This window comes from Nicotiana sylvestris, chromosome 9 (assembly GCF_000393655.2).
Source record: "Nicotiana sylvestris chromosome 9, ASM39365v2, whole genome shotgun sequence".
In the NCBI taxonomy this organism is placed as follows: Eukaryota; Viridiplantae; Streptophyta; class Magnoliopsida; order Solanales; family Solanaceae; genus Nicotiana; species Nicotiana sylvestris.
Genome location: NC_091065.1, coordinates 73,723,344 through 73,795,432, shown reverse-complemented (window position 1 = coordinate 73,795,432; position 72,089 = coordinate 73,723,344). Strand labels below are relative to the sequence as shown.

The 72,089-nt window shown below is 39.5% G+C and overlaps 1 protein-coding gene and 1 long non-coding RNA gene across 2 annotated transcripts; one reads left to right on the top strand and one right to left on the bottom strand.

Annotated features, from left to right (window-relative positions):
• Window positions 1-33,010: 33,010 nt before the first annotated feature.
• LOC138877763 (uncharacterized) lies at window positions 33,011-33,817 on the bottom strand. The gene is made up of 2 exons (XM_070157399.1): window positions 33,781-33,817; window positions 33,011-33,489 (listed from the first exon to the last, which is right to left on the bottom strand). Exons 1-2 carry the CDS (start codon window positions 33,815-33,817, stop codon window positions 33,011-33,013), a joined length of 516 nt encoding a protein of 171 aa, XP_070013500.1.
• A 20,279-nt stretch (window positions 33,818-54,096) lies between these two features.
• On the top strand, window positions 54,097-55,373 carry LOC104220850 (uncharacterized). The gene is made up of 2 exons (XR_011402199.1): window positions 54,097-54,157; window positions 55,337-55,373. It is a non-coding gene; the product is annotated as an uncharacterized lncRNA (long non-coding RNA).
• The last annotated feature ends 16,716 nt before the right edge of the window (window positions 55,374-72,089 follow it).

Genomic DNA, 72,089 nt, shown 5'->3' with positions numbered 1-72,089 from the left:
TTTGACTACGGTCAAATTTCCAAAACTTAAGCTCTCATTTAGGGACTAGGTGTCCCAAAACTCTCCAAAACTTAAAACTGAACATCCCGGCAAATCAAAATAGCAGAAATAAACACGGGGAAAGTAGTTAATAGGGGATCGAGGTGTAAATTCTTAAAACGACCGACCGGGTCGTTACAGTCACGGGAAGAACAAACCCTTTCTAAAGAAAGAAAAGGGAAAAAGAGAAGAGAGAAAGTTTTAAAGTAAACTTACGTGCAAAATTCCACTTTTCCGGGAATAGTATATTTTCTTCACTACTAACCCTACAGTAGGAGCAACAACAAATGTGGCGTACCAGCCACGGTCCTTGTCATCCTCAAAACTGACTAAAACCCTCTTATTCCTTGCCACCAAAGTAAAGATCCCATATTGGAACAACTTAGGGGAGTAGAGGTGGATCAGATGAAAAAGAGTAAAAGGCAATTGAGCCAAGTTAGCCAAGTACCTTAGACAAGCAACAACCTTACATACAATGGGGCCAATTTGTCCTAAACAAACATTAAAAAAACGACAAAACTCGATGATAAAAGGATCAATGGGGGGTCTAAAATTCAGTGTAAAAGGATACTTATATAGGAAAGAAAAACCAGCCTTGAAGGACAACAGAGATCAAACCTTCAGTAATCTGAGAAGGGTAAACATCAGCACGATCAAGAGAGGACATAGAAGAAACTTGATTCCTAATTGACTCTCTATCAGTATAAAAAGAAAGTTCAGAGGGGATAATTTCGTCTTTTATGGGTTCACGAACTGGTTCATTAGAGTCCCTACTTCTGGTAGAAGATCTATGTGGAAGAGAACTCCTAGTTCTAGAAGAAGGAGGAGGAGTAGAACTAGGTAGAGGCAAAGAAGCACCTCGAGTAGATGTTGATCCTAAACTGCATAACCTTCCCCCTCTTCTGCTTCTAGTAGGAGCAAGAGGAAGTTCATCAACAATAAGAACTTTTTGAGGGTTAGGGTTCGAAGAAAACATAGCTGTACGAGGAAGAAAAGAAAAAATGAATATTCAAAGATGGAAAACCTTTATGAGAAAGAAAAGACAAAGGTTATATTTATACTCAGAAGCAACAGTCAAACAAAAAGGTAATGATGGGAACGTCATGATGAAAACTGTCACTTCGTGATTGATGTAAGCCGTAAAAAAGCCTTAAAAGGCGCTGAAGGGTTGCAGAACCAATCAAAAGTCACCACGTGTCACATGCATTAAATGGAAGTGACATGCGAATAATTAGTTCTGGGAAGGTATAATGATATGAAGAATGGAGGCAAAAATTCCCGCTTTAATGGGATCTACTTCCCAAATATTCAATTGATAAATAAATGGCAAGTGGAGGACTATCTGTATTGGAAAAAATCAAGTTAACATATGGAATTAATTATGTGTTGTCATGTCAAGACACGTGAATAAATAAAAGAGTGATAGTTGACAAAGAATAATCGAAGAGACACGAGCCTTAATAGGTACGAGCAAAGATTCAAGAAAACAGGAAGGAACGATTACTCGGACCTCTTGTAATTTGAAGAGACATCAGAGGAATGAACCTAGATAGCAAAAAGTACAGATGCGTATTATTTGTAATTAATGAGCATCAATGATGGAAAACGTTATAGAATCTTCACGAAACAGTTACGATTGTCAATTATAACGTTACATTAACTATTAATTGCTTATAATGGCTCTGTTGAGAGAGGAAAGAAATGTATTACTTAGAAATACCTATAAAAGGAGAGAAATAAACATTTTGTATGGACGCAGAATATTATTAGAATACACTGATTTACTTTGCTTTCTTTTACTTACTCAGCTACCGTTTAAGTCAATTCTTCTTATTTGTTCCTTACTTGATTATTAGTAACCCAAGTTCTTCTAAAATTAAGCTTTGACCGAAATTCTTATTTTTTGATTAAACAGTTTTCAAGTTACTAATTTCACTTATGACATATTACTTATAATGATTTGTGCATATTATTGTCATGATATAAAAGTTAAATACAGTGAAAAAATTATGTAAAATGATTGGCACTATATATTCATATATTGGCAGGGGCAGAGTAGAGTTTAAAGGTATGATATTTGCAAAACCAGTAACTTTTAATTAAGAAATTTATTTAATACGTATAAATTATTAATTTAAAATTTATAATTAACTTAAAAGAGCTAGTATTTCGAACCTTGTCTACTGATGGTCACTGATCCTTGCATTGCTTCAGTTAATGTCAAAGTGTATAACTTTAATTTGGAGTTAATTTTATCCATGGGCATTGAACTTTTGTGTTTGTTACCCAAAAGTCACTTTTTTTTGTTACATAAAAATTATTTAACTTTGTGTTCATTACACAAAAGTCACTTTTCTTTCTTTTGTTACACAAATCATTTTACTTTGCTCTAGTTATCACAAAAGTCACATTTTTACTTGAAAAGTTTATTATGTCCTTGATATTATATAAACCTTCATATTTATGTAATATCTTCTATATTATATAATATATTTTTACCTATGTATTTTATTTATAAATAAAATAACTTAATATTATTTTATTTATTATTTTTATAATATATTTGAATATTTAATTTTTCTTAACTTTAATTTTCAAGATATATTAGCAACGTTGTAAAACAACTTTTTTTTCAGCAATACTTTTTTTTTTTGAATTTAATTGACCGACCAAAATTGGTCGGTATGCCCTTCCGACCTTCAAAATACCTAGCACACGTTAATGGTCGCGTTTTGGATGGTTATTGGCCATTACCGATCAACTTTGGTCGGGTTTTTTCGATGGTTTTTCCTGAATTTCTAGTAGTGTAATTTCCCAAATAACCAATTGCCCAGGTAAATACCCAAGAAAATATTCCCGGCTAAATTCGCATGTAGAGTTACTTAGGGATTTTCCTTCAGATTAACATATGATTTTTTTCCTCATTTTCTTTGTTTGTTTACCTACGAATTTTCTCACATAAATGTACTTCTCGATTTATTTCTCTACTAATATATATTAAAGTTACTGACAAATTTAATAACGCTACTAATATATCTTAAAAATTAACGTTAAGAAAAAAATCAAATATACGAATATATTTTAAAAATAATAAATTACATAATATTAAGTTATTTTATTTATAAATAAAATACATAGGTAAAAATATACAGAAAAGATTCATATATGCTAGTGAACTATGCGAATTAGGACATATATGCCTGTCGTTAATAGTTTGGCACAGATATGTCGAATTCGTCTAATACTTGCTCATTCATGCCCTTAGTTTAACGGAACTTCTATTTTGTCTTTCTTAAATAATTAATAATCGGACCCAATCAAAATCTGCTAACTCGATCTGTTAGGTCCCGACCCACCCTTATTTCAAAGATATTTTTTGATATGTTATTTTTGTTTGATTAAGAAATTGTGTGATAATCATATTTATTTATTTGAGTAATTGATAATCGGTTTTTTTCATTTCGGTAAGTAATCCTACTAAAAGTAGTAATTGATATTTATTTATTATTTTAATAATATAATATTCGAATTAGTTTCTGCTTTCTTCAATCATCTTACCGTCAATTGATACCTTTTTTCCGAAAAATTACATTGTGTAGCTAGGTTAATTTTTTTTTATGGAGATACATTATATGTTAAATTCCCTTAGCTTCCTCTTTACTTCTTTATATTTTAATATCCTTAATGAAATTTTTAGCTCCGCTACTAATACTAGGTATAAACTAATACATGAAGTGAAGTATTAAATTATATTAGGATTAGCGATACAAGTTTCAAAAAATAGAAACCAAACACTGGAAAAAAGCAATCCCAAATTTTACACTCTATCCTCCACTATTACAACTACCATATGTCAGCTACCTTTATACACAACTAGAGACTGAAATAATCTGTGAATTCAAAAGTAAGCCATTTCTCAAAATACAAAATATTTTCTATGGAAAAGGTTCCAAATTTTCTTAAAAAAACAATAATGAATTAATTTTATCTAAAGTTCATCTAGTTATATGGAAAAAAGAAATTTCAGTGACAAAGACTAAAATATAGTAATAATAAAAAGGAGAAAGAAAAGTCCTTTGAAGATTATCAGAGGGCTTAAGGTTGAAACCAGCTAATTTGAAGATTATAGATGGTAAAATGATGCAAGAAATCACAAACTAATTTGAATATTGTATTATTAAAATAATAAATAAATGTCATTACTACTTTTAGTAGGATTACTTCCCGAAATAATGTATAACAAAAAAAATCAATTATCAAATTACTCAAATAAATAAATATGATTATCACACAATTTCTCTATCAAACAAAAATAATATCTTTGAAATAATGGTGGGTCGGATCCTAACGGATCGGGTCAGCAGATTTTGGTTGGGTCCAATTATTAATTATTTAAAAAAGATAAAATAAGGGTTCCGTTAAACTAAGGGCATGAATGAGCAAGTATTGGACGGATTGGACATATCTATGCCAAACTATTAACGACGGGCATATCTGTCCTAATTCGCATAGTTCACTGTCATATATGACCCTTTTTGAAAAAATATATTATATAGTATATAATATAGAAGGTATTATATAAATATGAAGGTTTATATAATATCAAGGGCATAATAGATGTTTTAAGTAAAAATGTGACTTTTGTGATAACTAGAGCAAAGTAAAATAATTTTTGTGTAACTGTCACGATCCTAAATCCGGACCCGGTCGTGATGGCGCCTATCGTAAAACAAGGCCAGCCGACACAAATCCCCAATCCATTTAAACAGTTATAATAATTCATTTTAAGTCATTAATAAGTAATAAATCCCAAAAATAGAGTGAAATAGAACAAGTGCGGAAATAAACATAGTCTGACATCAGGGTGTCACCAGTCATGAGCATCTAAATATCCGTCTAAGAGTAGGAAGAGTCTACATAGTCTACTATAAATCTAGTACAAAGGAAAATAAAGATAGAAAGGAGAAACACTAGGCTGCGAACGCCGAGCAGCTACCTAGTGGACTCCGAACAGGATGCCGGAAGCAATCAACCCTCACTAGCAGGACCCGAGGCTCCTGAATTTGCACACAAAGTGCAGGGAGTAATGCGAGTATGCCAACTCTGTGAGTAATAAAAGTAAAGGCAGCTGAGCGATAAGAAAATACGTAAAACACAACAAAAATGCTACAAAGAGGCAGTATAAAGCCAATACAATGCAATAAAATGGTGAAAACTTATAAAAAAGAAACGCCTTAGTTCAGCAAAAACCTCTTTAAAATACCTTTTAATAGTTCAAACGAGTAAATGAAAACATGGAGAAAAGATAGAAACATAAACCACCCCTCAGGAAAAATACCAACAGAACCAGCCCCTCGGGCAATAACATGGAATAACATCAGCCCCTCGGGCTATATGACATCACAAACTGGGTACCCGCGCTCACTAGGGGTGTACAGACTCCGGGAGGGGCCCCTTACGGCCCAAGCACAATATCAAGCCATCTCGTGGCATAATCAATAGGCTCCCGGCCTCATATCAAGCCACTTTGTGGCATACAACTCAGGCCCTCGGCCTCATAACCATGAATCAACACAATATCGCTATGGCGCGCAGCCTGATCCCATATTAACCTCACAACACAGGCCTCGACCCTACTCAGTCAGAAATCTCTAAAAGTCACTTAGGCACAATAAAATATGATGCTCAGCTCAAAATATCATTTATGATGTAAAAATAGAGTAAACATGGCTGAGTTATGAAAACAGTGGAATATAGCATGACTGAGTACAAGTATAAAGTCAAAACAATGAGAAAGAGTAATAAAAATCACCTAAGGGTCCAAAACAGTTGGAACGAGGTCCAAATATGGTATTCAGCCCAAAACATGAAGATAACAAACAGTTTTAAAACAAATACGCAGTTAAACAGTCATACGGGATGGACTAAGTCACAATCCCCAATGGTGCACGATCCCACGCTCGTCATCTAGCGTGCGTGTCACCTCAAAATAGCACAAAGATATAAAATCCGGGGTTTCATACCCTCGGGACAACATTTACAATCATTACTCACCTTTATCCGATCCAAACTCTAGCCCGTGATGCCTTAGCCTCTCGAATTGGCCTCCTGATGCTCCAAATCTAACCAAAATCAGTGCACAACCATCAAAATATGCTAAAGTAACAAAGCCCACTCAAAAGTAATCAAATTACAACACAAATTCCGAAATTGGCCAAACCCAACCCCCGGGCCCACGTCTCGAAATCCGATAAAAATTACATCAATAAACTTCTTATCACTCCCCGAGTTCATTCATATCAAAAGCACCAAAATCCAACCACAAATGAACCCTCAAATCCCTAATTTTAGGTCTCCGATTACAAGCCCTAATTTTTCAATATTTAGGCTTAAATCCTACAAATTCCATGATTAATTAGGTAGAAAACACATTAGGATTGAGTATTAAGTCCATAAATCTTACCTCCAAGTATTCTCCCTTGATTCCCTCTTCAATCGTCTTCAAAAAGCTCTAAAATCGCCCAATAATGGTAAGGGCTAAAAATCGTAGAATTGATCTTTTAAAATATTCTGCCCAGCACATAAAACCTCTTCTTCGCGAACGCGGTCAACGCCTCGCGTTCACGAAGCACAACCTGACGTTGACCACTTTTCCTTCATCGCGAGTGCGACACCCCGTACGCGAACACGAAGCCTCAACCTTCCCACTTATCGCGAACGCGACCCCACACCCGCGAACACGAAGCTCACTGACCCCAACCCTTCACGAATACGGGACCCCATCGCGAACGCGAAGGCGAAACTTCCTGCCTCTCATCCTAACCATTCGCGAACGCGAAGGCCAAAAGTCTGCAACATTCACAACAGATTTTCTACAATCCTTTTCAAATTGAAATGATCCGTTTAACCACCCGAAACTCACCCGAGGCCCTCGGGACCTCAACCAAATATGCCAACATATCCTATAACATCATTCAAACTTGTTCCAACCTTCGGAGCGCTCAAAACAACATCAAAACACCAAATTTTTATCGGATTCAAGCCTAAGAATTCCAAAAACTTCCAAGTTCCGCTTTCGATCAAAAAGTCTATCAAGCCACGTCCGAATGACCTAAAATTTTGCACACACATCCGAAATTATACAACAGACCTACTGCAACTCCCAGAATTCCATTCCAATCCCTATATCAAAATCTCACCTACCAACCGGAAAACACAAAAATTCCAATTTTGCCAATTCAAGCCTAACTCTACTCCGTACCTCCAAAACGCATTCTGATCATGCTCCTAAGTCCCAAATCACCTCCTGAAGCTATCTGAACCATCGTAACTCACATCCGATCCCTTTTTCACATAAGTCAACATCCAGTTGATTTTTCCAACTTAAGCTTACTCAAAAGAGACTAAGTGTCTCAAACCTTACCAAACCTCTCCGAACCCGAGCCAACCAACCCGATAACACATAATACAGCTGAACAAGACTATAAGAAGCAGAAATGGGGGAAACAAAGCGGTAACTCATGAAATGACCTGTCGGGTCGTTACATCCTCCCCCTCTTAGACAAACGTTCGTCCTCGAACGAGTCAAGAAACATACTCGAAGCCTCAAATAGGTGAGGATATCTGCTCCTCATCTCCCGCTCGGTCTCCCAGGTAGCCTCCTCCATGGGCCGACCTCTCCACTGCATTTTCACTGAAGCTATATCCTTTGACCTCAACTTTCGAACCTGACGCTCCAAAATAGCTACTGGCTAAGTCAAATCATCGTTTAACTGAACCGTGCTAAAGTCAAAACATGAGACAGATCTCCAATATACTTCCGGAGCGTAGAAACATGAAATACCAGGTGCACACTCGACAAGCTGGGTGGCAAAGCAAGCTCATAAGCCACCTCCCCAATCCTCAGAAGAACCTCAAAAGGCCCAATGAACCGATGACTCAATTTACCCTTCTTCCCAAACCTCATAACACCCTTCATGGGCAAAACCTTCAACAAGACCTTCTCACCAACCATGTAGGACACATCCCGAACCTTCCTGTCAGTCCTAAATTACCTTCACCTTGTTTAAAGCATCCTGCACCAAGTCTGTACCCAATAGCCTAGCCTCACCCGGCTCAAACCAACCAACTAGAGATCTACACCACCTCCCATACAAAGCCTCATATGGAGCTATCTGAATACTCGACTGGTAACTGTTGTTATAAGTAAACTCTGCGAGCGGCAGAAACTGATCCCATGACCCTCCAAAATCAATGACACAAGCGTGCAACATGTCCTCCAATATCTGAATAGTGAGCTCGGACTGCCCGTCCGTTTGAGGGTGAAAAGCTGTCCTCAACTCAACTTGAGTGCCCAACTCTCTCTACACAGACCTCCAAAACTGTGAACTAAACTGAATGCCCCTATCTGAAATGATGGAAACTGGGACACCATGAAAACGAACAATCTCCCGGATATAGATCTCTACCAACCACTCTGAAGAATATGTAGTACACACAGGAATGAAGTGTGCAGACTTGGTCAGCCAATCCGCAATCACCCAAATAACATCGAACTTCTTCAAAGTCCGTGGGAGCCCAACTACAAAGTCCATGGTGATCCGCTCCCAATTCCACTCTGGAATATCCATCCGCTGAAGCAAGCCACCCGGTCTCTGATGCTCATATTTCACTTGTTGACAATTGAGATACCGAGCCACAAATCCCACAATGTCCTTTTTCATTCTCCTCCACCAATAATGTTGTCTCAGATCTTGATACATCTTTGCGGCACCCGGATGAATAGAATACCGGGAGCTATGGGCCTCCTCCAGAATCAACTCTCAAAGCCCATCTACATTGGGCACACATATCCGGCCCTACATCCTCAACACCCCATCATCACTAATAGTCACATCTCTGGCATCATAGTGCTGAACTTTGTCCTTAAGGACAAGAAAATGAGGATCATCATACTGGCACTCTCTAATGCGATCAAATAAGGAAGACCGGGAAATCACACAAGCCAATACCCGACTGGGCTCCGAAATATCCAACCTCACAAACCGATTGTCCAAGGCCTGAACATCAACTACAAAAGGTCTCTTGTCATGCCCCGAACTTGGGGGGGCGAGACCGACACCCAGTGCCTCACCTATCCTTGCGTACCAACTTGCAACTAAGGGACTCTGAACATATGATGTCATACTTTGGCCATGGGCCACATTGTAAGACGACTGCGAATGCTGACTAAATTCAATATAAAGCTGGACCGACAAGGCCGCCATAATTATTACAGCTGACAAACCAACCAAATATACATACAAGGCCTGGAATCCCAGCATACTACAATAACTGACAAGATATGTCTACAAGCCTCTACTGATGGATATACTGTAATCGGAATAGCTCCCCTACCTACTCATAACATATATACATATATATACAATATGTACATAAGGCTCTAGACCCAGAAACTCCGAAAGGCATGGAGCTTAACGATCAAGCTGAACTTGGGCAACACTTATTGAGAAGGCCTACCCGTCTGTCAGTCAGAACCTGCACGCATGAAATACAGCGCCGCCATAAAAGGGAAGTCAGTACGAAATAATATACCGAGTATGTATGGTAGTATACTGGCTCCTTATTTATTAATAACAGCTCGAGAAGGAACCTTTACTTCCTCTCCTTGACGTCGTGCTTGCACAATATTCTTGAATCGTAGCGTATCTATAAGGTTTGGATAAGTGCCATCTCATTCCTCTTTAATATATTGCATTCTTCCTTTACCATTCCATGGTCACTAGAACCCCTTTATTTTGACTGAATGCCACATCACTCCATATTCCCCCCTTTAGGGGTGTACTAAGAGTTGAAGCCACGAGGATCTACCTATAGATAATTTACCTCTTCATCTTTGGCGTCATTTCTCAATATCAATGATCCTTACTTGCCTTGCGGCAATCCTTCTGCACTAAAGATGACAAATCCCCTTACTCGTGAGGGTGACGCTTAATGTAACTGGTACATACAGTCCGTTAAGCTTAACTTTGCTAACATTGCTTGCTTTAGGGAAACGTCTTCCTGAATGACCATTTTCTGAATTCATCATGAATCTCTTTCTGTGGTCCATTCTATTCCCGCTAGAATGAAATCTAAAATTACCATGATGCCGAGTACTTTTCAATCATTCAGTCCCTAATTCATATTTAGTTTATCTTATTTACCAGCCCATACTGATTTCTATTACTCTGGGGATTAACTCTCCCATCTGGAAGTTGCATTGGAGTCACGAACTTATTTCTCGAAATGAGGATATAACCTTATGGCCTATACTCTTTTGTTGTCTTAAGGCCCATAACCTTTCGTCTCTTCCTTCATTTGACTATAGGTTCTGTAACACTCCACCGTTTTCATCCACGTGTTACACCTTATTCATAATGCTTCCTTATCTCTCTTCTCATTACTCTGCTAATATTTCTGCATATCCTTTTTCTTGTGAAAACTTCAATACGATATTCTTTTGCTTTTAGCTTTCTTTTGCTCCATCTAGTGGCTCTTCAAGTTGCTTAACGTTCTCGCTTACTAGGGATGCGAGCCACACTAAGGTAATATTTATCCCTTCAAGGCTTATAGTGCGTGTTTTTGTAGTACTCATATCTGCCTGCACTATTTTAAAGTGCACCATCTAGGTGTCTCATAAAGAGATCTATTAGCACATTTGCAATATCCTTTGGAAATGTCAACTGACGCAATCAATTCATCCGTCATATCTTCTTATACTACTTTTGTTAACCCCCATAGGGCATATATGGAAGGGGTGCGACCAATTGTATATACCTCTATTACTATTGAATATAACTCAAAAAGCTTATGTTCTCTGCCTCAATTATAAACGTTGTTAACCTTCATTAACTAGGCACCTCGTACACTTCTTCATCTTGATTCTTTTGATTGTTGAAACTTGTATTTGTCCTTTTAATCTCTCATTGTATTTAACCATAAAGGTGGATAGACATTCTTGTCTTAAGGCTCCTTATCAAGAGGCTTACACCTTTCAATACGCACATGATCTGCTGAAGACCTCATATTTACTTATCATAAGCATGATACAAAGTCGAGTTCCTATATTTTAACAATTCCACATCTATATCTCTTATCGATCATCTTTCTGAACGTAGGCATCGTCTTATTACGAATAAAAATAGAAGCTCGGGACTTGGATTCTTATAAGTGAGCTCTACCACACAATCTAGAGTAAGAATAAAGAGTGACAGTCTTAAATGCCCTGTAGCCTCCTGCTTATAAGTGTGGTGCACGACACACCCATAAACAAGACTCTACTAGACACAACTTGTAGACTCCCTAGGACACAATTGCTCTGATACCACTTTTGTCACGCCCCGAACTTGGGGGGGGGGGAGACCGACACCCAGTGCCTCACCTATCCTTGCATACCAACTTGCAACTAATGGGCTCTGAACATATGATGTCATACTTTGGCCATGGGCCAAATTGTAAGATGACTGCGAATGCTGAGTAAATGTCAATATAAAGCTGGGCCGACAAGGCCGTCATAATTATTATAGCTGACAAACCAACCAAATATACATACAAGGCCTGGAAGCCCAGCATACTACACTAACTAACATGATATGTCTACAAGCCTCTACTGATGGATATACTGTGATCAGAATAGCTCCCCGACCTACTCATAACATATACACATATATATACAAGATGTACATAAGGCTCTAGACCCGGAAACTCCGAAAGTCATGGAGCTTAACGATCAAGCTGAGAAGGCCTACCTGTCTATCAGTCAGAACCTGCACGCATGAAATGCAGCGCCCCCAGAAAAGGGAAGTCAGTATGAAATAATGTATCGAGTATGTAAGGCAATATATTGAAAGCTGAAACTGAACTGATAATATAATAATTGCAAGTAGCTGGAAGTCAAAGATAATCTGAAGATATGCTTACCTGCTGATACTTACTCAACTCTCTCAATATAGTAAGTAAAATAGTTGTCCGGCCCTATAAGGCTCGGTATACATATATATATATCTGCTCTGCCGTAGTAGGCTCGCTCATAAGCGCTCAACTGAATATGAAATCCTGATAAGGAGAATATTATAACATACAACACTAGAAAAATATACGCAATTTGCGAGACTAGCAAAATATACGTAAATTCCGGGATATGAATGTAATAACGAGATCATGCCAAATGAAAGAAGAGCTTAGCCTTAACATACCTGTTCCTAAAATTATTTGAACGAATCTGCTTCTGCGAAATATGGACGAAATTTCTTCTTGAAATCTTGAAATGAAATTTGGACGAATTTTTTGATTCTGCTTTCTAACGTTTTTGGGTTTCAAGGTCAGAATGAGATGTAGTTGGATTGAAATCTCATTTTGGTTCCATTGTTCTTGGTTTCTTTATTTGATTTAAAGAAATGCCAAATCCATTTTGGACCCTCGAGATATCAAGGAATGCTATTGAAAATCTCACTTCAAATTGGATAACCATTAGAGAAATTGGCTTGACTAGAAAAAATAATAGCGGCACTCAAGTAAGTGCTACTCTTGGAAACCATACTTGGAATATATATTTTTAAAAGTAATAATGGGTAAGGTGTTTTGTAGGCATCTGATGTAGTATTTTGAGAATGAAAAATGTCGCGTTTTTTTTTTCAAAATCCAAGAATGAAATGTGTCTTGAACTCAATGTATTAAGTTGCCACCTAATCCCAAATGACCAAGAGTCATTGATTTGGTTAGAGTCTTGCTGCCACGTAGGGGTAGGGAAATTTTAATCTTTATCCACTTATTAGATAATTAGGTAATGTCCTGTTATCCGGTAATTAATCAATTACCCGCATAATTGAGAATTATTCCCAATTACTTGAAATATTACTCACTTTTCACATACCTTATACACCTTACTATCATGGCCATGTAGTACTTTGTATGGCACTAGTCCATAAATACCGGGTATTTTTAGCTCGGGCCGTATTTTATCCCAAAATGCCAAACTTTGACAAAATTCATTTTCTTAGACTTGCTCCTCCTTTCACCTTCATGAATTTACTAATCACTTGTGAAATAGCATAATCCTTATAATTCCCAAATAATCTTTTCCTTGGACTAATGTCAATTACCTTACGACAAATTCAACGTGAAATACTACAGGGTGCAACACCGTCGTAACTTATTACTGCAAAGCATAACATCACCGTAATGTTATACTATAGGGTGCAACACTGTCGTAACTTATTACTACGAAGCGTAACATCTCCGTAATATAATAATGCTGGGTAGAACACTTAATACTGTAGGACGTAACATCATCGTAATATATTACTGCAGAGGGTAGCACCATCGTAACATATTACTGCAGAGCATAACATTGTTGTAATATAATACTGCGAGACGTAATATTGACGTAATATTGTGGGGTGTAAAATCTCTCCCCAACCGGAATATAGTCCAAACTCCCCACACTCACTGCCTTCCTACTCAAGGCATCTGCCACCATATTGGCCTTTCACGGATGGTACAAAATGGTAATATCATAATTCTTTAGCAACTCCAACCATCTCTGCTGCCTCAAATTGAGATCCTTCTGCTTGAACAAGTTCTGGAGGATACGATGATCAGTAAACACCTCACAAGACACACCATACAAATAATGCCTCCAAATCTTCAACGCGTGAACAATGGCAGCCAACTCCAAATCATGAACAGGGTAGTTCTTCTCATGGGGCTTCAACTGACGAGAAGCATAATCAATAACTCTACCCTTCTGCATCAATACATACCCAATACCAACTCTCGAAGCATCATAATACATGGTATATGAACCTGAAGCTGATGGTAAAACTAACGCTGGAGCTGTGGTCAAGGCAGTCTTGAGCTTCTGAAAGCTCTCCTCACACTCATACGACCACCTGAATAGAGCACCCTTTTGAGTCAAATTGGTCAAGGGCGATGAGATAGATGAGAATCCATGAACAAGCCGGCGATAATAACCTGCCAAACCAAGGAAGCTGTGAATCTATGTGGCTGAGGATGGTCTAGGCCAACTCTGAACCGCCTCTATCTTCTTTGGATCAACCTGAATACCCTTACTGGACACCACGTGCCCCAAGAAAGCCACTGAACTGAGCCAAAACTCATACTTGGAGAACTTTTCATAAAGCTTCTCCTCCCTCAATCTCTACAACACAACTCTCAAATGCTCCGCGTGCTCCTCCTGACTACGCGGGTATACCAGAATATCATCAATTAAAACTATGACAAACGAGTCAAGATAAGGCCAAAACACGATGTTCATCAAATGCATGAACGCTGCTGGGGCATTGGTCAGCCCAAAAGACATCAACAAGAACTCATAATGAACATATCTGGTCCTGAAAGCCGTCTTAATAATATCCGAGTCCCTGATCTTCAACTGGTGATAACCTGAACGGAGATCAATCCTAGAGAACACCCTCGCTCCCTGAAGCTGGTCAAATAAATCATCGATACGAGGCAAAGGATACTTGTTCTTAATTGTAACATTGTTCAACTGCCTCTAATCAATGCACATCCTCATAGTGCCATCCTTCTTCTTCATAAATAGAACAGGCGTACCCCAAGGCGACACACTAGGCCGAATGAACCCCTTATCAAGGAGTTCCTGAAGCTGGTTCTTTAATTCTTTCAACTCCGCTGGTGCTATACGATATGGTAGAATAGAAATAGGCTTAATGCCTGGTACCAGATCAATACCAAAATAAATATTCCTTTCCGGTGGCATGCCCGGCAGGTCTGCAGGAAATACATCAGGAATATCTCTCACAATAGGAACAAAATCAATACTAGGAATGTCTCTACTGACATCCCTCACAAAGGCTAAGTAAGAAAGACAATCATTCCAAACCATACGTTGGGCCTTCAAGAATGAAATTACCCTACTGGGAAGATAATCAGTCAAACCTCGCCACTCAATCCATAGCACACCCAGCTTAGCCAATGTCACTGTCTTAGCATGACAGTCCAAAATAGCATGACACGGAGATAGCCAATCCATGCCCAATATAACATTGAAGTCTACCATACATAACAACAAAAGATCCACTCGGGTCTCCAGACCCCCATAGTCACCACACATGACCGATACATACGGTCTACAACACCAGTATCGCCCACTAGAGTAAATACATGAACAGGTGAAACAAAAGACTCACAGGGCGTATCCAAAGTCACTCAAAAGTATGATGACACATAAGAATAAGTGGAACCGGGATCAAATAATACAGAGGCATCTCTGTGGCAGACTGAGACAATACATGTGACACAGCATCTGAAGCAATAGCATCGGGTCTAGCTGGGAGAAAATAGAAACGGGCCTGATCGCCACCTGATCGACCTCCCCTCCAGGGCGACCCCTAGCTGACTGACCTCCACACCTAGCTGACTGGATGGGTGGTGGTAAAGTAACTAGTGCTGAAAGCGATGGCTGACTCCTCTACTGAGATGAACCCCCAAGACAATGACGACACTGCCTCTACATATGACCCAACTCTCCACACTCATAGCAACTCCCAGGCACTGGAGATAGGGACTAAAGGGAACCCCTAGCACCAGAATGACTAGCAGATGCACCTGGCATAGAAAAGCCCTGAACTGATGGAGCACGGGACGAACTCTAGGCTGGAAAGGCACTGAGTGATGATTGGCCCTAATGAGAACTATGACCCGATGACGCCCCACAATAACCTAGATGAGCTGACTGAGCATGCCTAAATAGACGACCTCTATCGTGCTGAAACTGACCCCTCGAAGGAGCACCACCATAACTACCAAATCCCCGAGGCCTCTTGGCCTCCCTCTTATCTCCCTCCTGGCGACGAACTGACTCAATCTTGCGAGCAATATCAACAACCTCCTCAAAGGTAGCACCAGACACCCTCTCCCTGGTCATGAGAATACAAAGCTAATACATGAGGCTATCAATGAACCTCCTAATACTCTCTCTCTCTCTGTAGGAACCAACCAAACTGCATGTCGAGCTAACTCCGAGAACCTCAACTCATATTGCATCACAGTCATCTCTCCCTAACGCAACCACTCGAACTGCCTGCACAGCTTTACTTTGCGAGATTGTGGCACATACTTCTCCAAAATGAGAATGGACAACTGCTGCCAGGTAAGGGGTGCTGCACCAACAAGCCTACGCCTCTCACAAGCCTCCCACCAAGTGAAGGCAGCTCCAAAAAACTGAAAAGTAGTGAAAGCGACCCCGCTGGTCTCCAGAATACCCATTGTACGAAGAATCCTCTAATACTTGTCCAAGAAACCCTGAGCATCCTCGCCCTCTGCACCATTGAAAGTTGGAGGCTGAAGTCTACCAAACCTCTCCAACCTGTGTTGCTCGTCCTCTAGCATAGCAGGAGTTATATAGTCCTGAACAGCTGCAACCGGCTGGGTTGGAGGTACCCCCGGTGTCTAAAGTCCCTACATGACCTGCTCAGGTGTGCGAGCGGTGGGAGTCTGAGTGCCTCCCCCAGCCTAAGAAATAGTTGCGGCTGTAGTAACTGAGACCGCCTGAGCTAGGCCAATGCATACTAATAGAATCTGAGCCAGGGCCTTCTGAAGACCTAAAATCACAATGGGCATAGCTGGTGCCTGAGCTGGTGCTGCTAGAGCGTCCATACCTAGGACCTGATCCTGAACTGGGACGGCTGGTAGATCTGCAGGTGCTGCCCTAGCTGTTGTGCGGGCTACACCCCTGCCCCTACCGCGACCTCGACCGCGTCCTCGGCCTCTGATGGCTACAACTGGTGGTACTAGTGGTCGTCCATCCTGACCGGTAGCACGTGTCCTTGATCGAGGCCAACCCTGCACTACTATTGAGTAGCGAGAGAGGTCGAAGTAGCTTTTACCCGATTAAGGTCGGGATCGATTTCCACAGGGAGCTAGATATTGGAGTCGGGTGTCTATCTAAAGCGGAGTTGTGTATTTGCTCTTAATTGCACTTCTACACATTTTTGGTTTGAGTTATAATTCTAATTTTATAAAACTACAATGCTCAATTAAACTAAATATAGTTAAGGTTAAACTATTGCGAGTTGTTCAAATGATTAAAAGGCACTAGGGTAGTGACTTTCACCTAGGTGGTCAATTGACGGATTCTTGAGTCTAAAGCTAGACTATCACATTTGGGGAGTATGATATAACCATTGCACGATTCTACTCACTCTACACCTCTCGGTAGTTCGAGTGATTTTGGCCGAATTGACTTTCTCAAGACCGATTGGGTATGCAAATGTGTGCAAGCAATCAAGGTTCAAGTCAGGTATTACTATCTCTAGGTTTAACCCTTTAATTGGGGCTATCAATCTCTTAAGTACGTCCCAATTCCTTGTTGGACTAATTTCATGGATTTAGGCTCTCTTTCTCAAGAAGAGCTAAAGTCTACTAGGCATAAACTAGTGTTTCCAACCACTAATTCACAATTAAAACCCTAAATTAGCCCAAATATCAAACACCCATAGACAATCAAGAATCAAAACACAAGACCCATCAATTACCCATACTAGGGTTGAGCCACAACCATAGCTAATGGGTCTAGCTACTCATAATTAGAGCAGAAAACAAAGAAATAGATGAAGAAAAACTCATAATAATTAATTGCTAAATTAAACTTGAAGATTCAATGTTGAAATTATGCTAAAATTACTCAAAATAGGTAAGAGGGACAAAGTCACGAGCGCAACTCTCAGTACAAAACTATCTGATAACCTAAAAATGGGAAAAGAATCTATTTATACTAGGCTGAAAATTTTGGACAAAAATACCCCTGCGGGGCTAGTGCGGACCGCACAAAATCGAGTGTGGCCGCACTAAGGCTCTGGGCTTGAATAATTAGCTCTCTAAACTTGGGCAATACGGACCGCACGAAATTGAGTGCGGCCGCGGTGGCTTCCATTGCAGTACGCACAAATAGGACAGCGGACCGCGTTGAGCTTCAACCTCCAAAACATTACCTCTCTGAACCTTGGCTTCGCGGACCGTACGAAATGGAGTACAGCCGTGGTGAACTCAATGCGGATCGCACAAAACCCTTTGCGGCCGCATTGCCTTTTGGCCTGAAAAGCAACCTTTCTGAACTTCACTTGTGCGGACCGCACAGAATGGTGTGCGACCACATTGGACCTGTTTGACTGAGCTTTGTCTTATATTGGTACTTGTGCAAGTTTCACTCCTTTTTGAGCTGGTTTTTGACACTTTATTGATCAAATCTGCAATCAAGCACTACTTGTGAGCCTTTGGGACTATTTTGTACACATTTCTAATCAAAACTTAAGCAAAAAGGAGCGTAAAATGCATCATATTCCCTAGTTATCAACTCCCCCAAACTTAAGATTTTGCTTGTCCTCAAGCAAACAAAATAAGACCCATTCCTTAAGAGAAAATCTAAGAAAATTCAGCTGTCCTAAAGTGACCTCATCTAGCATCAATTGGAACTAACAATTTCCCTCAATACAAATGAATCATTAACAATATTTACTCTTTTAAACACCATGGATTAAGTGCGACATAAAAGCATCAAAAGTTGACTCAACACATCGAAGAACTCTTTCTGTTAATTTGTTCATTGTGGAACCCAAACTTACACATCCTCAATTCTCCCTAAGCAAACCTCACCTTTTAGGATAGTGGCACTCAGAACGAGGTTAATGGAAACGCACTCATCCCTCCTAAGGAAAAGTCACAAGTCCGGCTCTAAGTACCATATGCTTGCCCCTTATATGAGTCAGCACTAATGTAAGCTTCATTCAATTAAAGATCATATAAGGCTTTTGTGGAGACATAATGAAGGCTTTTGGTTCAGGGTAGGAAATGTTTGGTCTAAGCAGGTTCCATCTTCCCTTAATCACTTCTTTTGTTTCATTTTGGTAACACATTCACTTGACTTTTTAAGTCATTTCACTTCTTTTTAAGGGGTTAGAGAGACACACTGTCACTCTTTCTTGTTCATTTTAACTCTTTTCTCCTTTTACAACTTTCCACATCTTTCATTTTTTGCTTTTCTTGAATCCCTTTTATTCATTTCTATATTGAACATTGTTTTTGTCTTTTTGCTTTTCTTTCTTTTTCATTGCCTTTTCTTTTCTTTATTTTGTGCCTTTTTACCACTTTTTTGCAATCCTCGTCTCTCCCCCCAAACTTATACTTTTGCCATGTGCTAAGAAAAGATCGGGTGTCAAGAGAGGGTATCTTTTAGAACGGGTAAAGGCTTGTATTATGGTTCTGGAAGGAAAAAGGTCTAAGGCTAAAAAGGGTTGACTAGGGATTTTATCATTGTTAGGCTATGGAAGTGTTCAGCTATCATTTGGATCAAGGAGAGCCTATAATCATTTCTCAAGTCAAATTACACTTAGGATTTTACCTCGACAAACATTCAGGACATGTTCTAGACCAGTGGCTTGGGACTTGGACTTACAATGCAAATTTCTCACCACACAAGCTATGGGATCGCTAAAGACACAGAGTCGGAGGCCCACAATAACCTTAGATAAGATTTGAGCATACAATGGTACCGAAAAACCACTTGATGATTATCGGCCAACACAAGAGTCTCAAGGTCACAACTTTCACCATCTTATGCACAACAATTTGTTTTTGACCATAAGATCAAAGGCAAATGTGCTAGGCCCAAGTGAAGCTTTGCGTGAGGCACCCTTTCCACTAACTACTAGAAAGCAAAAAGAATGGAAAAATAGACTCAAACCCTTAAGAAGGTAGTCATACCATCCATCATCGGGAAGAGCCACCCGGTTCACACAAATTCTACCTTTGGAAAGAACTATGGCATTAAAAAAGCCAAAGGCTTATTGCAAAAATCCAAAACAAGAAACTATGAACACAAATAAGAACCTAAGAAAGAAAACTTGCGGAAAGTAAAATGAATATTTACAAGAGGTGGTTTAATCAAATATACAATAAGGGAGATGAATATATACAATGTAACATAACTTTTATATACAGACCCAAAGTAAAAAGTACGAAAAATGTAATGAAGTGCTAAAATTATATACATACCAAAGATGAAAACGAAATAAAGAAATAATAAAAGTTGTCATATATATATACAGTCATCCATATCAAATCAAATAGGGCCTACCACCTCAAATGAAAGCTGGTATTGTCCTCAATGCCAACTAAACAAAATAAGCACCAAAAATAGAGGAAAGAGGATACAGAAACTCCCTATGGGTTGTCTATCTGCATGGGGTCCTAAGTGGTCCCTGGATCCTCAATATGCTCGGGAACCTGAGACTTTCTCCCTGTGACCTGTGGCTCTGCTGCTGGGACCTGGGCCTGGACCTGGACAGGCTCCTGGGTAACATCCTGTGGCTGACTGGAGGAAGTCTCCGGTGGGTCTGCCAACTGGATAACTGCATCATCTGAACTGGAAATCATCCTCTTCCTCTTGGGAGCCCTCTGGGACTGCTCTGGCTAGGGATAGGCTGTTGGCACAGGGTCATGTAACAATAAATCCGAAGGCAGGTGATCTGCCTTCAACCTGTCAACCTCAACCCGCAACTCCTTTACAGAATCCTTGGAAGCCCGAGTCTTCCTCATCTTCTTAGCCTCCCTAGCAAGCTCCTTGAGAGCTTTCCCATGAGAATCTATAGTCTTTGTAAGCACTTTTTGAGGATCAAGGATCTTCTTCTGGTTGTCCAGAATATCCTTGAGGGCATCTTCAATAGACTGTGGGACCTGTGGAGGCGGAGGTGCCGACTGAGCTGTCATGGTAGAAGATAACACAGACAGCTTAGAAGTAGTTGTCTGCATCCAGTTGTTAATGCTAGTGAGGGCCTAGCTTAGACGGTGGGTTGTCAATGGATAGGCAGTGGTAGAGGGAATGTCAGGATCTATGGAGGTGGATGGACCAGGGGCAAGTCTACTGAAGTAGAGGCAGGCTACTAAGTAGTCACTACCACTACTGGCTCTTCAGACTGGCCAGCTAAAGTAGTGGATTTTCCTTTGGAGCTCTTGCCCTTGGGGTTGTCATCACTCTGTAGGCTATACCACGAGAAATGTGCCTTTGCTTTTACCTTCACATCAAATCCCCGCTTCTCCACACTGAGGTTCTCGAAGTACATTTTCAAGAAGTTGGGGAATAGGTAGGACTTGTCACCCTCACTCACCACTCGTGAAATAACCCGGGACATCACATTCTCGACATTGATCGGCTACCCTGCCATGATTGATTCAACTAAGACCGCCTAGTGAAGTGGGAGTGAGTTGTCATGGGTGGTAGGATCTAGCCTGCTGCACACGAATGTTTCCCACCCTCTTGCCTCAAAATTCAGTATCCTCCTCAATATTTTTACCCCTATAGTCAGCCAATCGGGAGTGGTACCTGGGATTGCCAAGTACTCCACCAACCACGAACGGGCCTCTTCACCCAATTTCATCTTGTCAAGGTACAGGGACTCATCCTCCTCTATGAAACCCAAATAGTCATTGATTGTCTTGCCATCAAACTTCACTGTCAAGTTCTGGACTTTGGTGACCGTGGTACCCTTTTTTATGTGGACCACGATGGTGTAGAATTCTTTCACTAAATGCTCATTTACATCATCCACTTTCCCGATAAAGTAGTCCCATTTAGCGCTATAATTGAATTGCCTCAACACATTTGGATTGTGAGGCAAAAGATCCCAGGTAATGTTTTTTTCTCTCCGGAATCAACCTCTTCTCTGGCCACCACTCTCTGAACTTGTGGTAGGCAATCTCACTGACGAACCGGTCCTCCCATGCCTCCGGGTTCCTAGTCCGCTCAACCCCGCATACTTGGGGCTCACCCCCTTATGCTTCTTCCCCCTCCTCTGGTACTGCATCTTCTCCGGATAATGAGGCTGTGGGAAAGGTGGAGTACTCATCTCCACTGCCGTTAGCTGAGCCTTTAGACGACTCAGAAGATACATGAACTGAAGCTTGGGTAGTGGGGGATGATGGGGGTGTATATCTCAATCTGTTTCTCTCCGGCCAGTCAGCAATGTACTCTGGCACGGAGTTTGATGATGCCTCTCGGGAGGGCTCGTACTCACTCCTCGACTGATCAATAGCCCTATCAGCAGCTCTGATGATTTTTCTTGTGTTTTTTATGTTTTGTCGGGCTTGGGGGGTCAACTTTATCATCTTTTGTTTCCCACCCTGGGAGGACTCTCCCCTTCTTGGTTGTTTACCACCTTTGCCTCGTGATTTCACCATTGTCTGCAAACAACATTCATTAGACTTGTTAGTATCAAGAAAAACATTGTAAGTCAAAGTTGCAGAAAAAATGTTGCAGACGGTTCACTTGTTGCAGAGTGCGGACCGCACAAAATGCAGTACAGTCGCAAAGAGGCCAATGCAGATCGCACAAAATGGAACTGTGGTTCGCACAGAGGTAGGGTTCAGACTACCCACTCTCTGAATAAATGCATCACGGACCGCACAAAATGCCATTGCGGTCCGCATTAAGGCACCACAGACTGCACAAAATGCAATGCGACCGCGGTCCTCACTTATCAGAATGCAGAACATTGTTCACCGCGGTTCGCATTAAATGGCATTGCGGACCGCACAAGGGGCACCGCGGTCCGCACTGAGTACAAAAAAACAGCACCAACCTAAAGTTTATGAGATGTTAAATTGAAGTCCATTTTTTCACCAACTGAAGGGTCCCTAAGTGTTGATACAGTCATTTTAACTACCTAAACTAATTTTAAACAACGATTAACTAACCTAAGCTACCATCTTGAAAGAAATACGGTAAAGCTACTAAGAAGAACAAAGAAAAACAAAAAAAATTAAAAGAAAATAAAAAAATTAAAAAATTAAAAAGAAGTTAAAGTTACCAGATGTGAGAAATACTGAAGATAGATGATTCCTAGCAGTTATTTATGAGCAAGAAAGAAGATGAATAGTGAAATTTTGAGTTCTAAGAGTGAAAAGTTCGAAAAGTTGAAAAGGAGGGCCTCAGGTCCTATTTATAGAAAACGGTCCTGGAGCCCATCTCACCTACCCACCTCGGACCGCACAAAATGGTACCGTGGTCCGCATTGCTCAAAATCATAGGACTCAGACTAGGAAACCACTGCAGTCCGCACAAAATGTACTGTGGCCGCAGTAGACCACCATGGACCGCACAAAATGCAATGCGGCCACGGTGGTAAACTTTAGAGAACCTCCCCTTTTGCTCATTCATCAGTGCGGCCCGCATTGATTTCTTGCCCCCGCACTGAGGTCTTTGCGGCCGCACAAAATGGCAGTGCGGTCCGCATTGACAGTCTTTAGAGAGTAGTCATTTTCCAACTTTTTTCTGCACTGCATCAGTACAATCCTACAGCATCTCACAACCAGTTAGTCCAAAAATAAATCCTACACTACAATGAAAATCAAAGAAAAACAAGAAGAAAAATACATGGGTTGCCTCCCAAGAAGCGCCTGATTTAACGTCGCGGCACGACGTAGGTTACCATCAAAACATTTGAGATAAAGAAGTGTCACCACGTGGCTGTCATCAATTTTTCCCAAGTAATGCTTGACCCTATGCCCATTCACTCTGAAAACTTCCCCATTTTGTTCTTCAAATCAATTGCACCAAACAGGGTCACACACACCACTTCAAAAGGTCCACTCTATTTTGACTTAAGCTTTCCCGGAAACAGACGTAATCGAGAGTTGAACATCTGGAATATTCATTTGGATTAGCATTGGTATTGCGGCCTCTACATTGTCCTTGAGGTTCAAGAGGCACCTCATCTTGTTCAATATCATCTACCTCCTACCCCACAATCACATTTCCAAGAGGGCCATTAGCGTTGTTCAATGCCATATTGGTACCTGAGTAGTAACACAAACAAGTAAGTAACAAGGAAGGAAAGAAGAACAATACACAAAACTAACTAAATAGATAGCCAAAACCGTTATCTTCCCAGCAACAGCGCCAAAAAGTGATCGTAGCCTACTCTGCACCACTAAAAATTAGCGATAGAGAGTCACAATAGCTTTTACCCGATTTTCTGTGGGGATCGATTTCCACAGAGAGCTAGAAAGGGAGTCAAGTATCTATTTAGGTTGGGATTGCGTATTGGTTCCAAATTGCACTTCTATTCATTTTTGGGTTTTCTTTTATAATTCTACTATTATCAAACTATAAATTATAATTGCAACTAGATTAAGCTAAGAGTAAAATGCTACAAGTTGTTCAAATATTCTAAAAGGCACTAGGGTAGTGACTTTCACCTAGGTGGCCAATTGACGGGTAATTACGTCTAAGACACAATTGACATGATTGGGGAATATGTTATAACCGTTGCTCGATATTACTTATTCTCACACCTCTCGGTAGAAAGAATGATTTTGCCCAATTGACTTTCTCAAGACCAATTGGGTATGCATATTTGCTCAAGCAACTAAGGTTCAAGTCGGGTATTACTCTCTCAAGGTTTAACCCTTCAATTGGGACTATCAATTCTATTAAGTCCGTCCCATTTCCTTGTTGGATCAATTTCGGAGACTTTGGCTCTCGTTTTCAAGAAGAACCTAAGTCAACGTAGCACAAACTAGTGTTTGCAACCACTAAATCAGTAATTAAACCATGAAATTGACCCAAATAGCAAACACCTATAGTCAATCTAGCCCTAAATTGTAACACCCATCAATTACCCACACTAGGGTTGAGCCACAACTCTAGCTAATGGGTATAGCTACTCATACTTGAAGAGAAAAATAGAGAAATAAATAAAGATGAACACATATTAATTAATTACTGAGCCAAATACAAAGATTCAATGATAAAAAGTAAGTAAAAATGCCCAAAATGGCTACAAGATACGTTCTCACGAGCGCAACAGCTATCCTAAAATGTCTGATGCCCTAAAAATGGGAAAAAGGATCTATTTATACTAAGCTAGAAAAACTGGACAAAAATGCTCCTGCGAGGTTAGTGTGGATCGCACAAAATAGTGTGCGGCCGCACAAGGCTCTTGAACTTGAAAACTTGGCTCTCTGAACTCAGGCTCCGCGTACCGCACAGAATGGACCACGGCCGCGGAGGCTTCTAGTGCAGTCCGCACAAACTTGACCGCGAACCGCACAGCCTTGAAAGCTCCAACTTCACCCTCTCTGAACCTTGGCTCTGCGGACCACACAGAATGGTAGTGCGACTCGCATTGCCTTCAGTGCGGACCGTACAAAACCTTCTGCGGCCACACTGCCTTAATGCCTGAAGTACCAGCTCTCTGAATCTCCCTAGTGCAGACCGCACAAAGTGTAATGTGGCCGTACTAGGCCTGTTTTTCCTGTGTTTGTCTTGTCTTTGGTACTTATGCAAGTTTCACTCCTTCTAAGCTGATCTTTGACATTTTGACACTTTATTGCTTAAACCTACAATCAAGCACAACTTATGAGCCTTTTGGGACTATTTTGTATGAATTTATAATCAAAGCGTAAGCAAGAAAGAGTATAAAATGTGGCAAAATCCCTAGTTATCATTAAGGTGATTCAGGATAGACTCCGTACAGCCCATTCCAGGCAGAAGAGTTATGCGGATCGGAAGATTCGTGATGTTTCTTATATGGTTGGAGAGCGGGTTCTACTTTGGGTTTTGCCTATAAAAGGCATTATGAGATTTGGGAAGAAGGGGAAATTGAGTCCGAGGTTTATTGGCCTTTTTGAGATATTGAGGCGTGTTGGGGAGGTTGCTTATGAGCTTTTCTTACCTCCCATCTTGGCAAGAGTTCATCCGGTATTTCATGTTTCTATGCTCCGGAGGTATCATAGTGATCCATCACACGTGTTAGATTTCAGCTCAGTCCAATTGGACAAGGATCTATCTTATGTTGAGGAACCAGTGGCAATATTGGACATGCAGGTTAGAAAGATGAGGTCAAAGAACATTGCATCAGTGAAGGTGCAGTGGCGGGGTCAGCCGGTCGAGAAGGTGACTAGGGAGATCGAACAGGATATGCGCAGCCATTACCCTCATCTATTCACTGCTTCATGTATATCTCTATGCTCGTTCGAGGATGAACGAATGTTTAAGTATGGGAGGATTTAATGACCCAATCGTCGTTTTAAGAATTTACGCCCCGATCCCCTATTAACTGCTTTTCCAGTGTTTATTTCCGCTATTTTGATTTACCAGGATGTTCGGTTTTGAGTTTCGAAGAGTTTTGGGACACTTAATCCCTAAATGAGAGCTTAAGTTTTGGAAATTTGATCGTAGTCGGAACAGTGTGATGACGGCCTTGGAATAGAATTTTGATGGTTCTGTTAGCTCCGTTAGGTGATTTCGGGCTTAGGGGCGTGTTCGGATTGTGTTTTGGAGGTTCGTAGCTAATTTAGGCTTGAAATGCCAAAAGTCAAATTTTGAAGTTACTGGATCGATATTGATATTTTGATCCGAGGGTCGGAATGGAATTACAGAAGTTGGAATAGCTCCGTAGTATTGAATGTGACATGTGTGCAAAATTTCAGGTCATTCGGACGAGGTTTGATAGACTTTTTGATCGAAAGCGTAAATTGAGAGTTTTTGGAGTTCTTAGGCTTCAATCCATGGTTAATTCGATGTTTCGATGTTGTTTTAGGTATTTTGAGGATTTTTATAAGTTTGGATAGTTGTATAGGAGTTGTTCGTATTTTTGGTTGTGGTCCCCGGGGCCTCGGGGTGATTTCGGAGAGTTGTCGGAAGAATTGGAAGTGGTTTGAAGCAGCTGAAGCTGCTGATCTCTATCATAACCACACCTGTGGTTGGGTCTCGTAGCTACGGAGCCGCAGAAGCAGCGGAGTCATCACAGAAGCGGAAAGGGGAGATGCCAGCAGGGACCGCAGAAGCGGGAGCATACCACAGAAGCAACACCTCATCTGCATAAGGTTAACCGCAGGTGCGGAAGATGGGCTTTAAGTGAAATGACGTAGATGCAACCATGTCCTCACAGAAGCGGGACCGCAGGTGCGGTCCCAGAGCCGCAGAAGCGGATTAACTGGGCAGAACATATAAATAGTTGCCTTCGCAAAATTTGAGTTATTTTGACCTCTTTTCAAACGGTGGGGAGATTTTCAAGGGAGATTTTCAGAGGAATTCATTGGTGTAAGGTTTTTGGTCCCTAAACTCGTTATTGGAGTGATTTTTATCATTATAAGCATGGAAATTTAAGGAAAATCAGTGGTAATTTGGGGGTTAGGGCTTGAATAATTAGAGACCTTTGAGTGATGATTTGAGAGACCATTTGAGGCTTGATTTTGGTACTTTTGGTATGACCGAACTCGTGAGAGTGTGAGGATTCTGGAAATGTAAATTTTACCCGATTTCGAGACGTGGGCCCGATGGGGTGTTTTGGTCATTTTACCTAATTTCGCGTATTAGCTTAGAATTAAATTGTAGAATTCGTTACTTGAAGTGTTATTTACATTATGCAATTGAATTGAATAGATTTGGGCCATTTGGAGTCGAGTAATCGTGGCAAGAGCGTGGTTTCAGGTTGATTTTGAGCTGGTTCGAGGTAAATGGCTTGCCTAACCTTGTGTGGGGGACCTTCCCCTTAGGATTTGGTATATTTGATAATTGAAATGTCTTGTACGTGAGGTTACGAGTGCGTACTTGAGCTAATTGTTGAAAATCCAATTTTCCTTAAGTAAATTCAATTTTATTCCTTTTTCCTGTTTTATACTACTTGCAATTTAGGCCTACGGTTAGCTTAGAAAAGCATGTTTAATTGACTTAATTGCTTATTTGCTTAAACTGCCTTAATTGTATTATGTGAAGCATGTTAGGTTAGAATTACCTGTTTTACTTGGTACGAATTTGAGCTTAATTGAGTATTCTCTGCGTTGTTGTTGTGTGTTTTACTTTGGGACTACGGGACGACATCCCGAGAGATCTCCTGCACGTATTTATGATTTGAGCTGAGGTGCGGGATACCGAGAGATCCCTAGCACGTATATTGAGGATACCAAGAGATCCTCGGGATACCAAGAGTTCCCTAGAATATATAGAGGATACCAAGAGATCCTCGGGATACCAAGAGATCCCTGGAATATATTGAGGGTACTAAGAGATCCTCGGGATACTGAGAGATTGCCGGTGATTATCCTTGTGAAAAGTGGTATCTCCTTGTGATTGTTTTTGTCTTTGTTCCAGTTATTGAATTCCTTATTATCCTGTATTAAATTCTTATTGTTAGATTTCAACTGTTCTGCTTATCTTATTCTGCCATCCCTTATATTTTTATTTAATCTCAATAGGGCCCTAACCTTCCTCGTCACTACCTGACCGAGGTTAGGCTTGGCACTTACTAAGTACCGTTGTGGTGTACTCATGCCCTTTATGTGCATATTTTTCATGTGCAGATCCAGGTACCTCCACTCAAACTTATCACGCTTGATACAAGGCATTCGTAGAGACTTCGAGGTATATCTGCCACATCCGCAGACCGAAGAGTCCCTTTCTACTCTACTTTTTGTATTATCTCTTCCGTACTTTGTGTCTTTGTTAGATATTCTGGAGTTAGACGTTCGTAGACTTTCAAAGGCTTGAGATCATGAGATTCCGGGTTTTGGGAAATGTATTTAGCTTTCGAGAGTTGATATTGTGTATGCCAAGCGACACTTTATATTACTGTTTTATTTCGCTACTTCGGTTTTAAATTATTTCTTCCGCAAATTGGTTTATTTTTTGCATTGTTAGGCTTACCTAGTCGTAGAGACTAGGTGCCGTCACGATGGTTCATGGAGGGCGAACCGGGGTCGTGACAGTGACTGTTTCACTTTTCTTTTTTCAGCAACCATAGGAACTGTTGAAGAGATTCCCAATTTTTTTGGTTGGGTAGAGAAATTGTTGACGATTGCTCCAATGGAGGTTAGATCTTGTAAATACCTTTCAAACAGGTTTGGTTGGAAGGTTAAGACTCATGATAAAAACTTTACTTTTTTCTTTCTACTTTTGTTCACTCTTCCTTTAGAATGTATTTGACCCTTCTTTTTATCAGGGTTTCCTATTCGTGGTGTAAGTGCCGAGTCAATCACAGCTTCCAAACTTTCTTTGGCAAGATCTCAGAAGATAATCTTGAGTTCTTTATCGAATAGGAAAGTTGATGCACCCCATGATTCTGAGGAGGAAGAGGAACGTGATGGAAGTTCTTTGGTTAGAAGGCTGCGGGCTAGAAGATGCGTCATTTCGGATGACGAAGTTACTCCTCCTCATTCTGTACCTATGGCCGAGACTGTTGAATCTACTTTAGTGAGTTCTGACAAAGAAATTCCCATGGCTGCCCGTGATTCTAATGAACAACGTTTTTCACGTGGGATGAAGGTTTTGACATAGTGTCTGAGGAAGCACCTCTTGCCTCTTTCCCCGTATCTGTTTCAGTGGAAAACCCTTTGCCTGTTCTTACCGCTGTTGTTTCTGCTCCGACTCAAGCTATTATGACTTCCTCTACAGTCCCCACTACTACTATTTCTCACACTGAAGTTGGTTCTTCAAGTGGAAGTAGATGATAAAGCAAATTACCATTGAAGTCCCTGACGATGGTAGTATTTTGAAGAAGTCGGGCCCGGCTGACGTATGGTTGAACCCTTGATTGGTCCAGTTGAAAAGTCCAAGCTAGAAAGTCATAGTTCTTTGACTTGGATAAATGATATGGTGCAGTCATCACTGAAGGTATTAATTTCCTTTCATGTTTTATTCCATTCTCCTTTTGCTAAGATTATTACCTTCTTTTTTTTAGATCAATCTCATCGATACGGAGATGATGAAAAGGGTTTCCCATACAGAGCAATTGATGCATGATTACCAAATTGAGGCAGACAATTGGAAAGAACAATATGAAAGTCTTCAGCTTGAGATGAAAGTTTTAGAAGAAAGCAAATGTACCTTAGAGCAGCAGTATCAGAATCGGTAGTTGAAAAAGCTTCTTCCAACCAGGCGGGCAAGGATAAGAATCTCCTTAAGTCTTCTTTTGTTGAACAACTCTCCAAAGCTACTGAAGATATCAGAGGCCTTAAACCTTAATGAGAAAGAAGTTTATACTGGTGAGCTTATTCAAACACTCACGTAGGCCCAAGAAGATCTCCGAGTGTCTTCTGACAAGGTTAAGTTTTTGGAGAGTTCATTTGCCCCTTTATAGTCTTCTTACGATGTTGTTTTTGCTGAGAGGGAGGAGCTCAATAGTGAAATTGACCATTGGGTAAGAGACTACGAGGCTCTTGAGGACAAGGTTGTTGTTAAAGTAAGTTGGGCTATTTTGAACACGCGCCATGATACTCTTATGGAGGTAAACCAGGAAGGTTTTAACTGGGATGCTGAGTTAGCCAAGATTAAGGAAACAATAGAAAAAACTCAGCAAAGCCAAAGTTTTTCTTCACCTATGGCTGATACTCCCGAAAATGTTGAAGTTGATCCTGGTGCGGTGGATGTCCCAGCTCCTTCAGACCAAATCGAGCCTTCTGTTGCTGATGATATCTTGAACTCTTCTTCCGAACCTGCTCCATAGTGAAAGTTTATTTATGAAGTTTGACTTCCTTTTTTGGTGGAATGTGTAGTGGTATTACCCTTGATCCTATTTGGGGGTTATGTTTTTGGTAACAATATGCCCCCAAGTCTTTTCGAGGTTTCTAGAATGATAATCAGTTTATAACTAAGTTCATACTTAGTCTTAATATTATAAAGTTTTCGTTTTAACTTAATTCTCTCGAGTTTCTACTATACTCTTTTAGTAATTTGCCTTGCTTTTTTACAAGTCCAAGGTCTTGCTTTTTAATACGTGGGTTTTTGCTTTACCCTTTTGACTTTTTTGAACTTTTAGAAATGCTTAATTAACTTCATGAATTTTTGAATCAAACATGATTAATAAAAGAAGGCCCTTTTATATACGACACTTAATGAAGAAGACGTCTCAACTTCATAATGGTGTAAACATATGAAAGGAGAAATAGGCATACACATGTTTCTTGGAATAACTTTGATAAAGTTTTCATTCGAACTTTGTCAAGTTTAAATAACATCTTACATGTATTTAAATATCTTCTATTACTCTTCTGTAACTGTTTTCTTTACAACAGATTTGCAAAAAAAGAAAATCTAAGGGTTTCATTATGACCCATGGCTAAATACTGCCTTTAACCTAAACATTCGTGATTTTGAAATTCATAACCACGAGTGTATTCTTCACATGTTTTTGGATCAGGCTTGATCAGGCTTGCGTTTTTGGATCGTGACTTTGCTCTGAACTTGATATTTATTGAGTAGACTTTAGGCTTGACCTGAAATTTAATTGTTTCAGCCTTCTTTGCCTTCCTTGTACATATGTATATTATATAGTCCCTCAAGTGTTTGAGCTTTGAAGTATGAATCTCGAGCACTTGATTATTCCTTCCATGCGGTCCTTTTCCTGAAAAGGAAAAACATACGGGACTCGGAGGTACGATTTTAGATGAAGACTAGTTAACCCATTTAAATTTTCATCAGAATAGTTGTAACCCTAGACTGAGAATTATGTTCTTTCCACGTGTCTTTCAGGTCGTAATTCATCATTTAGTGCGGGCTAGCTTTTTGCCTATCATCTAAAATCGTTAGTAAAATTTTAATAATTCAAAAATACAAATCGTGAGTCGGGATACCTAACCATTGGTATTTCTTTTCCTTAGAAGTAGTATCTCTTCAGATGAACAACATTCCAATTTGAAGGTAGAATCTTCCCATCCAATGTTTCAAGCTCATATGCTCCTTTTCCTGCGATACTATGAATCTTGTAAGGCCCTTCCCAATTTGGACTTAACTTTCCTGCGTTGGCTACCCTCGTGGATTGGAAAACTTTCTTGAGTACGTAGTCCCCAATCTTGAAGTATCTAAGACGGTCTTTCCGATTGTAATACCGCTCAATAACTTGTTTTTGCGCTGCCATCCTTATTAATGCAGTTTCCCTCCTTTCTTCAAGTAAATCCAGGTTTATTCGCATCTCTTCTTTGTTCAATTCTTCAGTAGCTTGAGTATATCTCATACATGGTTCCCCTATCTCGACTGGAATTAAGGCTTCAGCCCCATATACAAGTGAAAATGGAGTCTCTCCCGTACTTGTTTTTGTTGTTGTTCGGTAAGCCTACAAGACTCCAGGTAGTACCTCTGGCCAATTGCCTTTAGATTCTTCTAGTATTTTCTTCAAGTTGTTGATAATGACTTTATTTGCTGATTCAGCTTGTCCATTACCCACCGGATGGTAAGTTGTTGAGGTAATCCTTTTAATTCGCCAACTTTGGAAAAATTCCGTGATTTGTGAATCTATAAATTGCGGCCGTTATCACATATGATTTATTTTGGCACCCCAAATCGGCATATGATGTTTCACCAGATGAAGTCTCTGGCCTCTTTTATCATACCTTTTTGAAAGCTCCCGCTTCTACCCACTTAGTAAAATAGTTAGTGAGTACTAATAAAAATATTTCCTTGCATTTGGCTTGTGATAGTGGACCTACGATATCCATCCCCACTTCATAAAAGGCCATGGTGCAATGATCGGATGTAATAATTTAGATGGTCGATGCATGTTGTTACAATATCTTTGGCACTTCTCATAGTTTGCCACAAAAGTTTTCGCGTCTTCTTCCATTTTTGGCCAATAATAGCCGGCTCTAATCATGTTTTTTACTAAAGATCTTCCTCCAGCATGATTTCCACAATGTCTCTCGTGTATTTCTCTCATCACATATTCCGTTTGATAAGGCCCGAGGCATCTTGCTAGAAGACCACCGAACATTTTTCGATAAAGATTGCCCTGATTTAAACAGTAACGAGTAGCTTTTTTGCGAAGTGCTTAAGCCTTTTTCTTATCTTCAGGTAATATTCCATACTGCAAAAAATTGACAATCTCATTCCTCCAATCCCAAGTTAGATTATTGTAATTTACCTCGTTTTTGTCTTGATCAAGTACTGAATGAAACAAATGAATCACGGATGATTTTCTTCATTTGTTACTTCTGCAGCATATGCAAGATTAGCTAGAGCGTCTGCCTCGGCATTTTCTTCCCTTGGTATCTGCATGTCTTTCCAAGTTTGAAATTGCCTGACCAAATCCCGTGCCTTTTCCAGGTATTGTTGCATCCTTGCCTCTCTAGTTGTATAAGTCCCCTGCATCTGGTTAACTACAAGCTGCGAGTCGCTTTTGATCACGACGTGCTCTATTCCGAGCTCTCGTGCCAATTCCAAAACTGCAATTACAGCTTCATATTCTGCCTCATTATTAGTGATTGAATGACACTTTATTGCTTGCCTTATGGTTTCACCCGTAGGTGGTACCAGGACAATGCCCAGACCTGCTCCTTTTACATTTGATGAACCGTTAGTAAATAAGGTCCATGTACCTGGATTAGATCCGTTAAATATCTGTAGTTCTTTTTCTGCTTCGAACTGTATTCCTTGGCTAAAATCTGCCACGAAATCTGCTAAAACTTATGACTTTATTGTAGTTCTAGGTTGATATGTAATGTCATATTCACTTAGTTCTATATCCCACTTGGATAATCTACCTGATAACTCTTGTTTATGCAATATATTACGTAAGGGGTAGGCGGTTACCATAGAAATGGGATGACATTAGAAATAAGGTCTTATTTTCCTAGATGTCATAATCAAAGCTAATGCAAGTTTCTCTAAATGAGGATATCGAGTCTCAGCATCTAGCAAAGATTTGCTAACATAATAAATCGGTGTTTGTTTACCTTGGTCTTCTCGAACTAATACTGCACTTACCACCATTTCTGAAACTACAAGGTAGATAAGCAATTTCTCCCCATCTTTTGGTTTGGCTAGCAATGGTGGATTTGACAGGTACGCCTTTAAGTTTTTAAGCGCTTGTTGACATTATTCAGACCATTCAAATTGGTTTTGCTTTTTTAAAGCTGAAAAGAATTTGAAGCACTTTTCTGATGACTTGGAAATAAACCTGCCCAAAGTTGCTATTCTTCCTGTCAGCCTTTGTACTTCTTTTTTGCTCGTGAGTATATCCATAATTTCTTCAATAGCTTTAATCTGCGTAGGATTTACTTCAATGCCATGGTTAGAAACAATAAATCCCAAGAACTTACCTGATGAGATGTCAAATGCACATTTCACAGGATTTAACTTCATGTTAAATTTGCAAAGAATCTGAAATATATCAGTCCAGTGTTGAATATGGTCCCCTATTTGTTGTGATTTGAGCAGCATATCATCTATATACACTTCCATGGTTTTGCCTAAGTGTTCTTGGAACATTTTGGTCACTAGCCTTTGGTATGTGGCTCCAACATTCTTTAAACCGAATGGCATGACTTTGTAGCAGTAAGTCCCCATGTTTGTGATGAAGGAAGTTTTTTCTTCATCTAGAGGATCCATTTTAATTTGATTATATTCTGAATAGGCACCTAAAAAACTTAACAATTCATGCCCTGCAGTAGCATCAATTAGTTGATCTATGTGCGGTAACGGGAAAGAATCTTTAGGGCAAGCTTTATTCAGATCAGTATAATCTACACAAACTCACCACTACCATTCTTTTTAGGTACTACAACAGTATTAGCCAACCAATCTGGATATTTTACCTCGTGGATGGACCCAATTTTTAAAAGTTTTTGCACCTCATCTTGAATCACCTGGTTCTTGAAGGAGCCTTGCTTCCTTTTCTTTTGTTTGACAGGTGGGTACGATGGATCTTCATTTAATTTGTGGGTCATTAACTCCGGTGGTATACCTGTTGTTGATACCCAATTTTTTCCTGTATTTTTTATATGCAAAACACCTTTCAAAATAGCATGTATATGCATATATAAGTATATCCCAAGGTTACATTATTTTTCTTAATTTTTCAAAGATTTTCAAATCAATTTACTGCCTAATTTTATAAAGAAAAACCCAATAATTATCCCCAAATTATCATTTTTGGTGATTTATTTATTGAATTCTCATGTTTATATTAAAATATAGCTAAGACATTTTTTACAAATTTATTTGTTTTTTTTAAGGATAAAATTGCATAATTGCAATATTAGCCATTTTTATGTTTAAATCTGTCTCATGTTTATAAAGTGGGATTCTATATTTTTAAATTGATAATTATACGTTATAAGTCATTTTAGTGCTTTTAATTTATTTTTAGAAATTTTTTAATTATTTTTTTATAAACTAAATGGGGAAAAAGGGGCTATTTAACTTATAGCCACATTTGGCCTTTTAATTTGGCTTAATTAAACCCAGTACCCAACCCAAATTAAACCAACCCAAGACCCAAGCCCAATTCTAAATCTACCCGACCCAACCAAGACTAAATCCTGGCCGTTGATCATTTTTGATCAACGGTCCAGATCCGCCATTACCAAATTAAACCAAACGACTCCCCCCAAGACCCCTCTTATTCCTCACTCAACCGACTCTCTCTTTATCTCTCTATCTCTGGTTCTCTCTAGAACCTTCCCCTTTCCCCTCCTCTCCGATAAGTTTCATCCATCTTCTCCGGCCACCTCCTGGCCTGAATCCAGGTTGGTTTCACCACCCACCAGCCTTCTATGGCTCCTCACGCTTGGTTGCTGAAGTTTCATGACTTGACCACGAAAATCTGGGTCCAGACCCTTGTTGATTCAAGTTTCACGGCCATCTCCGGCAAGCCATGTCTGTTTTGAGCCTGGCCTCGACTCCTCCTACTTAGATCCAAGCCTTTCTCACCGTTTGGGTTTCTCTGAAACCCTAACTTTTGAGGTTTTTCTGATCTCTGTAGATCTGTTCCAGATCCATGTTTTCCCTAAGCGTTTAAATGATTTTCTGATATTTCTTTCAAAAGTTTTGCTTTCAAAGCCTTTATTTTCCGATTTAGGATTTTTAGATGTTTCTCTGATTTTTCTTTTTCTTTTGTGTGCTTCTTCTACTATGTTTCTTTTACTGTGTCTCGCATGTTGTTCTTTTATTATGCTTCTCATGAGTTTCTACTACTGAAAGAGCATGCTAAGGGTCTTAGTTCCCTTTCTGAGACCTCTGAACCTGTTTCGATTAGTATCTTTTCCTTGATTGCTTGTCCTCTCATCTCTGCACTCAATTGATGGTAAAAACCCTAGAATTTGGGGGTTCATCTGAGTTTTGAGACCTTTGGCTATGTGATTTGCTTGTGCTTCATCTCTGAACTTGCTTGATTCAAAAACCCTAATCTTTTGGACCTATTTGAGTTCCTGGAGTTGTTTCATCTACTCCTTCATTAAGTTTCAAAATCATTGTTTCAATTTTGTTTCTTCATATGATTCTGACTTTTGCTAAACTCTATAAGGCCTTTTACTTGACCCCTTTTCGCATGCCTGATACTTGTGTGCTCTTTATATGAGCTGAACTTCCCTCTAAAAGGGCTTTCAATTTTTGATTAATTTCAGACTTCCTTTGTACAAGTTTGATTGATTTCTTTCCTTGTTTGCTGACTACCCTGTTACTCGACTTAAGTTAAGAAACTTTTCTCAATTTTTCTGACTTGGTTCATTCATGGAGCAGTGATTACAAAATCTCTGATCCTTGATTTACTGGCTACTAATTGATTTCTCTTACCTTATTTATGCAACCATGTATTTCAAAGCCCTGCCCCTAAAATAAACTTCTATGTATTTACCCCTAATTGCCTACTTTGCACAAGATGTTTATTTGATTTCTTTCCTTAAATAGTTTTACCTTTTGAGTCCGAATTCCTTAATTAAAGGAAGTCTTATGTTGATTGATTCTTAATTGACATCCAGTTCCTTAATTGTTTTCTTACCTTATTTCTGCCTGTTGTTCACATTATAAATACACGACTCTTCCATTAGCACACCCATCACTCATAGTCTTTCTGAACTTACACTTACATGCAATAGTATTCTCTCTTATTGTCTGCACTGTGGCCTGTTTATAAGACCTACTGCTTTCTCTATTCGTTTCTTTGAAACTGGTATGTCCTGATTTAAGCTTTAGCACCACAACAAACTATTTATTTACTGCTTTTGTATCTATGTCTACTCACTGTTTTTGTATAGTTTAACACTTACTTTAGCATGCTGATTTCTTTTTGCATGTTCTATTCTGAATCCCAAACCCCTGTCCCCTATGTGTTTGAGCTATGGTTTAAGGCATGACAATATGCAAATTATTGTCCATGAATTAAATTTGATCCCTTGGGATCCTAGCCTCTAAATAGTGTGTGCTAACAGGCTTATGGGTATGCTGGCATTCTCCATTGCTGGGCATACCCACAACCTGTCCTTGCTTCTTTTAATTTCCCTATTCCCCTTGAACCCCTTATGTGTACTTATCTGTAGCTCTTTCCCTCTCCTTTCCCCCTTTTAGAATTCTGTTTTTACACTTGCATACTCTCTTAGTCTTTAAGTTCTGCCCCTCTCTTGTGAGCCTTGCCTTGGGACCCTTTAAGCTCCCTCTGAACTTGGACACTTGAGGGCTGACCCTTCCACACTGTACTTGTCCTAATCTAATAATACATTTGGGTGTGAGCATTGCCCGGAGTCCTTTTTGAGGATCATAGGGAACTTTGACACACTCGAATGGGAGAAAGAGCTTTGGATCTTGATCTTATGGAGTTAGTTTACCTCATATTTCAGACATGAAGTCTGAATCAGGCTCTCCTTTGGTTGTATTTTTATTTACATTTTTTTGATGTATTTTACTTTATTCTGGGCTGTAATAATTTGCAATAAACTCTTGGGATGGCTAGTGAAAAGGGCGGGTAACTATGTATGCAAAGGGTAGATACCATGCCTATAGGTCATTCTAAATTTTGCAACTCTCATATAGAAATCATGCCTATAAGTCATTCTGAAATCTGCATGCATATAGAAATCATGCTTATAGGAATCATGTCCATAAGTATGGAAATCTGAATTCTGCATATGCATATAGAAAATATGCCTATAGGTCATTCTGAATCTTGTATATCCATTTTCATCTAGAAATCATGTTCATAGGTTTTAAACAATCAACTGCATATAGATATCATGTTCATGTCTTAAAACAAATTCTGCCAATTAGATATCATGTTTAGAGGTTAAAACTCGTCTTCAGCACCTAGATATCATGCCTATAAGGTTTCTGCACTTTTACCATATCTATAAGGCTTCTAACCAACTACGCGTAGAAAGCATGTCTATAGGAATTATTATTCGAATCTGAATTGGTTCATTCACGTCTACAGCTAAACCAGTAATAACAAGGATCATCATTTGCAGAATTCATGACCTTCGTAAAAAACTTGCTTTCTTTAATAATCTAACAGCTTTTTTAACCAGTACGTATTCAGTTTATTATTATTATTGCTTTCTGAATTCAATAGATACCATGCCTATAGGATCCTTGTCCACCACTTAGGCAAGCCTTAGGGTGAAGTTATAAAATGAATCTGTGTTATTAACTACAACCAGCAGGCAGGCCTGATTCGGGCTTCTTATCTGAATTAAGTAATAAATCAGTCTGCCTCAACCTTTAAGTTCTTAATCAGACTATAAACAGTATGTGAAAGTCATGCTAATTATGTGCTTTCTTTGTTCAAGGAGGTATATCTGAGCTTTTTACTTGTTATGCGCTTTCCCCCAACTTGCTATACATGTTTTTTGTATGTCGCCTTAGAATTTTGCCTTTGAAACTACAAATAAGCCTAATATCCCTTCCCCTTAGGATTAGTAGTCCTAAATGCCTCAGGGACTGATAGGATTGGGACGGGTAATAGCATGCAATAAGTAAACGAGACCATTCTGCGCTTTAATACCTTAATAGGGTGGGAAATGGTAGATATGGATTTGATGACCACGCGACAATGTCTCGTGTAGCCCCTCACTGAGGAGTGATTACCAGACATTGTGTGGGGTGATCCATATTATTAATAAACCTAGGACCCTCCTTTTCCCTTTGTTTCTTTGTTTCTTCTAAAGATTTCAAACTATTTCTTTTAAGAAAATCAGCTTCCTTTTAATTCTTTCCAATTTTGTTTGTAACCATTATGTGAAAATCCTCTCTTATTTGAAGTTTTATTTGCCTACGTGTTATTTGCAGCTAAATTCACAACAATAGTCTGGTCGGGAACCACACTAGTGGATCCTGAGAGGTACCTAACACCTTCCCCTTGGGATAATTTCAAGCCTTTATCCAATCTCTGGTTACTCAAATCAAACCTTCTTGGTGTCCTAATGCACCTTAATCATTAGGTGGCGACTCTTCAATTCAAACCCAAATTCCCAAAAAGGGAATGAGTTGTCCTCCCAAATGTCATAAACCTAATTTCACGAGAAAAAGGGGGCGCGACAGCATGGCGACTCTGAATGGGACCAAGCAATACAATCTGCGTTAGTCTTTAAAAATTCAATCAACTTACGTTTCATTTCTGGGCTGAGGTTGTTTCCAATGTAGACTTTTCTATCTGGCCAATGTACAAATAGAATCACAGCTTCCAATTCCTCGATCGTTGTTTTGATATTTTCATTTTCTTCTGGTTCCTGAATAGTATTGGGCGTCGAGTCTACATCTGTTTGCCCATCTTCAGTTGAGGTTCGTGTTGATGTGTCCTCAACTGCATTTTGTGATTGTTATTTTTCGTCACTTTTTGCGTTTGAATCTGCTGCAAAATTAATTCTTCGTAAAGCATGTTGGTCACCACGGATTTGACGTATCCCCCATTGTGATGGAAACTTGATAACTTGATGTAAGGTAGATGGAACAACGTCCATTTTGTGAATCCATGGTCTGCCGAGAATCATATTGTAAGCCATATCCATTTTTACCACCTGAAATTTCATATCTTTGACCACTTCTTCTGCGAATATGGTGAGTATTATCTCCCCTTTTATCACAACGCTTGAGTTATCAAAACCAGACAAGGTGTGTGCCTTGGGTATCAACTTATTATCAGCTTGCATCTCGTTTACCACTCTTAACAGAATGATATTCATGGAACTACCTGGATCAATCAAAACTCGTTTTACATTAGTGTCATGCACAAGTAACGATATTACCAATGCATCATTATGCGGGGTGAGCACGTTATCTGCATCTGCATCATAAAATGTTATACTAACTTTTTCCAAAATAGTTATCACGACCCCAACCCCGGTCGTGATGGCGCCCAATACACTGATAGGCAAGCCTGACCAATTAACAACCTCAACCCATTTCTTAATAGTTCATTACTAGCTAACACAGTTAAATTACCAAAACACCATATTAAAAATCTGAAACCAGAGTTAAATAGGCGGAATTTCAAATGATAATACTACTACTACCACATAGCCCATATAGATCCGGTGTCACAAGTCTGAGCCTCTAATACTAGTTTATCACCCTAATACATATCAATCTAGGGAATGCGGATAAACCAAAAGGATAGAAAGGAGAGATCAGGGCTGTGGATGCCATGCAGCTACCTCGATGCTCCCGGATATACGCTGCTCAACTGAAAATCTTTACTCAGCCTCAGATGCACCTGGATCTGCATGCAAGGTGCAGGGAGTAATGTGAGTACTCCGACCCAGTGAGTAATAAGCACAAATAATGACTGAGAATAAGAAATCACGGAGAAACACAGAGTAATCTATAGTGCGACATTTGAAACAAGTAATATGAAAGCAATAAACCAATGGAAACGAAATATGGAAATGTTACAACAAATAAGCAGTTAAGTGATAGACATATAAAGAAAATCAACACATAGAACAGTACTCTATAGTACCCGTTGCGGCGTGCAACCCGATCCATACATTTATTGTCGATGGCGCTCACTGGGGGTGTGCAGACTCCGGGAGGGGCCCCTTACGGCCCAAGTGCAATATCAAGCCATCTCGTGGCATCAAATCTAGGGCCTTGGCCTCATATCAATATCAGTATAACACTGTTGCGTCACGCAGCCCGATCCCATAGTATGCTCACATCTGGCCCTTGGTCGTACTCAGTCCAGAAATCATATAAGCCCCTCGGGCATTAGTAAAACAGTAGTTCTCAGCCCAAAATATCATTTAATATATCATTTTAGTTTCAACACCGAGTAAAAAGTAGCTGAGTTGTAAAACAGTGGAAAACGGTACGACTGAGTTCAAGTAGTAAGTCAAAACAGTGAGGAAATAGTGATAAAACTCCCTGGAGGGTTCAAATAATTGGCACGAAGCCCAAATATGGCAGTCAGTTCAAACATTGATGAGAACAAATAAGTTTCAACCAAAATATATGGTAAAGGCATCACTCGAGACGGACCAAGTCATAATCCCCAGTACTAAACGACCCCACGCCCCATCATCAAGCGTGTATCTTACCTCAATATAGTACTACGATGTGCAAATTCAGGGTTTCAAACCCTCAGGACATCATTTACATTCATTACTCACCTCGAACCGGCTAATTCTCTAGCTTGCGACGCCTTTGCCCCTCGAATTGGCCTCCACGCATGTCTAATCTATCCAAAATTAGAACGAATATGTTACAATATGCTAAGGGAACAAAGCCCAAGCGAAAACATTTGAAAAATATCAAAAATCCCGAAATTAGCAAAACCGAGCCCCGGACCCACGTCTCGGAATCGGGTAAAATTTACATTTTCAGAATCCTCATACCCTCACGAGTCTAACCATACCAAAATTATCCAATTCAGATACCATTTGGTCCTTCAAATCATCATTTTATATGTTTGAAAGGTTTCACAATTTTCTTCCCAAATTCCATCCCAAATCATGAATTAAATGATGAATTCAATGATAGATTCATGTACTCTAGCTAAATCTGAGTTAGAATCACTTACCCCGATGAATTTCTTGAAAAACCTTCGAAATATCGCCAAAATCCGAGCTCTCTAGGTCAAAATATTAAATAAAATCCAAAACCTCGTATTTATAGAGTACCCCTCAGATTTCAGCCTCCGCGGTCCGCACAAAACCACCGCGGTCCGCGCAAAAGCATCGCGGTCCGCACAAAACCACCATTGCCCGCACAAACCACCGCGTCCGCACTTCATTTTGTGCAGTCCGCACAGCACATACCGCGGCTGCACTCCATTTTGTGCGGACCGCGTGGGTGAGTTCCGAGGTCTGCAACCCTTATGGACCTGCTACAGCTATGATTTTCGGACTAAAACATCCCGGAACCTACCCGGAACTCCCGGAACTTCAAACCAATTGTAACAACACATCCCATGACATCGCTCAAACTTGTTCAAAACTTCGGAACACTCACAACAGTATCAATCACCAATTTAACATAGGATTCAAGCCTAAGAACTCCAAGAAGTCTTAAATTATGCTTTCGATCAAAAAGTCTATCAAATCTTGTCCGAATGACCTCAAATTTTGCACACACATCCCAAATGACACAACGAAGCTACTCTCACTCTCGGAATTCCATTCCGAACCCTATATCAAAATCTCACCTATCAACCGGAACCGCCAAAATATCAACTATGCCAATTTAAGCCTAAATCTTCTCTACAACTCCAAAACCCATTCCGATTGCGCTCCTAAGTCACAAATCACCTCCCGAAGCTAACTGAACCATCGGAACTCACTTTCGAGCCTTCTAACACATAAGTCAACATCCGGTTGACTTTTCCAACTTAAGCCTTCTTAAAAGAGACTAAGTGTCTCATTTCTTACCAAATCCTCTCCGAACTCGAACTAATCAACCCGATCACATAAAACACGGATAATGAAGCATAAAGAAGCTAAAATAGGGGAAAACGTAGCGGTAACTCATGAGACGACTGGCTGGGTAGTCACATCCTCCCCAACTTAAACAAACATCCATCCTCGAACGAGTTAAGAAACATACCTGAAGCCTCAAATAGGTGAGGATACCTGCTCCGCATCTCCCGCTCGGTCTTCCAGGTAGCCTCCTCCACGGGCCGACCTCTCCACTGCACTTTCACTGAAGCTATATCCTTTGACCTCAACTTTCGAACCTGACGACCCAAAATTGCTACTGGCTCCACATCATAGGTCAAATCATCATCCAACTGAATCGTGCTGAAGTCCAAAACATGAGACGGATCCCAATATACTTCCGGAGCATAGAAACATGAAATATCGGATGCACGCTAGACAAACTGGGTGGCAAAGCAAGCTCATAAGCCACCTCTCAAAAGGCCCAATGAATCGCGGACTCAACTTTCCCTTCTTCCCCAATCTCATAACACCCTTCATGGGCGAAACTTTCAGCAAGACCTTTTCACCAACCATGTAGGACACATCTCGAACCTTCCGGTCTGTATAACTCTTCTGTCGTGACTGTGCTGTATGGAGTTTCTCCTAAATCACCTTCACCTTCTCTAAGGTATCCCGAACCAAATCTGTCCCCAATAGCCTAGCCTCGCCGGGCTCGAACCAACCGACTGGAGATCTACACCGCCTCCCATACAAAGCCTCATACAGAGCCATCTAAATACTCGATTGGTAGCTGTTGTTGTAGGAAAACTCTGAAAGCGGCAAAAACTCATCCCATGAACCTCCAAAATCAATAACACAAGCACACAACATGTCCTCCAATATCTAAATAGTATGCTAGGACTGTACGTCCGTCTGAGGATGAAATGTTGTGATTAACTCCACCTGAGTACCCAACTCTCTCTGTACGGCTCTCCAAAACTGCGAAGTAAACTGAGTACCCCGATCTGAAATAATAGAAACAGGAACACCATGTAGCCGAACAATCTCCCGGATATATATATCTGCTAACCGCTCTGAAGAATAAGTAGTACACACAGGAATGAAGTGCGCGGACTTGGTCAGCCGATCTACAATCACCCAAATAGCATCGAACTTCTTCAAAGTTCGTGGAAGTCCAACAACAAAGTCCATAGTGATCCTCTCTCACTTCCACTCAGGAATGACCATCTGCTGAAGCAAGCCACCCGGTCTCTAATGCTCATATCTTACTTGCTGATAGTTAAGACATCGTGCTACAAATCCCACAATATCTTTCTTCATTATTCTCCACCAATAATGCTGCCTCAAATCCTGGTACATCTTCGCGGCACCCGGATGGATAGAATACCGCGAGCTATGGGCCTCCTCCAGAATCAATTCTCTAAGCCCATCCACATTGGGCACACAAATCTGGCCCCGCATCCTCAACACACCATCATCACCGATGGTCACATCTCTGGCATCATCATGCTGAACCCTCTCCTTAAGGACAAGGATCATCATATTGGCACTCTCTAATGCGATCATATAAGGGAGACCAAGAAACCACATATGCCAACACCCGACTGGACTCCGAAATATCCAACCTCACAAACCAATTGGCCAAGGCCTGAACATCAACTGCAAGAGGTCTCTCCCCAACTGGAATATATGCCAAACTCCCCATACTCACTATCTTTTGGCTCAACGCATCGGCCACTACATTGGCCTTTCCCGAATGATACAATATGGTGATATCATAATCCTTAAGCAACTCCAACCATCTCCGGTGCCTCAAATTAAGATCCTTTTGCTTGAACAAATGCTGAAGACTGCGATGATCGGTGAATATCTCACAAGATACACCATACAAATAATGCATTCAAATCTTCAATGCATGAACTATGGCAGCCAACTCTAAATCATAAATAGGGTAGTTCTTCTCATGGGGCTTCAACTGACGAGAAGCATAAGCAATAACTCTACCCTCCTACATCAATACACAACCAATCCCAACTCTCGAAGCATCATAATACACGGTATATAAACCTGAAGCTGATGGCAAACCCAACACTGGAGCTGTGGTCAAAGCTGTCTTGAGCTTCTGAAAGCTCTCTTCACACTCGTTTGACAAAACAAATGAAACACCCTTCTGAGTCAACTTGGTCAAGGGTGATGCGATAGATGAGAATCCCTGAACAAACCGACGATAATAGCCTGCCAAACCAAGAAAGCTACGAATCTCTGTGGATGAGGACGATCTAGGCCAACTCTGAACTGCCTCTATCTTCTATGGATCAACCTGAATACCCTCGCTGGACACCACGTGCCCCAAGAAAGCCACTGAACTAAGCCAAAACTTACACATGGAGAATTTTGCATAAAGCTTCTCCTCCCCCAATCTCTGCAATACAACTCTCAAATGCTCCGCGTGCTCCTCCTGACTACGCGAGTACACCAGAATGTCATCAATTAATACTATAACGAACGAATCAAGATAAGGCCAAAACACGTTGTTCATCAAATGCATGAACGCTGCTAGGGCACTGGTCAGCCTGAAAAACATAACAAGGAACTCATAATGACCATATCTGGTCCTGAAAGCAGTCTTAAGAATATCTGAATCCCTGATCTTCAATTGGTGATAACCTGAACGGAGATCAATTTTGGAGAACACCCTCGCTCACTAAAGCTAGTCAAATAAATTATTAATGCGAGGCAAAGGATACTTGTTCTTAATTGTTACCTTGTTCAATTGCCTATAATCGATACACATTCTCATTATGCCATCCTTCTTCTTCACAAACAGAATGGGTGCACCCCAAGGTGACACACTAGGCCGAATGAACCCCTTATCTAGGAGTTCCTGAAGTTGTTCTTTCAATTCTTTCAACTCTGCTAGTGTCATACGATATGGCAGAATAGAAATAGGCTGAGTCCCCGGCACCAGGTCAATACCAAAATCAATATCTCTGTCTGGTGGCATGCCCGACAGGTCTGCAGGAAACACATCGGGAAAATTCCTCACAACTGGAACAGAATCAATGCTAGGCGTCTCAGCTCCCACATCCCTCACAAATGCTAAATATGAAAGGCAACCCTTCCCAACCATACGCTGGGCCTTCAAGAAAGATATCACCCTACTAGGAACATAATCAGTCATACCACGCCACTCGATCCGCAGTACACACGGCATAGCCAAAGTGACTGTCTTAGCATGACAGTCTAGAATAGCATGACACAGAGATAACCAATCCATGCCCAAAATAATATCAAATTCCACCATGCTCAATAGCAATAGATCAACTCGGGTCTCCAGACCCCCAATAGTCGCAACACATGACCGATACATATGGTCCACAACAACAGTATCGCCCACCGGGGTAGACACATGAACAGGTAAAACAAGAAACTCACGGGGCGTACCCAAATAGTGAGCAAAATATGATGACACATAAGAAAAGGTGGAACCAGGATCAAATAATACAGAGGCATCTCTGTGGCAGACTGAAACAATACCTATATTGACAGCATCTGAAGCAGTGGCATCTGGCCTGTCGGGAAGTGCATAGAAACGAGCCTGGCCACCGCCTGATCGACCTCCCTCTCTAGGGAGACCCCTGGCTGCCTGACCCTCACCCCTAGCTGGCTGGGCGGGTGGTGAAGTAACTAGAGCAGAAGTCGAGGGCTGACCCCTCTGCTGAAACTGACCATCACGAAGTCAAGGGCACTGCCTCCTCATATGTCCAAACTCTTCGCACTTATAACAACTACCCGGTGCTGAAGATGGGGACTGAAGGGAACCCCTAGCACCGAAGTGACTAGCAGATGCACTCGGCGCAGAAGAACCCTAAGCTGATGGGGCATGAGATGAACTCTGAGCTGGGAGAGCGTTGAATGAAGGCTGGACCTGCTGGGACCCCTGATGATCACGACCTGAAGATGCCCCACGATACACTAGACGGGCCGACTAAGCAGGCCTAAAAGAACAACCTCTACCATATTGGGACTGGCCCCTCGACGGAGCTCCACTGTAACTGCCCGATCCTCGAGGCCTCTTGGCCTCCCTCTCCTCTCGCTCCCTATGGCGAACCGTCTCAATCTCACGAGCGATATCAACGACCTCCTCGAACGTAGCACCCAATACGTTCTCTCTAGTCATCAGAATATGGAGATGGTAGTTAAGGCCATCCACAAATCTCCTGATCCTAACACGATCTGTCGGAATCATCCAAATGGTATGACGAGCTGACTCAGAAAACCTCATCTCATACTGGGTCATGGTCATACCCCCTTGCGTCAACCACTCAAACTGCCTACGTAGCTCCTCTCTGCAGGACTGCGATACATACTTCTCCAAGAAGAGAGCGGAGAACTGCTGCCAAGAAAGAGGTGTTGCACCGACAGGCCTACGCCTCTCAAAATCCTCCCACCAAGTAAATGCAACCCCAGCAAACTGAAAGGTGGTAAATGCTACACCCCTAGACTCAAGGATCCCTGTTGTACAGAGCATCCGCTAACACTTGTCAAGAAAACCCTGGGCATCCTCGCCCTCAGCACCACTGAATGACAGAGGTTAGAGTCTACCAAACCTCTCAAGACAACGCTGCTCATCATCCAGCATAACTGGTACCATGAACTCCTGAACTGGTGCAACCGGCTGAGCTAGAGGTGCCCCCGGCGTCTATAGTACCTGCACTACCTGCTCAGGTGTGCGAGAAGCAGGGGTCTGATTGCCTCCCCCGGCCTGTGGAGTAGCTGTTGCTACTGGGGTGGTTGAAACTGCCTGAGCCAAGACAGTGCAAACTGTCAAGATCTGTGCCAAGGCCTCCTGTAGACCCGGGATCACGATGGGCACATCTGGTGCCTGAACTGGTACTGCTGGAGCCTGATCTGGAGCTGGGGCAGCTGGGGGATCAATAGGTGCTGCCCTCGCTGCTCTGCCTCTACCACGTCCACGACCGTGCCCCCGACTTCTGGTGGCCTCAGTGGGTGGCACTGGTGGTCGTCCACCTCGTCCGGCAGCTCGTGTCCTCACCATCTGTGAGAGAATGGAATAATAGAAGTTTAGTTCTCGGACCAGTAAAGTCGCACGACCAGAATTTCAAGAATATGAAGTTTCTCCTAAAGGTTCTGCAACCTCTCGAGGATAAATACAGACGTCTCCATACTGATCCGCGAGACTCTACTAAACCGGCTCATGAATTGCGAGACTTATGTAACATAGGCTCTAATACCAATTTGTCATGACCCCAATCCCGGTCGTGATGGCGCCCAATACACTGCTAGGCAAGCCTGGCCTATTAACAACCTCAACCCATTTCTTATATAGTTCATTATTAGCTAACACAGTTAAATTACCAAAACACCATATTAAAAGTCTGAAACTAGAGTTAAATAGGCGGAATTTCAAATGATAATACTACTACTACTACATAGCCCATATAGATCCGGTGTCACAAGTCTGAGCCTCTAATACCAGTTTATCACCCTAATACATATCAATCTAGGGAATGCGGATAAAACAAAAGGATAGAAAGAAGAGATCAGGGCTGCGGACGCCATGCAGCTACCTCGATGCTCCAGGATATGCACTGCTCAACTGAAAATCCTCACTCAGCCTCAAATGTACCTGGATCTGCACGCAAGGTGCAGGGAGTAATGTGAGTACTATGACCCAGTGAGTAATAAGCACAAATAATGACTGAGAATAAGAAATCACGGAGAAACACAGAGTAATCTATAATGCGGCATTTTAAACAAGTAATATGAAAGCAATAAACCAATAGAAATTAAATATGGAAATGCTACAACAAATAAGCAGTTAAGTGACAGACATATAAAGAAAATCAACACATAGAACGGTACACTATAGTACCTGCTGCGGCGTGCAGCCCGATCCATATATTTATCGTCGACGTCGCTCACTAGGCGTGTGCAGACTCCGGGAGGGGCCCCTTACGGCCCAAGCGCAATATCAAGTCATCTCGTGGCATCAAATCTAGGACCTCGGCCTCATATCAATATTAGTATAACACTGTTGTGGCACGCAGCCCGATCCCATAGTATCCTCACATCTGGCCCTTGGTCGTACTCAGTCCAGAAATCATATAAGCCCCTCAAGCATTAGTAAAACAGTAGTTCTCAGCCCAAAACATCATTTAATATATCATTTTAGTTTCAACACCGAGTAAAAAATGGCTGAGTTGTAAAATAGAGGAAAATGGTACGACTGAGTTCAAGTAGTAAGTCAAAACAGTGAGGAAATAGTGATAAAACTCCCCAGAGGGTTCAAATAATTGGCACAAAGCCCAAATATGGCAGTCAGTTCAAACATTGATGAGAACAAATAAGTTTCAAGCAAAATACACGGTAAAAGCATCACTCGGGACGGACCAAGTCACAATTCCCAGTAGTAAACGACCCCACTCTCATCATCAAGCATGTGTCTCACCTCAATATAGCACTACGATGTGCAAATCCAGAGTTTCAAACTCTCAGGACATTATTTACATTCATTACTCACCTCGAACCGGCTAATTCTCTAGCTCGCGACGCCTTTGCCCCTCGAATTGGCCTCCACGCGCATCGAATCTATCCAAATCAGAACGAATACGTCACAATATGCTAAGGGAACAAAGCCCAAGCGAAAACATTCAAAAAGTATCAAAAAATCCGAAATTAGCAAAACCCGAGCTCCGGGCTCACATCTCGGAATCGGGAAAAATTTACATTTTCAGAATCCTCATACCTTCATGAGTCTAACCATACCAAAATTATCCAATTCCGATATTATTTGGTCCTTCGAATCATCATTTTATATTTTTTAAAGGTTTCACAATTTTCTTCCCAAATTCCATCCCAAATCATGAATTAAATGATGAATTCAATGATAGATTCATGTACTCTAGCCAAATCTGAGTTAGAATCACTTATCCCGCTGAATTTCTTGAAAAACCTTCAAAAAATCGCCAAAATCCGAGCTCTCTAGGTCAAAATATTAAATAAAACCCAAAACCTCGTATTTATAGAGTACCCCTCAGATTTCAGCCTCTGCGGTCCGCACAGAACCACCCCGGTCCGCACAAAAGCACCGCGGTCCGCACAAAAGCACCGCGGTCCGCACAAAACCACCGCTGCCCGCACAAACCACCGCGGCCACACTTTATTTTGTGCGGTCCACACAGCACATACCGCGACTGCACTCTTTTTTGTGCGGACCGCGCGGGTGAGTTCCGAGGCCTGCAACCCTTATGGACCTACTACAGCTATGATTTTCGGTCTAAAACATCCCGGAACCTACCTGAAACTCCCGGAATTTCAAACCAATTATACCAACATATCTCATGACATCGCTCAAACTTGTTCAAAACTTCAGAACGCTCACAACAGTATCAATCACCAATTTAACATAGGATTCAAGCCTAAGAACTCCAAGAACTCTTAAATTATGCTTTCGATCAAAAAGTCTATCAAATCTCGTCCGAATGACCTAAAATTTTGTACAAACATCCCAAATGACACAACGAAGCTACTATCACTCTCGGAATTCCATTCTGACCCCTATATCAAAATCTCGCCTATCAACCGGAACCGCCAAAATATCAACTTTGCCAATTTAAGCCTAAATCTTCTATACAACTTCAAAACCCATTCTGATCATGCTCCTAAGTCATAAATAACCTCCCGAGGCTAACCGAATCATCGGAACTCACTTATGAGCCTTCTAATACATAAGTCAACATCCGGTTGACTTTTCCAACTTAAGCCTTCTTAAAAGAGACTAAGTCTCTCATTTCTTACCAAATCCTCTTCGAACTCGAACTAATCAACATGATCAAATAAAGCACATATAACAAAGTGTAAAGAAGCTAAAATAGGGGAAAACATAGCGGTAACTCATGAGACGACTGGCCGGGTCGTCACACTTATCAAACTCGCTTCCTGTGTGTAACTGTTGTTTTTGACACTTTCCTTGCTAACGTATATGTTATGGCACTGATATCTTGTCCTCCACTTATAACATTAACCGTCCTTTTTGGTGAAGGAGGTTTTGGGGGCTCTGCCTATTCTTCATATATGCCTGATTTCCCTTTTCACTAAATAATTCAGTTAAATATCCTTGTTTCAATAAATGTTATACTTCACCTTGCATCAATCTACAATCTGCCATTTTGTGATCGTGATCGTTGTGAAAATCGCACCAAAAATAAGGATTTTGCCTGTTTGGGTTTGATATCATTTCCTTTGGCTACCGTACCTTGTCTCCCATGCTCCTTAAAATAGCCACTAACTCGGATGTGCTAACATTAAAACTGTAACCGCCGATCTTTGCCTTCGAGCTTCTGTCATCATCTCACGTCTCTCGTGTATTTCGTTCTTTTTTGAACCTTGATGATGAAATTGATTCTCTGTCTCTTGATCTATGATCGTACCTTGGATTTTCCTGTTTTGAACTTGAGTCTCTTCCTGCTGGTCCCATGTAAGGCTCGTATCTGTTTTTGCTGGACCTTTTTTCGGTTTCAGCTCGTCTGGAGCTCACCCTTTCATCTTTTCGAGACTGAATGATGGTACTTCTTCTATCCGCAATTTTGTGATATATCTATTATAAACATCATTCCAAGAAGTTGTTGGAAATTCTCGTAAACTTTCCTTAAGTCTCCTCATGACTTCTGAGCTTTTTTCATTTAAATTACTAGCAAAGGCCATAGCCTCCAAGTTATCAGGTACACATGGCAACATCATCCTCTCATGCTGCAACCTGTCTACGAATTCCCTTAGCAGCTCTGTATCTCCTTGTTTTATTTTGAAAATATCCTCCATTCTTTTTTCAACTTTTTGAGCTCCCAAGTGTGCTTTGATAAATGAATCTGCAAGCTCAGCAAAAGAATCTATAAAATTTTCGGATAAAAGAGAATACCATGTTAATTCTCCCTTCGTGAGCGTTTCTCCGAACATTTTGACTAGTACTGATTCAATTTCTTGCTTGGTCAAATTGTTGCCTTTAACGCCAGTTGTAAATGTGGTTACGTGATCCCGTGGATCAGTTGTTCCATCATATTTTGAAATATTGGGCATCTTAAATTTCTTTGGAATTGGTAAAGGAGCGACACTTGGCTTCCAAAGTTGTTGAGAGTATTTATCTATAACTATTCCCTTGATTACAGGTGGCACTCCTAGTATTTGTTCTATGCGATCACTCTGCTCCTTGAGCTGTTTCTGCAAGGTTAGTACTAAATTCTTTAAATCAGAATTGACTGGGTTACCTAAGCCTCCATCACGAGATTCACTAGGAGTTCCTCCACTGCCTGAGTTATCGAGTCCTGAGCGAGGATTTTCCACGGTGTTGTTGTTTGGAGTTGGTGTTGGCGGTTAGCAAAAGCTTGAAGAGTGTTACTAACCTATTGGGCGATTAATTTCTTCAAAGCTTCATCAATAGCTTGGTTATTCTTGAACTGATCATTCATATTTGATTCAGATCCGTCAGGAGTCCCCTCTCGGGATTGTCGAGGAGAGTTTCATGGCGATAGAACTGGAGTTCCATCACCTTGTTGATTCTCCTGTAGTTGTTGATTTTTTTGGTGTTGTAAATCTTGCTGGTTGTTGTCGTTGACATTTGACATGATTGTTTTGACAAGAGAGTTGATTTGGAAAGTAAACGATTATCAGATTCCCGGTAACGGAACCAATTTGTTTAACCAAAAAATAAAAATTTCGGTCAAAGCTTAATTTTAGAAGAACTCGACTTACTGATAATCAAATAAGGAACAAATAAGAAGAATTGACTTAAACAATAGCTGGGTAAGTAAAAGAAAGCAAAGTAAATCAGTGTATTCCAATAATATTTTGTGTCCCTACAAAATATTTATTTCTCTCCTTTTATAGCTATTTCTAAGTAATATGTTTATTTTCTCTCCCAACAGAGTCATTATGAGCAATTAATGGCTTTAATGTAACGTTATAATTGGCAATCGTAACTATTTCGTAAAAATTCTATAACGTTTTCCATCATTGATGCTCATTAATTACAGATAATACATATATGTACTTTTTGCTATCTAGGTTCATTCCTCCGATGTCTCTTCAAATTACAAGAGGCACTACAAGAAATTTGATTTTTAACGATCATTTCTTAACGAAGGGACATAAAACCGGTCGTTATAAGTATATTTATATCAACAAAAATTGTTTTCGCTCGTTAAAACTAATTTTTTGCTCAATATTAACAAGGGGATGATATTCGGCCATTATAATATAACAGAACTGGTCGTTAAATAATTATTAAGTAATGAAAAAGTGAAAAAAGTGGCACTAACTTTTCCCACTTTTTTCCCAGCCTAGATTCTGCCAAATCTCCCACCCCATGCCCCCCACCCCCAGAAAAGGAAAAAGCCCCAAACTTCGAATTAAACAGTTCAATCGTATAAACCTAATAAGTCCCAAACTTCTCTAACAATTAGTAAACCTTGGTTGAACGGAATTAATAAAGCGAATTAGCGAACGAATTGAAGTTGCTCGTCACCTCCATTGATAACAACTACTAATCTTTGAGATTCTTCTCATCATGGTAAGGTTCAAAATTTTACCCTTTTCTATTTGAATTGAGTAATAATTTTTCTAGAAAAGGCATCTATTGAGCAATATATGTTTTGAATGAGCAACTGCTATATATCCTATCACGATTAAATCATCTTCTCTAATAGTTTATTCTCAATATCAATTTCGTACTATCAGTTTCACTGAGTGCCAAGTATAACTGTCGAATCGGTCCTCCTAAAATCGAAGTTGATAATTTTTAGTTGTTGTATAACTATAGGGTTGTCATTAGGTTTAGTATATTGTGCAGCAGATTGTGCTGGAACTTTCCTACTTGTACTCTATCTTGTGCTTGATCATCTGTAATATGTTGTGACTGCCCAGCTATTTCCTTTGCCTTAACACCTGCATCAGTTGCACTATCCAAATCTTTCACACCTTCAACACCTTGCCCCTGAATATGCACAATACTAGGTTTCAAACCTGTTGTTGTTTTAACTTCAAGTGCAGCAGTAGGTTTAACAACTGATGGTTTTTCAACCATTTCAAGTGCAGCAGCATTAGCTTGATCACTTTTGGAAGCTTAATTGGTAATCTGATTGAGTATATATTTATTAACAGAGCTAGTACTTGATCTATCTGTTTTAGCCTATGTGCACTTATTTGTTATGTTGATGTGTGTACTTGTTTAACCATCAGTATACTGAGGATAGTGAACTATTGGCTTATATGTCTCACTCTGAAAATGAATCCAAGAGGAGCAGTGCGGATGATGTAACTTAACAAAAATTGAAATAATTCAGTTTAACTAATTGCTTAAACATTGTTTAACCTAATTAAATTTGGAAATGTGTATAGTCAAAGTGGTTCTAAGCTCACAAGAACATTCCTTGAAACTCATGACAAATCTTCAGAGGTGAAATTTCTATTATAATTCCATATTGTACCATACATTTATATTCCATTAAAGTAAATAACATATGTTTGTGTCTTTGTTTACTTATGTCATAATGATAGTCAATAATATATTTGTGTACTATTATTTTGTGGAAGTTCAAATTTTCTATGTATTCTATACCTGTGTGCATTTATGCATGTTATTATTTGCTGATATCTAGTGCTTATGAGACATATTCATTGTCACTTATTTGTACTATTTGACTATTTGTGAATCATCATTCCCTTAGCAGACGCATTCATGTTGTTGGAGGTGTCTAAAGATGACATAATCTACCACGGTTTCTTGTGTCTTTGAGATGTTTTTGAATGACCTAATGATATCATAACATATGTTATCTAGAGAAGTGGTGTAAATACATTAGGATGTAGTGACATATACTGAAAATAACTTGAGTTCATTGTAGTATCTATGACATGTTACCAACAAACTTACAATCTTTATTATCGGGACCAGTAGCATCCCAGAAAAGTTCTCCTGAAATACTGTTGGAGCTAAACTTCTAATCTCAATTTGGATGACATTGAGCTACAAACTGCTGGTTTGGTATTTGTTATTCAAGTTTGTCTTGACGATCTTTCTCTGAGTGATTATTAATCATTTGGCATAGACATACTCTAGAAATATTTGGTTTTTTTATCAGAGATTACCCTTTAACTAGGTAAAAAGTTTGTTACCTTGGAATTTCACCCTATATTAGAATCTTTAATTTATTATGAAATATATCAAGTTTCTTTCTTCTAGTGGTGAGTTTTGCTGCAGACTTTATCTTGATATCTAGTTGATCAAATTAAGGGAACATCATTCTTTTCGTGATTAGTTCTCCATTCCTCTCCTCATTCTCTTAGTCCGAGCATAATTGTCTTGTCATCCTAATTCACATAAGATGCTCGCTAGTTATATTACATCAGTATTTAGTAGCAATCTAAAGAGAAGTTTGATCTGTTCTTATCCCCTAAATTGTTTGCTAATGGCTTTTTCTGCGTACGCATTTGCAGCTACTCTTAGATCCTTCAAACGTTTCATGCTTGTTGCAGTTAATTTGTTTGTTTTAAGCATGTTTGAAAGGAGATCTTGGCCAGCTTCCTTACCTTACAGTTCCGCATCAACATGATTAATTTGGATGTATGTTTTCAGGCAAAATCAGTTATTTACAGATTGACGGAGGAGAAAACTGCTTTTCTACATTACAGCAACAGACTTTGCCAAGAATTGGTATGAATAGCATTACTTTCTTTTTCTCATTCTTGTGCCTTCTAAAACCCCCGTACTTGTAGAAAGACCACGGAATTTGCTATATCTATGAGCAGTTTCATATGCAAGTCTTTCTGCCTGCCATTATTTATATCCTCCTTTCACCTGAATAGTCATTCATTCTAATGGTTTAAGTGAGAGCCAGCTGAACTTTCATACACAAACAACTATGCCTCGATCTCAAGCAAGTTGGGGCATTTTGTATCGTGAAAATTCATCATAAATTGAATAATTTTATGCTGGTCGTCAACCTATTGCAACCATCCTCTTTTATTCGTGTTGTTTGCTAAACTTGTATAAACAGACTATTACTCTACTTTGTATAATTTTGATTAGAGTGGTTTTATCTTTTAGTTACAATGACTAACTTCTGAAACAATGATGTTTAGCTCTTCTAGTGCTTCTGCTTGTTGTTCCTTTTTTAGGAACACAGACATGCTTTAGAAAATAAGTAGATTTATTTGTTAGAATTCAAATGTTTAGAAATCTTGAGCTAAGGATCTATCGGAAACAGCCTTTCTACCTTCACAAGGTTAGGGTAAGGTCTGCGTACACATTACCATCCCCAGACCTCACTTGTTGGATTACACTGAGCTTGTTGTTGTTGTTGTTGTATAGGCTTTCTTAATTTTTTTCACCTAATCTGTTGTACAATACTACTATTTATTGCAACTCCAAAGATCTATATTTAAGGCAAGAATATTGTGTAAGAAAGAGGGATGTCTCTAGGAAGTTTGTGTGATTTTGTAAAGCTGATCCCACATCCTTGTAGATCGTCGCCAAGGCTGTAGCAGTAGGGATGTCTCTAGGAAGTTTGGATTTGACAGGAATTTTCTGTTGATCATCACTCATCTGCACAGTATTCCAATAGTTCATTAGGTTTAGTAGATTGTGCAGCAGATTGTGCCACAATAACGTTTAAGTTTTGGTCGATTCCTGGAAGCAATCTGCTAGCTTATAAGTAATATATCTACTATTTTATTGATGTTGCATCTTTTTTTAAAGAAACCGGAACTGGGTATTAAACTCTACAAGTTCTCTTTCCAATTACAAGTGATAATAACTAGATAAGTAGCAAATTGTGGTAGTTGTTTGTGTTGTTGATTTCCTTATATCAGTTTATTGAAACAGTGAATCATTTTGTTAAATATTCTTACAACCAAGGTCTTTCAATTGCGTTTTATAAATCCTATTGCATTTTAATTATGCCATTTCTCGACACAATTTGTCTCTTGGATTCTACTTCGGTGTATTATTGATGCAAATGCTATTGGCAATGACCTCTTAAAATGATTTTCTGGAATTCATTTATTCGAACTCTCATTTTTTCCCCTTTTTGGTTTTTTAAGTTGTGAAATGTGAAAGAAGACGCCGAAGATTCATGTGCAACCAGTAAAGTTGTTAAGACAATATGAAGTAGAGCTGCTTAAAACTCTATTCGTAGCATCACAACTAAACAAAAGTGTATATGTTAATTATACCAATCTGAAAACTACCTGTATGAGGAGAATGGCAATGAAAACAAATGTGAAAATCTTCATGTTTTCTTGAGAAGAATATATATGGCAGATGGTTTCTTGGTTTAGAATTATATGACTGAAATGAGGAGGGGTTGGCCTTTTTATAGGCATTCAAGTACAGTTTGGCAAGACATTTATTGAGCCTTTTGAAAATTGATCACATAAAGATATTATAATTACAAAATCACAGGCAATTGGAGTTGAGTGCTTTTTCTTGGAAAACTTTTTTGATGATCTAATTTTCAACTCTTGTTTGGAAGTTTTCTCTGACTTTAGGTATAGCTTTTAGCTTTAGTGTGAGCTACACAGCTGTGGATTCCTTTGCTGGATTGAAAATAAATTGTCCCCTTAACAAAAAGGAAAGCTAGATCATAGGGAAGCAGGCTAGCTGGGAAAGAGAAATTGTACAGTTTGCTAGTTAGCATATTGATGTATCTTCTTTAATTCTTTTTGTTATCACTGCTTCGTGGATTTATACTTAGATGCTTAATTGACTTGAGCACATATTACTATGTTGTAATTTTACACAGATTTTGTACAATCTACTTAAATATCTTCACTCCACAGGATGCTTGGAGGACAACACTTCTTCGAAGAGTAAAGGAAACATTGAAGGCTAAGGGGCTCGAGGAAGATGATCTATCTTAATTTGTTCCCCTTTGACCTATTGTAAACTACTAGTACATCCTTTATGTGATTTTATTTGTACTGCTTTCAAATATGATACTTTAGTTCTTTGTATTAACAAGATATCAAGTATTTGGTTTATTTTCCAGTGTTGTTGAGCGTGTATGAAAGCATATAAATAATTATTACTATTCACGTAATTTAAATTTTTATTATATTTATTACATTTTCATATTAGCAAAGAAAAATGTGGTCATTAAAACTCTTTAACGACATGTTTCTCAAATAGATAAATGACTATTAACGAAGAGAATTTTTGTTGTTAAAAGTAATTATAGAATTAACGAAGGGAATATCGGTCGCTAAAAGTACTTGTATTGACTTAATACATTGTTGTCGTTAAAGACTTTTAATGACCAGATAACAAATTAGTGAAGGGAAAATCATGTCGCTAATATGCATATTTAACGACCAACAGTTATGCCGTCGCTAAAGATCCTTTAACGACCAGATTGTAAACCGGTCGTTAACTTTTAACGTCGGGACCTTTAACGACCGGTGACGACCGGATTTTTTCCGGTCGTTAATAACTTATAACGACCGGAATTGGACTTTTAACGACCAGATTTCCCCTCGCTAAAGCCTCATTTTCTTGTAGTGAGGTCCGAGTAACCGTTCTTTCCTGTTTTCTTGAATCTTTGCTCGTACCTATTAAGGCGCGTGTCTCTTCGAATATTCCATGCCAACTGTCACTCTTTCATTGATTCACGTGTCTTGACATGTCAGCACATAATTAATTCCATGCGTTAACTTGATTTTTCCTAATACAACAACCAGGTCAACCAACTCAATGTAAGGTCACTATATAATTAAGTTAAATCCATTTATCATATCTCATTTTCGTTATAGTAATAGAGTAATAGTATGTTTAGTTATAATTAAGGTAACCGAATTTCATCAAGCATTTACTAAGATTTAAATGTCTGACGCGATCGAGCAGACTTTTGAGGCAAAGAAGTCCTACAAATCTAGTTTCATTAGAATTTGTGCTGCTTTCAATTAAACGAAAAGAAACAATCATAATTAGTAGACCCAAAAATTAATTTATACTATCATACAATGAACAGTAAGAAATTAAAATGTAGGGCTGAGAACATGATGCTCTCATAAAGTGGAAACAAATGATCGTAAAATGCTAAGTACTACGTAGCTAGTACGTGGTCAGATATTCTTCACAAAAGGTTGGCACATATAGGGCTCCCTCTTTAAAGCTGGAAGACAACTCCTGAATCTTGATGACTCCTAAAATTAATGGGAAATGTCACGATCCAAAATTCTTCCGAATGAGTCGTAATGGCACATAATATTTAAAATTAGGTAAGCCTAACGCATGTCGAAATGATAACAGGTCTTACTAAACAACTATTAATCATGAACCAGAAATTATAAATAAACCAATAGTCTCGACATAATACAATATCCCAAAATCGGTAGTATAAATCATAAACTAGGAGTAATTATACATAAAAAATACATTATTGTTCCGAAATAGAAGGAAACAATGAAAATAAGTACATTAGAGGGTGACGAGGCCAGGTCAAGACACCCACTGAACATGTAAACCTGTGCGGGATATGACACAAAGCTAACAAGGAAGGAATATCAAAGTAATGCCAACAGACAAAAATCAGATTACATACGGTAGTAACGATAAGGGAAACATAAATGACAACGAGAAATAACCAAGTAATTAAGAAACAACATAGTTGGGGTATGGATTAAGTATAAATGTGCTCAAGTAGGAAAGCGATTTCAACTCAACCAATCAAGTCGTTTCTAGCACACAATTTCAACCATCTCACTTCTTGTAATCTCATATCGTAAATCACAACTTCCAAACCTTTAACGCACATGGCACCTTGTGCCCACATCTTTTTATTTCACTTAGCACGGCAAAATTCACGTGCTACTCGGTACATAATATCCGTGTCAAATGCTAATTAGGATGTTCAAGGGATTTTATTTATATATCATAAAGTAAAACTACAGTTTCTACACCAAGTAGGAAATCAATGAGAAAGATGAGTTTGTTTTAGAAATCATTTGGATGAAGAGAAATAATATTTCAAATAAAATACAACATCAAATAAACTATTGAATTTAACATAGAATTTATTAAATTAAAATATAATAACAATTCTTTTTTAAGTAGAATAAAAACCTCAAACATGTTAAGGAGATTAAGCTTAGAAATCAATTGAAATAAAATATGATAACTATTAGAAATGGTAAATACCGAAATGTACGACGAGTATTAACTTAAAGTCACACAATGTAGTATGAAATTAATTCTTTTATTTAGAATTATTATATTACTAACAACTCAACAGGACAGGAGGTAATGACTCAACGTAGTAAATTCACTTTGAAAATCAATTCACCAGAATAATAGTATTAGGAAAAGAGCTCAGGAAATGATGGCAAGGCACTAAGTAAAAGACAATAACTTAATCCTCAGAAAACAGTGAAAATTGAAAATACAAATTCTCAGAGTCTCGTACGAAAGAACTAAAGCCAGTATAATAAAACAGGGAATATAAACACAAATTATGTTGCGACGTGCAACCCGATCCCACCATATAATATCAATATCATAATTCACCCTTATTCCACCATAACAGTCCACCCTTATTTCACCTGTTGTGGTGTGTAACCCGATCCCACTTGTACAATAATAATATCACAATATAAATATCCTCCCTTATTCCATCACCTTCCTTATTCCACCAGTTGCGGCGGGCAACCCAATCCCCCATACAATAATGTAAATGAACAGCAACAATTCAATAACTCCATTTACAAGAATTTTTACAATCAAGGGTATCACATGGCAACAAAAGAACCACGTAAAAACCGAAGGAATACAACAACCTTTACAAAAATGACCAGACAGGTAAAGTACGTAATATCTAAGTATGCAATCACAACAATTAGGACATGCAGCAGATAAGCACAAGGTCATATAAGAAACTCAACAATTAAGAGGTAACAAGACAATAAGGAAGGCAATAACTTCAATTAAGGCATATAAGGGCCAAATAACGAGTAAGGAGTATAGTCGATTCTAACAACATCAAATAGAGCATGTAAGAGTAGACTAACAACAAGATATCACATGTTATGACAATTCAATTAAAGGTATGAAAAGACACTAGACAATCTAAACAGGTCAAATATCACATAAAGACCGTGTACCCACTCGTCACCTTATGTACACGACTTTCACATAACAAGATAGAACAATCTACTCAATTCCTAAGAGGTAGTTTTACCCACACAATGTTAGGCAAGACACTTACTTCAATTCGGCCAACTCAATACTCAATTTAGTTTTTCCTTTACCAATTCACCACCGCTCGGCTCAATCTAGCCAAAGACGACTTTAATACATCAAACAATGCAAGAGAAAATAATTTCAATTAATAAAGCTATGATCCTTATACAATTTGCAAAAAGTTAACAAAAGTCAACCCCCGGGCCGTACCTCGAAATCCAATAAAATTTACAAAACCCGAACACCTATTACGATACGAGTTCAACCATACCAAAATTATCAATTTCAGATACCATTCGTACCTCAAATCATCATATTACATTTTAAAATTTTACTTCAAAATCTCCATTTTTCCTCAACTCAAAACACTAATTTAATGATAAAAATAAAGATAGTATCATGGAATATAATAAATTCTAGGTGAAGAACACTTATTCAATTGATTTTCTTGAAAAACCCACGAAGAATCGCTCAAAACCGAGCTCTAAAACTCCAAAAATGTTGAAAATAGGTAACCCTCGGAATAGAGTACTTTTATATTCTGCCCGGTGATTCTTCTTACGCGATTGCGGATCAATCCTCGCGATCGCGAAGAACAAATTATTTTCGAGCGAGAATAAAGCTTTGCGTTCGCGGCACAAACCTCACGAACGTGATGAACAATTACCAAAGGCTTCGCGAACGTGTGCAGATAATCGTGAATGTGATGAGTAAAAGTCCACCAGTTCCCAGCTCCACTATGCGAACGCGAACATACAGGTGCGAATGTGGACTGTGAACAGCTAAAGCTTCGCGAACGCGTGCCCAAGATTACGTCTGCGAAGAACAACATTCCTGAGCTCCATAGAAACCTTTCGTGATCGCATCATCATCTTTGTGATCCTGAAAAACAATAGGCACACCAGCAAACTAACAGTCCAAAACATAGAGAAATAACCATAGCCCATCGAAAACACACCTGGGGCCCCCGAAACCCCGTCGAAATATGCCAACAAGTTCGAAAACATAATGCGGACCTATTCGAGGCCTCAAATCATATCAAACAATGTCAAAGCTATGAATCATACCATGAATCGAACTCATGAACTTTCAAATCTTTCAACTTCTAAAACTCGCGCCGAAACCTATCTATTCCATCCAGAATGACGTCAGATTTTGTAGACAAGCCCCAAATGACATAACAGAGTTGTTCCAACTCTCAGAATCGCATTCTGACCCCGATATCACTAAAGTCAATTCTTGGTCAAACCTCTCAACCTTCCAAAACTTCAACTTTCCAATTTTTTGCCAAAAATGCTTCAAATTACCCTACGGACCTACAAATCCAAATTCGGACGCAAGCCTAAATCTAAAATCACCATCCAAGCCTATCGAAATCATCAAAACTCCAATACGTGGTCAAATACTCAAAAGTCAAACCTTGGTTGATTCTTTCAACTTCGAGTTCTCAAATGAGAGTAACTCATTAAAAATCCTTTCCGAACCTTTAGAAACTCGAACCAATGATGCACGCAAGTCATAATACACTATGTGAAGCTACTCGTGACCTCAAACTGCCAAACCTGACGAAATTGCTCAGAACAACCAGTCGGGTCGTTACGTGCTCCCCCACTTAAACATACGTTCATCCTCGAACGTGTCAGGAGTCGTTCCAAAGCTATCAAATCACTGCATGAGCACCATACATACACCCGAGGGTGATTCCCCATCACCCCAACCTATATAGACCTGATAATGCAACTTAGCTAAAGATCTCACTTTATCCTTAGTCCATAACCTTAGGACACAACCTAACCCTCAACATCTGAAACTCCTCATAGGACCCGAATCTCGCATCATCACACTGTATAAACCTGATCAAGCTGAATCGAGCCACACTCTAACCTGGAGTACATTCACATGATGTTTGACACTACTCAAATTCCCATAGCAATATCTTCTAACCATCATAGCTGCCCAAATAACATTCTGGATGCCGGCAGTACACTTCACATTGAATAGAACCTTGTTCCGGACCTCCACAATGTTGTCCAAGATGCAAAAAAACATGCAGAAACTCATAACCGCCTATGAACTCAACAAGCCAAGCTGTTTTCTCGTCCGTTAAGGGCTATTGCCCAAATTTTAGCAGAAATAGCATCATACTTCCAAACACTTCTCACCCCCAATACGATAGTGCGAATCTCAGGTCTAAGAACCTCATCTCAGCTAATACAAGCAGCCCAACTAACTACTCATCATGGAACCACACGGATTCTCACATAACATGGTTTGTACACTAAACAGGCAATAACCTAGGCATGCAGTAAAAATATAAGGAAAGCAAGGTACAAGGATTATCTAACAAGTGCAACGGATATAATGACAAAGTACCGTTTCATCAACTTATCCCAAAGAGGGAAAACAAGATACCATATAAACACAAGGAAAAGGTATCCCACATAACATCTTTTGTGGCGTGCAGCCTGGTCCCAGATACTCATCGAGCCAAAGTACTCGAGTTTACTGATCACATGAATGCTGATATCAAGTACAATAGAGTGCACAAGTATAACTGTGGGAAATGAATAAAAATAATACAAAATAGAGGAAAGAAAGCACAACTAAAGTGTAATGAGCAACTAAACATCACGAGGGTCATCTTGCCTACATCGTCATAAGGCCTGAACGAAATTACAACATGCATAGAAAATAATCATACAACCTCACACCCATCACAGCATAAGAGACACACATAACATAGACCAGGGGTACAAATAATATCCATTATGCCCAGTAACATAACCGTGATAACAATCTCATAAGGGTGCCCCAACTCGATTTTATATAAAATACACATTCCCATTAAGCTTTTCAATAGCCCCAACCCAAATCCTAATCATTCCCAGACAGGTAAATATCCTTCCCAAATTCCATAGCAATATATCGATAATGTATTCCATCAGTTATCCCATTCTCAACATTTCTGCATAATCTACAAACAAGGAATAGTCCACATATGTGGACATCCAACCCCAAAACCTCATGAGTACCAAAATTTCCATACCCGATCTCAACTACGCTAATCAAATGGCTGACACATCACTCATACCTCATCATCTTATGGAAACACCCATATATATTTTTCAAGCCACATAACAAAACATGAACCTCAGAATCCTCAAAACCCTACAATGACCATGCCACTAGCCAAGCATCTGCAATCCAAAACATATGGTGCCTTCCTGAAATACACGATCTTCACATATGATATCCAATAATGCCAACATTCGTTTAACTTCTGATATCCATCTCATAGAAAACCATAATGTACAACATATCCCTTATACCCGTAGTAGGCAACTAACTCAAGTCGTGGACAACACCATCAAGAACTCTCCGAGACCTGCCTGAATGCAACTAAACCATCAGAACCGCATCTCCCCAACTCAACTAATTCACATAAAATGCCTAACCCAAGAGTACTACCACAAATGCCGGTAGGAATTCCCATTCAAAAAGGACCAATTACTTCCATTTCTACGTTGACCCAACACCATAGAGCTGACCCATTTCTTCGATACTCCTCGCCTTTCCTATGGGATAACACTTCTTCCTATCGATACACAACGACCCCAACCAAAGCTCAATGTAGAAAATCCTAGCATAAACTATGTAGCCTAGAAGCTCATAAACCACCGTATTTCCTCTGAAGCACCCTATAACTCCCCGACAGAGATTCCTACGCTGAATAGACCTTCTGTGAATTTGAAGTTATTTCTCTAACCTTATTGATACTAAAGTTTAGATTCATACTGACGTAGAAGTACCGCAAGCCCCAACATCGTCCCATGCAAGATCTCAGATCTTAATCATATACAAATTTCGGAAGCCTTTCAATACCATACATACACACACACACACACACACACACACACACACACACATCAGGCCAAAACTTATGTATCACCTGACTCTACAAGCTGCTCGTTGATAGTGGAATCCCCCACTTGGCACGAAGCCATATGACACAACATCCAATGATCCATAAACTCATGACAGTCAAACTCGCTTCCTCCAGTGGCTTGAATGATAATATGTACCTTTCACTGAGTAGGAATCCCTTACGAACCACATAGCATCTAATACCACAAGTTATCCTCAATCAACATCCACACTCGTGACCCCACCACGATCGCGCTGACTAGTAAACCAATTAAACCTTCCCAAGCTCATACTTATCAACCAGATGTCGGAACTCACTGCACCTCCATGTGAACAACTGAATAATCTCCCAATACCTCTGCATCCTCAGTCTAGACGACACGTTAAGACAATGTTTGACCATCCCTAGATCTCGTGCAGTTCATCCACAGCATCACGAACTGCTGGCGCATAACTGGTACTGCGTACGCAATATGATACACAAGTGGATGCAAAGGAACATTAGACATGTACTTCGAGCTGAATCAATATCGCACGATAAGGAATGAAAGAAATAGAATTTCCTAAGAGTTTCTGTAGCCTCTCGAAGATAAGTACAGACGTCTACATACCGATCTGCAAGACTACTAAATCTGCTTATGACTCGTAGCACCTATGAACCTAGAGCTCTGATACCAACTTGTCACAACCCAAAATCCCTCCGAATGAGTCGTGATAGCACCTAGTCTCTAAAACTAGGTAAACCTAACGCATGCCGAAATAACAACATGGCTTACTAAATAACTATTAATCATGAACCAAAAATTATAAATAAACTAATAGTCTCGACATGATACAATATCCCAAAACCGATAGTACAAGTCATAAGCCCTTCTAAGAGTAATTATACACAAAGAATACAACACTGTTCCAGAATAAAAAGAAAAAATGGAAATAAGTACATTAGAGGGTGACATCGGAGCCTGTGAAATGCCCGACAGATGTACCTTGAAGTCTCCAGCCACAACAAGTATAAGTCTCAAAACTGGCTCGATCCAAAGCACCTGGTTCTGCACAAAAAGATGTGCAGAAGTGTAGCATAAGTACACCATGGTGGTGCACAATACGTATCAAGCCTAACCTCGGTAGAATAGTGACAAGTCCAAGTCAAGACACCCACTAAACATGTAAACCTGTGCAGGATGTGACACAAAGCTAATAAGGAAGGAATATCAAAGTAATGCCAATACCAGATAGAAATCAGATTACAAACGATAGTAACGATAAAGGAAACACAAATGGCAACGAAAAATAACCAAGTAATTAAGCAACAACAACTGGGGTACGGATGAAGTATAAATGTTCTCAAGTAGGGAAAGAGATGTCAACTCAACCAATCAAGTCATTTCTAGCACACAATTTCAACCATCCCACTTCTCGTAATCTCATATCGTAAGTCACAACTTCCAAACCTTTAACCCACATAACACCTTGTGCCCACGTCTTTCCATTTCACTTCGTACGTCACAATTCATGTGCTACTCAGTACATAATATCCGTGTCAAATGCTAATTAGGATGTTCAAGAGATTTTATTTATATATCATAAAGTAAAACTACAGTTTCTATACCAAGTAGGAAATCAATGAGAAAGATGACTTTATTTTAGAAATCATTTGGGTGAAGAGAAATAATGTTTCAAATAAAATACAACATCGAATAAACTATTGAATTTAATATAGAATTTATTAAATTAAAACATAATAACAATTCCTTTTTAAGTAGAATAAAAACCTCAGACGGGTTAGGGAGATTAAGTTGAGAAATCAATTGAAGTAAAATATGACAACTACTAGAAATGGTAAATACCGAAATGTATGGCGAGTTTTAACTTAAAAGTCACATAACATAGTATGATATTAGTTCTTTTATTTAAAATCACTATATTACTAACAACTCAGCAGGACAGGAGGTAATGACTCAACGTAGTAAATTCACCTTGAAAATTAATTCACCAGAATAATAGTATTAGGAAAAGAGCTTAGAAAATGAAGGCAAGGCACTAAGTCAAAGACAATAACTCAATCCTCGAAAAATAATAAAAATCAGAAATACAAATTCTCAGAGTCTCGTATGAAGGAACTAAAGCCAGTACAATAAAACAGGGAATATAAACACAAATTATGTTGTGGTGCGCAACCCGATCCCACCATATAATATCAATATCATAATTCACCCTTATTCCATCATAACAGTCCCCCCTTATTTCACTTGTTGCGGCGTGCAACCTGATCCCACCATACAATAACAATATCACAATATAAATATCCTCCCTTGAGAAGGCGTATGACAAAGTCTCTAGGGACGTTCTTTGGAGATTCCTGGAGGTGAAAGGTGTACCGGTAGCTTATATTAGGGCGATAAAAGATACGTATGATGAATCTAAGACTCGGGTTAGGATAGTGGGAGGTGACTCAGAGCCTTTTTCGGCAGTTATGGGGTTACACCAAGGATCTGCGTTCAGCCCATTCTTATTTGCATTGGCGATGGACGCACTGACACCATATTCAAGGGGAGGTGCCTTGGTGTATGCTATTCGCTGATGATATAGTTTTGATTGATGAGACGCAAGGCGACGTTAACGAGAGACTGGAGGAATGGAGGAAGGCCCTGGAGTCTAAAGGTTTCAAGTTCAATAGGACCAAGACGAAATATTTGGAGTGTAATTTCAGCGACGTGTCTAGGGAAGTGGATATGGAAGTGAGTCTTGACTCACAAGTCATCCCTAAGAGAGAGAGTTTCAAGTACCTAGGGTATATTATCCAAGGAAGAGGAGATTGACGAGGATGTCACGTACCGTGGGTGGGATGGATAAAATGGAGGTTAACGTCTGGAGTCTTGTCTGACAAGAATGTACCACCGAAACGTAAAGGTAAGTTCTACAGAGTGGTGGTTAGACCCGCCATGTTGTATAGGGCTGAGTGTTGGCCAGTCAAGATTTCACATATCCAGAAGATGAAAGTAACAGAAATGAGGATGATGAGATGGATGTGCGGGAACACTCGGATAGATAAGATTAGGAATGAGGATATTCGGGAGAGGGTGGGTGTGGCTCTCATGGATGACAAGATGCGGGAAGTGAGGCTTAGGTGGTTCGGGCACGTGCGGAGGAGGAGCCTATATGCTCCGGTTATGAGGTGTGAGTGCTTGGCTCTGGCAGTTACGAGAAGAGGTAGATGGCGACCTAAGAAGTACTGGGGCGAGGTGATCAGACAAGACATGGTGCAGCTTCAAATTTTCGAGGTCATTGCCTTTGATAGGAAGGTATGGAGGCCTAACATAAGGGTTGTAGGTTATGGGTAGTTGAGCGTTTCTCCTCGCTGATCCGACTAGTCTGATAGTATTTCATCTCGGACTACTAGCGGTTTTTGTTGTGTTTCAATTTATTTTTTGTTCTTGTTGTTGTTGCCTTTCACATTTTGGCATTTCCATTTATTTTTTGTATTTTACGATGCTGATACTATTTTTTTGGTTTCTGTTGTGGTTACGGATCTATTTTCTTTTAGCCAAAGGTCTCCCGGAAATAGCCTCTCTATCCATTCGGGGTGCGGGTAAGGTTTGCGTATATTTTACCCTCCCTAGACCCCACTAGTGGGATTCTACTAGGTTATTGTAGCAATATAAATATCCTCCCTTATTCCACCTATTGCGGCATGCAACCCAATCCCCCGTACAATAATATAAATCAACAGCAACAATTCAATAACTCCATTTACAAGAATTTCTACAATCAAGGGTATCAGTACATGGAAACAAAGGAACCACGTAAGAACCAAAGAAATACACTAACCTTTTACAAAAATGACCGGACAGGTAAAGTACATAATATCTAAGTATACAATCACAACAATTAGGACATGCAGCAGATAAGGACAAGGTCATAAAAGAAACTCAACAATTAAGAGGTAACAAGACAATAAGGAAGGCAATAACTTCAATTAAGGCATATAAGGGCCAAATAACAAGTAAGAAGTATAGTAGGTGTTAATAGCATCAAATAGAGCACGTAAGAGTAGACTAATAACAAGATATCACATGTTATGACAATTCAATTAAAGTCCTGAAAAGACAGTAGACAATCTAAACCGGTCAAATACCACATATAGACCGTGCACCCACTCGTCACCTTGCGTACACGACTTTCACATAACAAGATAGCACAATCTACTCAATTCCTAAGAGGTAGTTTCCCCAACACAATATTAGGCAAGAAACTTACTTCAATTCGACCAACTCAATACTTAGTTTAGTTTTTCCTTTACCAATTCACCACCGCTCAACTCAATCTAGCCAAAGACGACTTTAATACATCAAACAATGCAAGAGAAAACAATTTCAATTAACAAAGCTATGATCCTTATACGATTTGCAAAAAGTCAACAAAAGTCAAACCCCTGGGCCCACACGTCGAAACCCGATAAAATTTATAAAACCCAAATACCCATTACGATACGAGTTCAACCATACCAAAATTATCAATGTCCGATACCATTCGTCTCTCAAATTATTATTTTATATTTTGAAAATTTTCTTCAAAATCTCCATTTTTCCTCAACTCAATACACTAATTTAATGATAAATAAAGATAGGATCATGGAATATAATAAATTCTAGTGAAGAACACTTACCCAATTGATTTGCTTGAAAAACCCACAAAGAAATTCCCAAAACCGAGCTCTAGAACTCCAAAAATGTTGAAAATGGCTAACCCTCGGAATAGAGTACTTTTATATTCTACCCGGTGATTCCTCTTACGCGATCGCGGAACAATCCTCGCGATCGCAAAGAACAAATTGTTGCCCAGTGAGAATAAAGTTTTGCGTTCGCGGCACAAACCTTGCAAACGCGATGAACAATTACCAGAGGCTTTGCGAACGTGATGAGTAAAATTCCACCAGTTCCCAGCTCCACTATGCGAATGCGAACATACAGGTGCGAACGCGGACAATGAACAACTAAAGGTTTGCAAACACGTTCCCAAGATCACGTCCGCGAAGAACAAAACTCCTGAGCTCCACAAAAACCTTTTGCGATCACATCATCATCTTCACTATTGCGGAGAACAATAGGCACACTAGCAAACCAACAGTCCAAAACATAGAGAAATAGCTCGTAGTCCATCTGAAACACACCTGAGGCCTCCGACACCCCGTCAAAACATGCCAACAAGTTCGAAAAAATAACACGGACCTGCTCGAGGCCTCAAATCATATCAAACAACGTCGAAACTACGAATCACACCATGAATCGAACTCATGAACTTTCAAATCTTTTAACTTCTAAAACTCACGCCGAAACATATCGAATCCATCCGAAATGACGTCAAATTTTGCAGACAAGTCCCAAACGACATAACGGAGCTGTTACAACTCTCGGAATCGCATTCTGACCCCGATATCATTAAATTCAACTCTTGGTCAAACCTCTCAACCTTCCAAAACTTCAACTTTCCAATTTTCGCCAAAATGCTTTAAATTGTCCTACGGACCTCCAAATTTAAATTTGGATGCATGTCTTAGTCCAAAATCACCATTCGAGCCTATCGGAACTATCGAAACTCTAATTCGAGGTCAAATACTCAAAAGTCAAACCTTGGTCAATTCTTTCAACTTCGAGTTCTCAAATGAGACCATTCCCTAAAAATCCTTTCCGAACCTCTCAGAAACCCGAACCGATGATGCACGCAAGTCATAATACACTGTGTGAAGCTACTTGTGACCTCAAACTGCCAAACCTGATGAAATTGCTTAGAACAACCAGTCGGGTCGTTATTGAAAATTACCATTTATATCAATCCATAAGTTAATATAAAAATTAACCAATTAGCTATTTGTAACCAAAAAAAATAAAATATTTGCTTTTATTTGATTGGGTGTTATTGGAATAGATTAGATACATCTTAAAGAGTTTAAATCTCATATTTGCAATGATTTGATAGACCTTTGAGGTGGTTTAAATTGAAATTTGAGGTGGATGAACATGGAAAAAGATTATATGTGTATCACATTGTGTATCATTTGTGTAATACATATGTATCATGTTTGTATTAGATGTGTATCACATGTATATCCATGTATCTAATATGTATCACATGCATATCCATGTATACTTGTGTGTGAGATACATGCGTGATTCATTTGTCGCAGAAGAACTTTTTGAACTCGATTTTAACTATGAATTTTGATATCAAAATCAGTCCAAATCACCTCCAGTCTTGCTCAAATTTTGTATATTGACTCATCTATATGTTCTCAGTGAATTTCAACCATACCCATTTTAAAAGGTCCCTTTTTGCTTGAAGTTTTAGAATCTATATATATGTGTGTGTGTGTGTGTGTGTGTGTGTGTGTGTGTGTGTATTGTATTTCATCACCTTGTTTGTTATCTTATTCACGAAATTTTCTTTCTGTCTTGCGTCTAATATTGTTGATCACGCTTTAAAATATGGAAGAAAATCTTTGCGTGTGATTCTTGAAGAGAAAGAATTCTTATTTTTATTTGAATGTTTAATTTTGTATGTGATTAGCTAATTTTGGTAAGTCTATAATCAATAGCTAGAGGTTGGTAAGTTAGAACTTATTTGAAACATTTCTGTAAGATTCCCAAAGTTAATTAGTTATTAGAGAAGTATTCTGCGTCTGATTTAGTAATGCAAAAACATGAACATTAATGGGAGATATCATGTTATTGTTGGGCTACAAATTAGTATAAGTGCTTTTTATGTTGTTTGCTAAACCAAAGTGGGCTCTTAAAAAATGTCATTGGACTGTTCTAGACCCGGAAAATTGATACAAAAGGGATTTTTGGGGCTGCTCCTAGTCGAAGACGGTATTTTAAAAATGACTTCAGACCCGCATACAACTTTTTTAGGGATTTATTTACCGGATTATATTGTTCGTCGAAGTCTACCCGATTATCATGTTTTTGCTCTTCAGGATTTCTTTCCGTATTGGTGGAGTTGATGCTATTATTACTCTACATATCTATTAAGTTATTCATCGTAGTCTACCCGATTGTCATACTTCTGCTCTTCAAGAATTTCTCTACCGGGTCGATAGAGTTGATACTATATTTTCTCTACCTATCTGTTAAGTTTTTCATCGAAGTCTACCTGGTTGGTATACTTTTTCTAAGTTGTTTAACAAAATGTTCTTGGAATTTAAAATTTCAATTCCATTAAACCATATTAAATC

Bases quoted from the DNA above. Each gene is read 5' to 3' on its own strand.
- LOC138877763 (XM_070157399.1), bottom strand. From the start codon at position 33,817: ATGGTGGTAAGTGCAGTATTAGTTCGAGAAGACCAAG. The intron at 33,490-33,780 runs GTAAACAAACAC...ATTTCGTGGCAG, and splicing joins ATTAGTTCGAGAAGACCAAG to ATTTTAGCCAAGGAATACAG.